Here is a 60948-nt window from a genome sequence, read left to right on the forward strand (position 1 = left end):
TCCAGAAAAAAAGACTGTCCCAAATAACCAGCTCCTTCCCTGTCTCTCCCAACTACAAAATCACACATACAGGCTATCTCATCTTGTTCATTTTCCTTTATCTGTTCATCAGTTGGTTTGGACTGAAAGATAGTTGACAAGGATCAAGCTTTTGTAATAGTTATGACGGCTCTTTTGATTCCAGGACACCCTCCCTTGCCTCTAAACACGTGTGGCATATTTTTAAGTGAATTTAAATGATTTTACTTGGCATTTTGTGGAGGTAATTTTACAACCCCTCCAGAGATAGCTGGAGACACCCAGGGTGTCACAAATCTAAGATTAGAAGTCATTGCTCTGAACAAAGAAGTCTGTTACATTAGTCCAGACATTTTAGGTGGACTCAAAAATGTTTATGCTTTAACTCCCAATAAAAGCCCAGGCTTGCCTTTCCAAATCCTGCATCTCAAGTAAACTTTACCTCCTCTGGTTTTTTTTTGTTGTTGTTGTTTTTTTAATTTTTTTTTTTCAACGTTTTTTATTTATTTTTGGGACAGAGAGAGACAGAGCATGAACGGGGGAGGGGCAGAGAGAGAGGGAGACACAGAATCGGAAACAGGCTCCAGGCTCCAAGCCATCAGCCCAGAGCCTGACACGGGGCTCGAACTCACGGACCATGAGATCGTGACCTGGCTGAAGTCTGACGCTTAACCGACTGCGCCACCCAGGCGCCCCGTCCTCTGGTTTTTATAAGCATGCAAATAATTTTTCTTGTCTATATATTAAAATAAGTATCAGCTGTAAGTTATGGTAGACAGGTACACAATTATGAACTTATAACACAAATCATGGCCAAAAATCCATCATTGCTGCAGAGTCATAGTGCATAAAACCTGGGGATAGTCTTTGGGAAAATATGAGACTAAAGATTCAAGAAGGCAGTTCCACTGGGAATGGAGAGAGTCATCATTGATCGTGTAGATAATTGAGGGTTTAGAGGGCCTTCACAATACCTTTGAGATTAGTAAGTGCTTTGTGCACAAGAAAATATTGGTTCTTTTCACAAGCCCTAAATTTAATTTTCCATGCCTTGCATCCAATCACGTGTCACGTCTACTTGTTACTTAGCCATTCAAAATTCTATACTTTTTACTGATTGTGGTGAAATATTTGGGGACAATGAATTTTGTTATGAGTATTAATATTACATAAATAGAACAATTGACACTGAAGTATTTTAGGTCATTCCATTTCAGTTGTGATTGAATCTGTCATAGTTTTTAGCAAATAAATAAAAAGTACAACTTTGCTTTCTCCCTCAGTTTTGTAATGATCAGAAGTTTCACCCATTCCAAAAAGGATGTGGGAGAAAAACCGTCCTCTGACTTAAATTCAAGCAGACAATGAGAACGCGTGGTCTTTAAGTGCACTGCTGGAAAGTAGTTCCCCACATCTGGTGACCATGCTTTTCAGCAGCAGATGACTCCATGGCTTTGCGACCTCTGGTAGTTGTGTTGTGTTGTTTTGTTGTTTCCCTTCTACTTTTTTCAACTCTCTGCAAAGCCCCCCAAAATATCTGGAAGGTTACTGCCGAAGACCTATCTCAATGCTGATATGATCTGTGCTGGTGAAACACACTAAGGGCCTAAAATTTTGCAGCACAATTTCCTTTTACCTACCCAGGGCCAAAATAAAACCTTTAAAAATTTTTAAGCACGAAAAAATGATGGTAATAAAAATAAAAATGCTCTGAAGCAAAAAGAACGTAGGAAATAAGTTCCAAAAAAGATCTGATTGTTTTTTTTTCCTGATGTCTACTGTAATACTTTCTTAAAAAATCTTTCAGAAGATTTTTTTGCATGAGTCTCAGCTTTACTGAGACCTGAAAGAGGTACATAGACCAGCTCCTTAATAACTTAGCACTGCACATTGGAGTTACTGTATCATCCTTGGGGTCAAGCATTTTTAATGACGTATGTGCTCAGTGTCACTAGATTTAACAGCTGACCAATGCTATGGTAGAGGCTAGCCAACTGTGCTGCTGAAATTGTTGTATGTAAGCACTCATTCATTTCACTGTCTTCAGCTATGAACTGAAGCACTGACCCCAGCGTTATGCTCAGTGAGGGCCTAGAGATAATTTCCTCAGTTCTGGGAACCTGGCTTCTTGAGCAAGCCATCTTATAGTCATCTTTGTGATCTCTACCTGCCCCTTAGTACCTTTCCATCCTCACAGAAAGAAAAAATGTAGGGGAAAAAAATCTAAACGCAATGAAAGTGAAGTCCTCTCTATTCAAGGGATCATTTATTAGCTGAGCCTTTTTCTTTGTCCACATAGCAAGCATCGAGTTTAGGGCAGCTAGACTTGCAGTACTCAACAATGTGGCCTCATCCACCGTCATCTACTTTCTGTCCTCCTTCCCTGGGAAACTTAGGGTGGTTTTCCAGTTGATCATGATGGGCACAGATATGCCTCCTCCAGGCCACTCTTGTTAGGCCCTCCACCAGCCCGTCTCCCTCTCTTCACAGGAGTCTTGTGCGGTCGCTACCTTGCCAGGTAGGTGTGTGTGTCGCTAAAGGGGAGGCCAGGGCTAGCTTTTTATCCCCACCCAGGGGCTTGAGGGGTTTCTGGCACAGCTGCATGCCTTGGCTGAGATCCACACCAGCTCAGAGCTGTCTTCCCCACCTTTGGCTGTGAGCGGCGGCTTCAGGCCTGCAGGCCCTGGAGAAGAGAGATGAGAGGGACAGGCTTAGAACTGGCAGAATTGGCTAAATAGGGAGGGAAAAAAAAGAAAAAAAAAGCAGTTTTTGTTTTGGGGGAAGAGGCGGCCGCACTATTTAGGCTCCAAAAAGGACACATGTGCATAGCTCTCCTGGGCCTCAGACAAATATGCCAGATCATCTGGAGAGAATTCTGTTCAGTACCATCTCTTTCCCATTCTCTTTGCCAGCTCCTTCATCTCCTGTTCACTTCACTCTGTGTATCTGTGTATCTCTGTTTAAGTGGACTTAGGCTTTGTGCCATGGTTACAGAAGGCAATTTTGGAGTAAATTTGATGAAAAGATTCTTTATTTCACAAATGTACTCCTAGTAGCCTAAACAATGGGAATACTTTTTAAAATGATTTCCTACAAGTACTTTGGATACCTTAGCTCTATTTTTCAGTTTATTTTAATGTAATCTTGTCTTTGTGCATCACTCTGGCTTTGTCATCCTGTCCTTCAGTCTCAATAAAACAAAATTGTAAGTAGGAGGGGAGATTGGGGATGACGGCAAGTGCCTTTATAGACTGCTACAGAATTTTCCATGCTTCCTCCTTTAGTGAGAGAAGGCGGTTTACCTTAAGGTGTTTGCATTTGGGAAAGAGGTATGTTCTTCATCTTGGCCAAGCCAGGTGACTGTTGGCCAGGTGGCTGAGCACCCTGAGGTGCCTTGTATGTTCCGTGGGCTTCCAGCTCCTGGTAATCCTGTTGGCAGTAGTACTTAGCGCCTATCCAAAGCATGGGAGGAAGAGGCCATGCCCAGCAGCTAGTTACTTATTTATTAAAGTCCATAATTATCCCTAATTCTCAAATTCCAGCTACTTTCTGGGAAATTCCTAAAAACTTCCACTGGTTGATGATACTAGAGATATAGGAAGACTTAGATTGTTGGGTTCATTCTTGCTTTCTGTCTCCTTCAAACTATAACCCAAAGTGCATCATTGAGGTAAAACATACTTGCTTGTGGGGCCCTAGAGCATGGTTTGGGTCCTCTCCTCCTCTCTGACGCCCATTCACATGTAGCTGTTGTTTCACAGCAGTACATGGGCACGTAAACCAGTGTTCTGGATCATTTTCTGTTGGTTACAAAATCAAAGCAAGATGTGCCTGCATTTCAAAGGCTTTCAACTGTCATGTTAAACATATCTCTGGATCAAGGTCAGGAAGACTGTCCTCTTTTGAACCCAGGCCTAGTACATCTTTGTAGCCAAGTTTTTGCCCCCGACCCCACCCCATTATGTTTTTAGTATCTTTACAGAGATAGTCTGAGCTAAACAATAATGATCATTCTTATTTTTATTGACTAAGGAAGATGCCTCATACTCCCATAGGCAGGATTGTATTTTGAATATATGGACACTGTTCTTGCATGCTGGCTGCATTATTAGAGGGGACAGTGGCATTTGCTTTGTGAATATAGAAGCCTTTGCTTCCAGAGATGAGAAACTTCCTTGCAGGTGACTAACTTTTAAAGGCTGAAGTTTCTCTTTATTTTGTTGTGATTATCTTTTATGCAGGTAATTCTTGCCATCTCTTTAAGATTGCTCCTTGTCCTAGCATTTGCAGAAATGCTGGGGGGGGGGGAAGTAAGAGTGATTGAAGCATATTGGGGAACAGATGGGAAAGAAGTTTGCAGTTGTAGCTCCCTGCTCAGTGTAATCATTTCTCTCCTAAAGTGTATGATTAACTTGGCGCTGCATTTGAACCACCGAGCTTTACAGGGCCTACCATGGGGTGGTGAGGGAGATGCAGAAGTGGTATCAGTCTCTGTCTGGGTGTAAGCACATAGCACATCAGCCGTTGGTGGAGAATTGTGGGGCTTGTGTGTAGAACTAGCCACTCAGGGTTTCTTTCTAGAACATCAGTGGCCCACATTCATAAGCTGGTTGCAGATGTTCCTACTTAGCAAGTTGTCACAGGTGTCAAGAAGGGCCAGAGAGGTGGGCTGCTCGCCGTACCCAGGGCATACCCCTTCCCCTGGTCACTGTCACAGGTCACCGGTTCTACTCCTGGTATTTGGCACAGTCTCCCTTTCCACCCACTATCATCAACGTGGCCCCTCTCTTGAACCTGCATTTCCTTATTCCCTTACACCCTAGAAGGATCTAGAACCCTGGCTGCCACTTTTGAAGGTTGTTGGTCTTTAATAACCAAAATAACTTTCCAGAGTTTTTTTAATAACTTTCCAGAATTTGACATCAGAGTCACCAATTCTTAAATTCATTTTTCTGGGTCCCATCTCATGAAACCCATGAAAGCATATCTTAGATAACCTTCTCCTCCCTGACTTTATTTACTACTTGTAGAAACAAGATTGAAACAGTAAACAGGGTGCCTGGCTGTCAGTTAGGTGTCTGATTCTTGATTTGGGCTCAGGTCATGATCTCACAGTTCATGAATTCAAGCCCTGCGTCGGGCTCTGCGCTGACAGTGTGGAGCCTGTTTGGGATCCCCTCCCTCCCTCCCTCTCTTCCTCTCTCTCTTTCTCTCTGTCTTTCTCTCTGCCCCTGTCTTGCTCTCCATCCCAAAATAAACTTTTTTTTTTTTAAAGAAGATGAAAATAGTAAATAGTTTTTAGAAGAGAAGTCAGCTATAATTCCAGGTGGTTGTGTTCTTCCTTTGTCCTTTTCTGTTTCCTGCCTAGCTCCTGTTTGTACTGGATTATAAGGTCTTAGGCCCAGGAGCTACTCAACTTTGCTTCATACGGGTTCAGCAAATTTCTTGGAGGGAAACGGATTTCCAAATATATGTAAGGGGGAAAAGAAGAAGGAGAAGAAATTATTAGCTGTATGGTTTATCTTTTAGTGTAAAAGATCATTCTGTAAGATGAATGGGCCTGCCTTGGTGGTTCTTTATGCCATTCTTGCCATACAAGCTACATCATCCTATTGTTAGGTACATTAAAATCCTCGGGTCCTAGTCTTTTACCATCTCTGTTCTGTAGAATGAAGAGACTTAGAAGATGTTAGTAGAAACCATCTAAAATTGTATAAAGTTTGTACCTGCATATCTATTAAGCCCTGTATTTTGAGTCCTCCTTCTCTGTGCCCCTCCCTCTGTCCCAGCTGTGGTTTAGGAGGAGGAGACCTTCAAAATATCCTTCATTTGTAAATGAAATGAACACAAGTCCTGTGCTAGCTGGGCAGGACTCCCTGCACTGCTTATGGGCCTCTGCTCCTTTCAAACAGATCCACGATCCTCCACAGCTTAAACCAGAGGCCAAGTCTGATACACAACTGACAGAACTTCTTTTACTGTCACATTTCTAGCTGCCCTGTTAAATTTTCTTTGGGTCAACATTTTGAGAGGAAGAGGGGAGAAGGAAACACTGGATGGTTAGTACTTTTTTATGTTGGCTTCAATTAATGCTACCCAAACAGTTTCTGCCTATGTGGAATGTGGCACATAAAGAGAGTTACCCTACAGTGCCGAACAATGAAAAATCTACCTTACCCATCTTGTCTTTATTTGTTTTGACTGCAGTAGAACTTGCTCTTCCACTGTTTTGAATTTTGTGTTCTCGTGGGTGGGGTAACTTCAGGACTTTGTAAAATGCTCAACTTAAGCGATAACTAACAAGCATAGCAGCACACATCTGAGGTACAGAACTGAACTGGACAGGCTTCCAGTGAAAACACAGTGCTGTTAATTGTAGAAAGAGCTTTTGGTGAAACTGGGTCTCTGGCAAGACGAGTTCTTTGTGTCCTAGTGAGCCGGTTATTTTAAGAGTTGAAGCTAAAAGAATGTTTGGCTAATTCTGATGGGGTTCTGTGAGTGTCAGAACATTGCATGTGTGCTACGGTAGATTGATAATGATGGCATTTAAACACTAAATGCTCCTCAGCTCTGCATTTTCTCCTGAAATGAGGGGTCAGGGTTTAATCTTTATACCTAAAGGTATGTTCAAGTGTGCCCGCGTGTCCAAGTTTGCACTCGGTGGTGGTGCTGACTTCCTCTCTCCTGCCTCACGCACATGAAGACCAAGACTATTGCTTGTAGCATTTCAGTTAACTGACTTCTTGAAATACATGGTCATCACCTCCAGCCACCTCTTTCGTGAATGGGCTTTTTTTTTTTTTTTAATAGCCCCGGGAACTTGAAATTGAACCTAGAAGTGGTAGAGAGAGAGTGTATTGTAAAGACCTTCAGACCCTTTTAGTTTTCAAATCATTTCTCAAAACTGAAAAATGATCGGAAGCTGTGATTTCCTAATCCCCATAGGTTTGGGCAATAACTCTGCTGAACCAAGGCCTAGGGCATTGGCCAGAGGTTCTGCTCTAGGGCCTCAGGATCTATGGCACTGCCCCCTCCCCCTCTTTGGAGGGCAATCCGCAAAGGCAAGACCTGCTAGGGCAGATTCCTGCCCCTAGAGTTACGCCTCCAGCCCTGGCTCTCACCTTTCAGAATACTTCTGGCCTCTGGTCTGAAGCACAGTGGCAGTGGAGGCCTGTAACACTGTCCACACATGCTTAACTTCACATCTAGAAACATGACTTCTTACACTTGGTGGCCTCATCATAATGCAGAATCTGAATACAGCAACCAACAAGTGCCATGTTGAGTCCTCTGAGTGGCTAAGACTTGAGGACTAGATGCCCTCCCTCCTCATGCCCAGCCTAGCCTTGCTCTGCTCTGTACAAGGAAGCTGGCCTATTTCACTGTCTCGGAGCCTATTTATACTTAGAGCCTTCCTTGTTTTAAGTACACAGAAGTTACTCTTTGGAAGTCTACATTTTTGTGCCTGTCTCTTTTATGTGTCATCCCTGGGCCTGCTTCCCTTTCACATTTGCGTATTCTTTCCAGCCACTGAGATTAATGCTTCTCCCCTGGACCACCCTAGCAGCCTCAGCTGTGGGTGTCCTTCGCCTCTGGTTTGGTTTCTTCTTTCTCCATCCGCTGCCAAGAACCCCTCCAGCAGCCAAGGCAGCCCTTGTTCCTGCATGTATTACCTGGGGCAACACTGAAGAATAAATAAGTCTGATCCATTCCATTTCTCTGGAATCCTGGAAGTGCGCCTAGAACAGAGCTCTGTGGAAAGAGATTCCGAGGGTAGAGAAACCTATTTTGATACCTCTTTTGAAGGTAAGAGGCCTCATTCCAGCCCTAAAAGAGGAGTCTGCCACCCTCCTCTTACACATGTATACTGTCTTTCTGCTAGTACCTAAAAAAAATACACTTTTGTAGGTCTTAGGTTCAGCTTTCTTGTATGTAGATACCTGATGTATAGGTTAAGTCGTCATTTTAGAATTACATATCAGTTACTGACCATCTCAACATTTTCCCCTAAATACTGTATATAATATTCTCCTGTGTCTTTTTTAATTCAAGTATACTTCACATACAATGTCATATTGCTTTCAGGTATACAACATAGTGATTTGACAACTCTGTACATTATACAGTGCTCACCACGATAAGTATAGTCACTATCTATAACTGTACGATGTTATTACATCCTTATTGACTGTAATCTCTGTTGTACTTTTCATCTCCATGAGTTACTTATTTTATAACTGGAAGTTTATACCTCTTAATCTCCTTTATATTTCACCCATCCTTCCACTGCTACCACCACCCCGCCCCCAGCAACCACCAGTTTGTTCTTTGTATTTTGAGTCTGTTTGTTTCTTATATTACAGGTATAAGTGAAGTTATACAGTGTTTCTTTCTCTGACTTACCTTACTTAGGATAACACCCTCTTTATCCATTCTACTTTCAGTAGACACTTGGGTCACTTCCAAATCTTGTTTATTGTAAATAATGCTGCAGTAAACATAGGGGTGCATGTATCTCTTTAAATTAGTTTCCATTTTTCTGGAGTAAATACCCAGCAGTGGAATTACCACATGGTATAATCTTTTATTTTTAATTTTTTGAGGAACCCTTATACCGTTTTTCCACAGTGGCTGTGGCACCTGGCTCCACCAGTTTACATTCCCACCCTTTTCTCTCCTACTCACTAATACTTGTTAGCTCTGTCTTTGTGATACTAGCCATTCTACCTGGTGTAAGGTAATCTCTGATTGTGGTTTTCATTTGCATTTGCCTGATGATTAGTGATGTTGAGCATCTTGTTATGTGTCAGTTGGCCATCTGTATGTCGTCTTTGGAAAAATGCATATTCAGGTTGTCTGCCCATTTTTTAATAGGATTTTGTTTTTGGTATTGACTTCTATAAGTTTTTTATATGTTTTTGAAAATTATTCTCTTACTAGATACACCGTTTGCAAATATCTTTTCCCTTACAGTAGATTGCCTTTTCATTTTGTTGGTTTCCTTCACTGTGGAAAACCTTTTTAGTTTGATGGAGTCCCAATAGCTTATTTTGGTTTTGTTTCCCTTGCCCAAGAAGACCTACGGAGAAAAATGTTGCTAAGGCCAACATTCAAGAGATTGTGGTCTATGTTTTCTTCTAGGATCTTTAATGGTTTCCAGGCTCACATGTAGGTCTTCAATCTATTTTGATTTTATTTTTATGGTGTAAAAAGTGATCTGCTCTTCCCAACACCATTTATTGAGAGACTGTTTTTTCCGTTGTATGTTCTTGTGCCACTTTGTTATACATTAATTGTCCATATAAGCATGGGTTTCTTTCTGAACTTTTTTTCTGTTCCATTTATTTGCATGTCTGTTTTTGTGCCAGTGCCATACTGTTTTGATTACTACAGCTCTGTATTATAGTTTGAAATCAGGGATTGTGATGCCTCCAACTTTGTTCTTTTTCAAGACTGCTTTAGCTACCCAGGGTCTTTTGTGATTTCATACAGATTTTAATCCTAATTCTGTGTAAAATGCTGTTGGTATTTTGGTAGAGATTCCATTTAATCTGTAGATTGCTTTGGGTAGTATAGACATGTTAACAGTATTCTTCTACTCCATGAGCATAGTATATCTTACTGTGTATTTACTTTTTGTCTTCAATTTCTTTCATCATTGTTTTATAGTTTTCAGAGTAGAGGTGTGTCACTCGGTTAAATTTATTCCTAGGTATTTTATTAATTTTGATGCAATTACAAATGGGATAGTTTTCTTAATTTCTCATTTTGAGAGCTTCTTAGTAGTATATACAAAGGCAACGATCTCTGTATATTAATTTTGTATCCTGCAACTTTATTGGATTTAATTATTCTAATAGGTTTTTTGTTAAATCCTTAGGGTTTTCTATACATAGTATCATTGTCATCTGCAAATAGTGACAGTTTTACTTCCTCCTTACGAATTAAGAATGACTTATCTTTCTTGTCTGATTGCTGTGGCAAGAGTGGACATCCTTATTTTATTCCTGATCTGAGAGGAAATTGACCCTGAGAAATAAAGAGTAGATATTTTGGACCTAGAGATAGAGCTTGTGAATGTTTTCCTTTGAAGCATGTACCCTTATTGGAGTGGTTTATTTTTGCTCACACCAGAGGACTTAATGTAGACGCTGTGTGCCAATTTATCTAAATAAGGGTAAAAGGGGATGTGAGCAGTGGTTCTCTTATCCTCCCTTATAGGTGCCTTTTTTTTCCAACCTATAATTGCACCCAGAGGATCTAATGAAGCAGACATATCAGCTGATGATGCGAAATAGAATTAATCTTAGCTTCCTTTAACACAAACAGAATTTTAACCAGGTACTTATCAAAATTGTGTTTCTCTGTGTTCTTTCCTAATTTCTGGGACTATTTCAGTTTCGTTTGTTGGCCCATCTTAATGCAAGAGATAGGAGTCCCTTGGTCTGAGAGTCCAGTTCTGGAATTTGAGGATTCTGGTAAGGTTCTGCACTTTAGTGCTGAATAGCCTGACTAAACGCTGATGGTTATTTCTTCCAAAATACAATAAGCACTAGTTAAGTGTACAGCCTTAAGGGAATTCTGCTGTTTGAAAACCTATGCACAGCACTTTGCAAAGCTGTTGAGCCTGGTGGAGCTCTTTCTCTATCTTGGCAAAGCTGGGCCTGGGTTTTCCTTTGTTGGTTACCTCATTTTCTTTTAATGCATTTTCTTTTCGTGGTGGAAAAGAGAGGCAGGTGCCCCTAAAGTTCGATTTTTCACAGCAAACCTTAAATCCGTATATCACATGTAGAAAGGTTGATTTGTAGCTGCTATCTCTGTCTTCCTAATAGACCTTGTGGGTGGTAAAGATCTTAGGGAGTGCAACATTAAAAATGAATGAGGAGTAGTTTGTCTGAGGTAGGGGTTGAGAGGGACTTGGTGGGAAAGGTTTAACAAAAGGCATTGATGTTTTAAATGCACAGAAATGCCATCCATCAATAATAAATGGTGTGGCGTAGAATAGATGTGCCAAATTGAGTTATTACAGCATATGGATCAGTTCATGGATGGGGAAAAGTAAGCACTATAGCTGGTGTTTTTAAATTATCTGTTTGAGAGCTTTAGAATACAGTTTTGAATATCCTGTTTTCACCCTCTAATAGCTGCTAGTTGGCAGTTGAAAACGTTTGGAATGTCCAAAAATTCTGAGGTGTTTTTTTTTGTTTTTTTTTGTTTTTTTTTTGTTGTTTTTTTTTTTTTAAGAATAAGAATTGGGGCGCCTGGGTGGCTCAGTCAGTTTAGTGTCCGACTTGGGCTCAGGTCATGATCTTGCAGTCCATGAGTTCGAGCCCATGTCGGGCTCTGTGCTCATAGCTCAGAGCCTGGAGCCTGCTCCAAATTCTGTGTCTCCCTGTCTCTCTCTCTGACACTTCCCTGCCCACACTCTGTCTCTCTCAAAAATAAACATTAAAAATATTTTTAAAAAATAAGAATAAACAAATTTTGTTTTTCTAAAAACAAGATAGAATCTGAAAATTAATTTCTGGCTCCTCACAGCTGAGTGCCTTTTTTAAGAGCTTGAGTTGTAATTGTATAAGGAATGAAGTTACATTACAAAATATAAGTCACGTACAACTGTTGCCTGGTGTTTTCTTCACTCACGTTGAGTATATCTTTAGGTACCTCTTCAGTACATACTCAAACTACAGGGAACCACACAGGACCCCTCTAGAGAGCAAGAGAATGTGAGGTGGGGAGAGGGGCAGAAGGAGAAAGAGAATGAATCTTCAGCAGGGCCCACACTGATTATGGGTCTCAATCCCACAACCCTAGGATCATGACCTGAGCCGAAATCAAAAGTCGGGTGTTCAACTGACCGAGCCACCCAGGAGTCCCAAGATTTTGATTCAAGGGCTAATTCTGTACATTTGCGCTGTGAGAATTATTTTGCCCAAAAGAGAAATATCAGCTTTGCTGTCTCAGAGAGAAAATGACTCCTAGAAAATTGGACAAAAATCTGTTAGAAAGACTGGAATATTTGGTAAATGTAGATCTTAGTGCAGAAGTCAAGCTTGAGTGTTATTTGATCTAGGGTTATGGGAGTTACTGTTAGTGGAGAAGGCATAGCAGAGGACAATACTGCATGAGGTGTTTGAAATGACTCCTGAGTTGGAATTGGTGTGCTTAAAGAAAACACTAGGCTTGGTAAGACATGTGGAACTATTCCACTCCTCTTAATGTTGACCCTTGCTTGCCCGTGTAGGAACTTGACCGGAATTGGGTCTCTGATTGTCTCAACAAAACTAATTCCTCTTTGTTTTTCCTAAGATGAACAAAATGGTACTTGATTCTTGCAAATAATGTTCACTTAAATTTGAGGTTGGTTAGACTAGAAAGACAAATTACTTAGCTGTTGTAGAATCATTGGTTTAGTCCTTGAGTGTGTGAATGCTCCGGGTTAAAATGAGGACAGTGATTATATGAAAAGTTTTACTCACCCTTATTGGAGCCATCTGTATTAGCTTTCAACTCTGTGAGGTGCAGAATTTACTTGAATTAATCTTTTCACCTCCAAAGGATCCTGGCTTGTGTTAAAAAAGGCACTTGTCAAACTGTCTTTAGAGCCACCAAATAAATCTATTTTATAGTCCCATTAGATATCTAGCTCAGAATCCCATTCACTCTGGAAGGTCCTATGGTTGGATGCACAACAAATTTCCTGCAGTCATCTCTGGTACACCTCCTTTGGGTTGTTAAGAAGGTGTTGAAATGTGAGAAGGCCGGTAGTGAAATTAAATTGTGGGTCAGGGTAATTAGGAAGGGAGAACACCAAGCATTTTCATAGTACATTGTCTGGCTTTTAGTTGCAGCTGCAAACAACGGATATGAGTTTAACCAGTTGCTACAGTGCAGCTGGTTCAGATCTGGCTTTATAACTAACTGGCTGAAGTAAAATGAAATGGCTGGAAAATTCCAGTCAAGTAACACCAGTGGGAACATGTGGAATTAAATAGTGTGAGTAAATGCTGGCCAGGTTGAGGAAAAAACTTCAGACAAACTAGAGGGTGGTGGTGAGGATGTGTAGAAGAGAGGTGGGGAGGGGGCAAGCAGGGCATTTTCTGGCCCTTGTAACAAGGGTCTGTTGTTTGCATTAGCTCCCTTGCAGGAGAGGGGAGTTTTCCTCTCTCCAGAGAAGTTTGTAGTGTGGCTGGTCTACCTTCCTCCTGGACTGAGGTCACCTGTTTTTGTTTGTGTTTTCTTCTTCAAGAAGAAAGAAAAATATGCCATTACTTCAGGTCCTGACAACAACAGAAATGGCAGGCTATTGTCTTTCCTTTTCTTCAGGACGCTTTTCCTACCTTGTGTGACCCAGAAGGCCCTGTCTCTCTTGATAGTCCTCTTCTTACACCATGTGTACCAGACATGCTGAGTGTGTTGGAGGTGAAGGTTCAGTGTCTTGTAATTGTTCTAAATAAGGAAGGAAAATGGATTTACTAAAGGAAAGCTTTTGTATTATCCATTTTGTCTGCTTAATTTGGAGAATTTAGACTTGGCTCCAGAAAAAATTTCTGAGAAGTTCAAGGGCCATTGTGCTGTTTGGGGAAAACATTTGCTGTAACTAGGTTGAGGGTATTTATTCTCTGCCAGTGCCCGGGACCTGTGTTTGCCAAGTGATTTCCCAGTCCCAGGGATTAGCCAGTCATGTGAAACATTTGATTAAGAGACTTAAAGAAATCTTAGCTGAGGCACGATTGGTGGCTATTGGCAGGATGGCCCCATCCTCAACTCTGCTTTGTCTCTTGAGTGTTTGTAAGAATGTTTGTAATGATGAGCCATGGGGGCTGGATTTATGATCCAGTGAGGAATCTTTTTAGAAATCAAAGTTCTGGTGGATATATTATTAATTAAGCCCCATAAGTTTCTACATAACTTAGGAGTCTTTTTTTTCTCAGAGCTATACCACCAGTCAGCTGTTTGGGGAAGAAGATACCAAGTTATCAGAAAAAATTACCTGTATCCGAACAGCAACATGGTTCTGTCTGAGGAAAGTAAAGTTTTTCTTGATGCACATTTCCTGGATTTGCATTAAATTTTTATACTTAAGCCTAGAGGACTTTTTCTCCCCCTTAACAGTGGCACCTTTCATTTGTGAGGCAGGAGCACTTGGGCCTGAGTCTGGAGATCCTGTCTCCAGCCATTCACCTCCAGCCTAGAAGAGAACACTTCTGTTTCCCTTCCACCCTGTTTAAATTTGTATGCGTTCCTCCCCACAGATAACTATCATCTTCAAAGCTCACCGTGAGTGCACAGATCAGAAAGTGTACCAAGCTGTGACAGATGACCTGCCGGCCGCCTTTGTGGATGGCAGCACCAGCGGTGGGGATGGCGACACCAAGAGCCTGCTTATCGTGGAGAGGGAGAGCGGCCGCTACGTGGAAATGCACGCCCGCTACATAGGGACCACGGTATTTGTGCGGCAGCTGGGTCGCTACCTGACCCTCGCCATCCGCATGCCTGAAGACCTGGCCATGTCCTATGAGGAAAGCCAGGACCTGCAGCTGTGTGTGAATGGCTGCCCCCTGAGCGAGCGCATTGATGATGGGCAGGGCCAGGTGTCTGCCATCCTGGGGCACAGCGTGCCTCGCACCTCATTGGCGCAGGCCTGGCCTGGCTACACACTGGAGGCTGCCAATGCTCAGTGCCATGAGAAGATGCCAGTGAAGGACATCTACTTCCAGTCCTGTGTCTTCGACCTGCTCACCACTGGGGATGCCAACTTCACCGCCGCTGCTCACAGTGCCTTGGAGGACGTGGAGGCGCTGCACCCGAGGAAGGAACGCTGGCACATCTTCCCGAGCAGTAGCCACGGGACACCCCGTGGAGGCGGCCATTTGTCTGTCAGTCTGGGACTCACATGCTTGATCTTTATTGTGTTTTTGTAGGGATTGTCTTTTGTTTTTTTTTATTTTTTGTCTATAACAGAATTTTAAAATATATATTGTCATAATATATTGAGTAACAGAGTATATATGTATATACCATGTATATGACAGGATGTTTGTCCTGGGGCACCCACCAGACTGTACATAATGTGCGTGACTGTTCCAAGTATGTTGGATGTAGTGTTCTTCGACTGTATTGATTTTGTTTTGCAGTTTTGTGAAATATTTTATAATGTCCCTGCCAGGGGACCTGTTAGAAAGCACTTTATTTTTTATATATTAAATATTTATGTGTGTACCTGGTTAGTACGTATAGTACATATACACAGACGCCATCGCAGCGTTCCCGCTGAAGAGGACCAGTGACGGTGCTCGTGGCTGTCCCTGGCTGTCCGTCCCTGCCTTCTCCCTTTGCTACTGATCGGCCACATTGGGTGCGCAGCTTTCACTGGCCTCCTGCTGGCGGAGCTGCGTCCCTTGAGCGAGGAGGTCCTTACTCTCACTCCGTGTGGAAGGACAGCTAACTAACTCCACGACAGGCACTTTGGCTCTTGTGAAACACGCATCTCTAAGCAACCCTCGCCCTCCTTCACACCTGTCACTTTTTCAAAGGGCAGGGAGTATATTACTACAGTTTTCATTAATTAAGATTGTTCTGAGCACTTAGGGAATGTGAGGTTGAGCCATATGAAACTGCTGTTTCTATTAGGTCAGAAGGGGCTGGTGATGGCAATTTCATAGATAAATACCAGGCATTTTACTAGACGCCAGGAGCTCTCAGACATTTCCTCCTCCCGTGTTCCTGTTTAAACCGTATCACGCCTTGCTCTTCTCTGTATCATTTGTGCAAGCCCAAGTTCTAAGCCTTCTTTCCTTGGCTGTTTATGCCCAGAGACACACTGCTCCCTGTCTCCACCCCCCGTAAACCCTCCTCAACCTCACCTGATGAACCCAGAGACTAGGCCTTGTTAGATTCTCTCTTCATGTCGAGGCCCAGATCCCATCACAAGGTGTGCCACTCTTCCTTGCCGTCCACACCGTGGCCTTCACAGTCACTGGCGCTGACGTGTCTGCATGCATGAGGGAAAGGATAGGGTGTTAAATGACAGGAAAACTTTGAGGGCCTGAGCCAGTAAGTGGCAAAATGGGCTCTGGTGAACCCAGACCTTCTCACGGAGCAACGTTGCTTCCCAGGTGGTCTCTCTTTCTTTAATTAGGTAACATCTATAGTGATAATATACTAGTGAGTGCTCATGTAACTTGGTAAAATTCCTATAAAGTAAAATACCTCCTTCCATTTCACCTGTTGGCACGCCCTTGCAAAAGGAAAGCACCACCCACAAAATGCAAGAACAATGAGGAAGTGAGTTCTACCTAGGGCAGGTGGATTTCTATTGTATCTATGTAAATGTTTGGTTTCAAGGAGAAACGAAAGAATTTGTACCTTACCTTACTCAGATTTACATAAGTGCAAGAAGAAAGTTAATTTTATATACCACAGCAATTAGGATCCAACTTGTGCTGAATTTTAGATAGCCAGGTATCTAAACCTGGGGCCTGCCTTTTGCCATGCCCCATTGATTAGGGTCACGGCCAGAGGCCCAAACTGGCAGGAGAAGAGGATTTTGGTTCGTGAAATTCTATTTCTTAGTGAACTGATGATCCAATTACAGCATGGAGCTGTGGGTTCATCTAGAGGTGGGAAACTGCTCTTTTTCTGATCTAGGAGAGGATAGTCTTGGGAAGTCTGGGAAAATCACAAAGGCACCCTACTTCTTACTTGATAAAAAGACACAATACCAGAGAAGTGAAACTGAACTTGTTACCCTTCTATAAAGACGCGGGGGCCTACCTACCATGAGCTCTGAACTGTGGCTATTTCTGTTCACCTACAGAACATGTGCCAGTTCAGAAGCTATAGTTAGCTAGTAATTTTGTTAGGTAATTGAGTAGAACAAAGGAGGAAAAATATTTAGAGTATAACCACTATTCTTGTGTGAACAGTATAAAAGTGAAGTAAAAGCAATAGAAGTTTCTACAGTGTCTGGCTTTAGAGTGTATATGGTTCATATTACCTTTGTCCTCTTTAGGGAAAGCAAAATCACCACCTCTACTAATAGTTGGGGAAAGAAACAGGTTGCTCTGCCATATCCTAGCTGGGAAGGATGCCTCTAAGCATTCTGTTCCACTAGCATTTGTGCCAATGTGTTTGGCTATTCTCCCTTTATAATCAGTGTCCTCCTACAACATTTACAGTCCCCACAGATGACTAAGAAATACAGATGCTTCTCTAGAGAAGGGCCAGCTTATTTTCCATTTCTTTTCTAGGACTTTTAGAGAAAATAGTACTTGTACATTTTGGTTCTTGCAATCTTCCTTAACCAAGAGTTTCAGGTGATCCCACCACATGGATAAGATGTAGCTATTCAAAGGTCTCCTGGGGGAGGTTAAAACTTGAGGGAAAACACTGGTTTTCACAGATGCTCCACATGGCTGTCTTTAAAAGACTCAAAACATTTTTTTGTCCTTTTCTTCCCATTGTTAATGCTTGGAAATTCCCACAGTGTGTCGAGTCTTTGCAAAGAAACCTTTAGATGTGGTTCATAGGTATATGGATAAGTATCTGTGTAAAACAGTGAGTGTGCAGTGTGTAAATACTTTAAATTATTATGCTAGAAAAATAAAGTTACATACCATGCTGTGGAATGTTTGTTCTGTGATTATAGTGACACCTTCTGGAAGAGCTGCAGAACACAGGAAGGGAAGAAAGGGAGTGAGGGGGTGTTTGTGCAAAATCCTCTGATTACTGACAATCCAAAACTGTCCACAAACTTGCGTGTTTTCTAAACTACATCTTTACTGTAGCTTTTCATTTTTCAATTTTAAGCAATTTCAAGTAAGAATCTGTAAAACTAGTCCACTGGTATGATCCTAAAGGTCTGTCTTTAGTAATAGTTTTGGTCCCTTGGCAGACACGGGACCTGCCCTGTGGTGCTTTTAAGATAGCATGGATGGGAACTTCTAGTGGGAAGGACTTGGGGGCAGGATTTTTTGGCTTTGGGAACTTGTAAATCCCTATTTCTTGGATGTTCTAAAAAGAGATCACAAGATCTCAACTTGTTCTTTGTTCAAGAAACATGCCGAAGGGTAGAAAAACTTGAAAAAGAAATTAAACCCAAACTGAAAGCAAAGGAAATCAATTACTAAGTCAAATACTAAATGGGACAAATTCCAACTCAGGGAAACCTACATAATCATTTCTTAAATAGAAGACTCAATCCTTATACGTAGTGTTTAAGTGTGTCAGAACAACAACAAAAATCCTCTGAAACACAAAATAAGATGACCGTGATACAGCCACTGAGAACCTAATACATAAGCCTACACTAAATGAACACTAAGAAATAAACCACATCATAATGACGTCTATACTTACAAGTCAAAATTTCTCTTTCTGTATACTCTAAATCCAGACCCCCAGCTTTTCAGGAATTGAAATTTAAGGAACTGTCCAAAAACCTAACAAGGAGGTCTTTATTGTTTTACACAGGAAACCGTGACTTTAACAAACATTAAGCATCCTGTTAGTTACTGGAATTTTGTTGTCTTTTGGGGGTTTGTTTGTTTTTGTAGCCACATTTAGTATTCTATTGCCTGAGATCAGCTGGAATACCAGAGTCTTGGATTGCTGTGGTCCTTTCTGAGCAAATATACTTTAGGGGAACAGCAAGAAAAAAATCTAGCAGTTTCTTTGTATGTGTCCTAAGGACTATCTCCCTGCCTCAGAGAATCTAAGACATGAAAAAAAAAGAGGAAGCAGTTCACAGTTCCTTATTATTTGACTGCCTAAGCTCACCATATTTCTCTCCTTCCATTCCCTTTCTGTCTTCCAAATGGATAAGCCATATCACAATATTATTATTTCAAGAATATTTGTCTCTGAACTTATTACTCTACCTTCACCAAATAAACAAATGTTTGACACTATCAACTAAATAACATCAGCTAAACAGTATCAACTAAATAAATATTTAGTCCTTTGTACCCAAAATATGATGTATGTGCTGGGAGTGCAGAAGTTTGTGTTTCCTCTCTCTTGTGAGCAGTGTGTATATTTATAAACAGAGTGGGGCAGCCACAGCCTAGGAAATATACTAACAGATCCAACACAGATGGAATGTGCACCCTGCCTGGTTACAATGATGTTCAAACCAAGTGAACCCACCAGGCTGGTCAGCTAAAATATATTACAGTTGGTATACCAAACTCCAGCAAGAAGAAAGCAACAGGGCCAAGTTTTCTAACTGACAGCTCATCATGGATGACAGTTATATGACACTTATTATTATTATTACAGTAATAAAAAGTCCAACTACAGAAAAAGAAAAAAAAGTAAGCACTGCTACCAAATGGAATACACAGGACCAAACCATACACAAATTAACCAAGTAGGAATTGCACTTGCCATCAATGACATAATTTTTAAAACATGATTATTTCAATCACTAATGTAGCCCTTGCACCTAAATATATAAAGCAAATATTAACAGATGTCAATGGAAACTTGACAGTAGTATAGTAATATTAGGGGACTTTAATACCCCACTTACATCAATGGATAAATCACCCAGACAGGAAATTAGTAAGGAAATATTGGCCTTAAATGACACATTTGACCAGATGAATTTAACTGATACATATAGAACATTGCATCCCAAACTGCAGAATAGACAGTACTTTTCAAGTGCATATGGAACACGCTCCAGAACAGATTACATGTTAGGCCACAAAACAAGTCTCAATGCATTCAAGAAGATTGAAATCATGTCAAGAATCTTTTCTGACCGTAACAGTATGAAACCAGAAATCAATTACAAGGTAGAAACTGGCAAAAAACACAAATACATGGATACTAAACAACGTGTAACTGAACAACCAAAGTGTCAGTGAAGAAATCAAAGAGGAAATCGATACCTTGAGATAAATGAAAATGGAAACAACTTACCAAAATCTATGGAATGTAGTAAAAGCAATTCTAAGTTCATAGTAATACAGGCCCACCCAACAATCAAGAAAAATCTCAAATTATCTAACTTTATACCTAAAGGAACTAGGAAAAGAGTAAAGCTCAAAGTTAGTAAAAGGAAGGAAATCATAGGGGCGCCTGGGTGGCTCAGTCAGTTAAGCGTTCGACTTCTGCTCAGGCCATGACCTCACAGTTTGTGGGTTTGAGCCCCACGTTGAGCTCTGTGCTAACAGCTCAGAGCGTGGATCCTACAGCCTGCTTTGGATTCTGTGTCTCCCTCTCTCTCTGTCCCTCCACTACTCGCTCGCTGTCTCTCTCTCAAAATAAATAAACATTAATTTAAAAAAAAAACACTTTAAAAAAAGGAAGGAAGTCATAAAGATCAGAGTGGAAATAAATAAAATATAGATTTAAAAAACAGAAATATCAATGAAACTAAAAGTTCGTTCATTGAAAAGATAAACAAAATTGATAAACCTCTAGCCAGACTCATCAAGAGAAAAAGAGAGGGCCCAAATAAATAAAATAAAAATGAAAGAAGTTACAACTGATACAGAGGATCATGAAAGATTACTACAATTATTAATTACATACCAGCAAACTGGAAAATCTAGAAACAAATGGTTCATTTCTACAAAACTTCCAAGAATGAATCACAAAAAAAAAGGAATAAACCCATGCAAGAAATGAAATTAAATCACTACTTTTAAAACTTCTGGGGCACCTGGATGGCTCAGTCAGTTGAGAAATCTGACTCTTAATTTCAGCTTAGGTCATGATCTCATGGTCATGAGGTCAAACCGCATGTCAGGCTCTGCAATGGGTATGGAGCCTGCTTAGGATTCATTCTCTCTCTCTCTCTCTCTCTCTCTCTCTCTCTCTCTTTATCTCTCTCTCTTCCTCCCACCTCATGCCCCTCTCCCCCACTCATGCTTTCTCTCCTTCTAAAAAAAAAAATAGAAATAAAACTCCTAAAAAATAACATTTTAGGACAAGACAGCTTCACAGGTGAATTCTACCAAATATTTAAATAAGTGTTAGTACCTATCATTCTCAAATTATTCCCAAAAAAAAGTGAATAGGGAAAAATGCTTCCAAACCCATTTTGCAAGACTAGCATTATCCTGATACCAAAACCAGGCAAAGACACCACAAAATAGAAAACTGTAGGACAATATTCCTGATGAACATAGATGTAAAAATCCCCAACAAAATATTACTAAACCAAATTCAACGATACATTAAAAGAGTCATATACCATGATCAAGTGGGATTTATCTCAGGGATGCAAGGATGGTTCAACATCTGCAAATCAACATGATACTCCACAATAACAAAAAGAATAAAAGTTCTATGACCATCTCAATAGATGCAGAAAAAAATGTTTCAAAATTCAACATTCATTTGTGATAAATACTCTCAACAAAGTTGTTATAAAAGTAATGTACCTCAACAAAATGAAGGCCATTTATGAGAAACCCATAGCTAACATCATACTAAATAATGAAAAGCTGAAAGCTTTTCCTCTAAGATCAGGAACTTTCATTCTAGCCATAGCAATTAATCAAGAAAAAGAAATAAAAGGAAAATTGGCAAGGAAAAAGAAAAAGTAACTCTATTTACAGATGACATGATAATATATACAGGAAACACTAAAGACCCCACCAAAAAAAAAAAAAAACTATTAGAAAAAAAAAATTCAGTAAAGTCACAGGACAAAAATGGACAAACAGAAATTGGCTGCATTTCTATACACTAATAATGAGCTATCAGAAAAAAAAAATTAAGAAAATCCCATTTACAATTCCACCAAAAAGAATAAAAAATCTAGGAATACAGTTAACCAAGGAAGTGAAAGACCTGTAATCTGAAAACTATAAAACAACAATGAAAGATATTGAAGATGACACACAAAATAATGGAAAGATATTCCATGCTCCTGGATAGGAAGACTATTGTTAAAATGTGCATGCTATCTAAAGCAATCTATGGAGTCAATGCACTCACTATCAAAATACCAACAGCACGTTTCACAGAACTTTCAGAACACATGATTCTGAAATGTGTATGAAACCACAAAAGATCCTGAATAGCCAAAGCAATCTTGAGGAAGAAAAACAAATCTAGAGGTCTCACCATCCCTGATTTCAAGATATACTGCAAAACTAGTAATCAAAACTGTATGGCACTGTCACAAAAAAGAGACACATAGGGGGTGCCTGGGTGGCTCAGCTGTTAAGTGTCTGGCTTCGGCTTAGATCATGATCTCAAGGCTCCTGAGTATGAGCCCCGTGTGGGGCTCTGGGCTGATGGCTCAGAGCTTGGAGCCTGCTTCAGATTCTGTCTCTGTCTCTCTGGCCCCTCCCCTGCTCACGCACTGCCTTTCTCTCTCTCTCTCTCTCTCTCTCTCTCTCTCTCTCATTCTCTCTCTCTCTCTCTCTCTTTCTCTCTCATATAAATAAACATTAAAAAAAAATTTTTTTTTAATTTTTTTTTTTCAACGTTTATTTATTTTTGGGACAGAGAGAGACAGAGCATGAACGGGGGAGGGGCAGAGAGAGAGGGAGACACAGAATCGGAAACAGGCTCCAGGCTCTGAGCCATTAGCCCAGAGCCCGACGCGGGGCTCGAACTCACGGACCGCGAGATCGTGACCTGGCTGAAGTCGGACGCTTAACGGACTGCGCCACCCAGGCGCCCAAAAAAAATTTTTTTAATGGACACACAGAACCAAAGAACAGAATACAAAGCCTTAATAAGAAATCCACACTTATGTGGTCAATTAATCTACAACAAAGGAGGCAGCAATATACAATAGGACAAAGGCTCTTCAACAAATGGTACCAGAAAAACTGTAGAGCTGCATGCAAAGGAATGAAACTGGACCGCTTTCTTACACCATACACAAAAGTAAATTCAAAATGGACTAAAGAGCTAAATGTGAAACTGGAAACTATAAAACTCCTAGAAGAAAACACTTCTTTGACATTGGCCATAACAATATTTTTCTAGATATGCCTCCTCAGGCAAAGGAAACAAAAGCAAAAATAAACTACTGGGACTATACCATAATAAAAAGGTTTTGCATAACAATGTGAACAATTAAAAAAATGTAAAGGCAACCTACCAAATGGGAGAAGATAGGTGCAGATGATATATTCAATAAGAGATTAATATCCAAAATATGTAAAGAACTAATACAGCTCAACACACACACAAAAAAACAAATAATCCAATTAAAAATCCCACAACTGATAACATCTGCTACCTACTGGAACCAACGCGATTTGTTTGACTAAATAAATGTGTGACCACAGGGAAATCCACTGTGGCAATTTACTGATATTGCCATGGTGTTTCAGTAATAAACCTAGGGACCAACTTATCTTATAATATTGGTGGCTGCCACAGGATTAAGCCACAGTAGGCTCTAGGGCAAAAGAAAACAGGCAGAGGACCTGAATAGATGTTTTTCTAAAGAAGGCACCCAGATGGCCAACAGATGCATGAGAAGATGCTTAACATCACTAACCATGAAAGAAAAGCAAATCAAAATCACAGAGATATCACGTTACACCTATCTTAATGACTAAACTCAAAAGACAAGAAATTGTAAGTTTTGGTAAGGTAGTAAAGAAAAAGGAACTCTCATGCACCACTGGTAAGAATGTAAGTTGATTCAGCCTCTATGGAAAACAGTATGGAGGTTTCTCAAAAAATTTTAAATGGGAAAAAAAAATTAAAAATGGAAATACCACATGATCCGATAATTCCACTACTATTTACCTAAAGATAGAAACAACACTAATTCAAAAAGATAGATGCACTGCTAGGTTTATTGCAGCATTATTTATTTACAATAGCCACAATATGGAAGTGACCCAAGTGTTCATCCACAGATGAATAAAGAATATGTGGTATATATACACAATAGAGTATTACTCAGCTATAAAAAAGAATGAGATCTTCACATTTCACAACAACATGGATGAACCTAGCAGCTATTATTCTAAATGAAATAAGTCAGAGAAAGACAAATACCATATGGCTTCACTCACACATGGAATATATGAAACAAAACAAAGAAGAAAGAGGCAAACAAAACAAAATAAAAAACAGCAGACTCTTAAATAAAAGAAAAAAACTGGTTGTCACAGGAGGGGAGATAGGTGGCAGGATGGGTGAAATAGGTTTCAGAGGTGCAAACTTCCAGTTATCAAATAAGGAAATCTCAGAGATGAAAAGTACAGCATCAAGAATATAGTCAATAATACTGTAATAACTTTGGTGACAGATGTCAACACCCTTATTGTGGTGAGAACTAATGTATAGAATTATTGATTCATTATGCTGTACACATGAAACTGATATAAAACTGTTAATTGTACTTAAACAAAATAAAACATGAGCTACCAAAAAATAAAGATGAACCTCGTAACAAATTAAACCACAAACTTGAAAGTCTTATATGCTAAAAACTGTAAGACATTGATGAGAGCAGTTGAAGGACAACACAGATAAATGGAAAGATATTCTGTGTTCATGGACTGAAAGAATATTGTTAAACATTCATCCTAACCAAAGCAATCTACAGATTCAATGCATTTTAAAGCAATTTATCAGTGGCAATTTTCACAAAACTAGAACAAATAATCTTAAAACGTGTACAGAACCACACAACACCCCAAATATCCAAAGCAATCTTGGAGAAGAAGAACAAACCTGGAGATATCACAATCCCTGATTTCAAACTATAATACAAAGCTATAGTGATCAAAACAGTGTGGTATTGGCATAAAAGTAGACCCACGGATCAATGGAACAAATTAGAGAGCCCCAAAACAAACCCATGCATGTATGGTCAATTAATCTATGAGAAGTGAAGCAAAAATATACAATGGTAGAGAAAGAGTCTCTCCAATAAATGATGTTGAGAAAACTGAACACCTACATGCAAAAAAAAAAAAAAAAAAAAGAATTAGGACACTATCTTAAAGCATAGAGAAAAATAATACCAAAATAGATTAAAGACTACGAATTTAACAACTGAAGCCATAACACTCCTAGAAGAAAACCTAGGCAGTAAGTTCTGTGAGGAGAGCCTTTTTTTCTCCCAAATTTTTATTTAAATTGTACTTAGTTAACATATAATATTATTTTAGTTTCAGGAGTAGAATTTAGTGATTCATCACTTATATATACACCCAGTGCTCATCATAGTAAGTGCCCTCCTTAATACTCTTCAGCCATTTAGCCTATCTCCCACCCACCTCCCTCCATCAACCCTCAGTTTGTTCTCTACAGTTGAGTCTCATGGTTTGCTTCCCTCTCTCTTTGTCCCCCTTCCCTTATATTCATCTGTTTTGTTTTTTAAATTCTACATATGAGTGAAATCATATGGTATTTGTCCTCTGACTTATTTGGTTTAGCACCTCTAGCTCCATCCACATCATTGCAAATGGCAAGATTTCATTCTTTTTGATGACTAACATTCCATTGTGTATGTGTATATATATGTACATATGTGTGTGTATATTACACATACACACCACATCTTCTCTATCCATTCATCAGTTCATGTACATTTGGGCTCTTTCCATGGTTTGGCTATTGTTGATAATGCTGCTATAAACATCAGGTGCATGTACCCCTTCAAATCTGTATTTTTGTATCCTTTGGGTAAATACCTAATAGTGCAATTGCTGGATCTTAGAGTATCTCTATTTTTAACTTTTTGAGGAATGTCCATAATGTTTTCCAGAGTGGCTGCACCAGTTTGCATTCCACTAACAGTGTAAGAGGTTCCCCCTTTCTCTTTGACATCGGTCTTAGCAGTATTTTTTTGGACAAGTATCCTCAGTCAAAGGCAACCAACGCTAAAATGAAGAAATGGAAGTACATCAAATTAAAAAATTTTTGCATAGCAAAAGACACCATGAATAAAACAAAAAGGCAACCCACTAAATAAGAGAAGACTTTTGCAAATAATACACCTGATAAAGAGTTAATATCCAAAATACAGAAATAACTCACTCATCTTAATATTTAATTTTTTTCATTGTTTTAAGTTTATTTTTTTGAGAGAGATAAAGAGTGAGTGGAAGAGGAGCAGAGAGAGAGGGAGAGAGAGACAGAATCCCAAGAAAGCCCCACACTGTCAGCGCAGAGCCAGATACGGGGGCTTAAACTCACAAACCTTGGTATCATGACCTGAGCTGAAACCAAGAGTCTGATGCCCAACCGAGTCACCCTGGACCCGCTAAAAAAAAATAAAAATGAACAGAAAACTTTTTCAAAGAAGACATATGGATGACCAAGAGGTACATGAAAAGTGCTCAACATCACTGACCATCATAAAAATGTAAATAAAAACCACCACGAGATACAGCATTGCACCTATCAAACTGGCTGTTGCAAAAAAAAAAAAAGTGTTGGCCAAGATGTACAGAAAAGGGAACCTTTATACACTAGTGGTGGGAATATAAATTGGTGCAGCCACTATGGAAAACAATATAGAAGTTCCTCAAAAAAATTAAAGTGGTTTCTGAGTGGTTCAGTCAGTTAAGTGTCTGACACTTAGTTTTAGTTTTGGCTCAGGTCATAATCCCATAGTAGTAGGATGAGCCCCACGTCAGGTGCCATATTGAGCATGGATCCTGTTTAAGATCCTCTCTCTCTCTCTCTCTCTCTCTGCCCTTCTCCTCCAAATCTATCTTTCTCTAAAATAAATAAAATGAAAAAAAAATCGAAAATAGAACCACCACAAGATCCAGAAATTCCACTTCTATTTATCTGAACAAAAACAAAAACACCAATTCAAAGAGATATATGCACCCCTATGTTCAGGGCACCATTATTTACAATAGCAATGATGTGGAAGCAACCCAAGTGCTCATCAATAAATGAGCAGATCAAGTAGAATGTGGTATATACATACATACAAGGGAGCATTACTTAGTCATACAAAGAATGAAATCTTGTGATTTGTGACAGCATGTATGAACCTAGTGGTTATTATGCTAAATGAAATAAGTCACGTAGAGAAAGACAAATATCATATGATTTCTTACATGGAAACTAAAATACAAAATAAAATCAGACTTACAGATACAGGAAACTAACTGTTGGTTACCAGAGAGGGGAAGGGGCTGGGAGGGCAGGCAAAATAGGTGAGGGAGATTGAGAGTCACAAAGTAAAAGAGTCATAGGGATGAAATATACAGCATAGGGAATATAGTCAATAATATTGTAATAACTTTATATGGTGAGAGATGGTAACTAGACTTATGGGGATCATTTCATAACGTAAAAATATTGAATCGCTATCATGCACACCTCAAACTAAGAGAATATTATATGTCAATTATACATCAATAAAAAATAAAATAATTTGGCAATGCCAAGGGAAATAGTGCTACTTGATGGCACAAAAGGCTTTCAAAACCTTTACACAGGAAGCAGCAAGGTAGTAACCACTGCCGAGGACAATAAATTTATTTTCTAGCAAGATCTTCTGAGCTGTCAATAACAATGCCATTAATACATTGTTGGTGATTTGGACTATGGAGGACTATGGAGTAAGGACTATGGAGAGATCTATTCATTTGCTCATTCTAAGTACAAGGGATAGATTCTGAGCCATGAATGTTCATCTTCCATCTTGGGAATAAAAAGGAAAGAGTAGTCAAATAACTTGGGATGGCACAAAATACAAGATTCTGACTTTTCTGTCAAAATGGAAATTTGGTTGACATTTGGAGGTTGGGAAATAGGTGAAAGTTTATTTGGGGAGCTGGGAGGAAAGGAAGATATGTTCATTTTGGGGAAGTGGCAAACCCTTGAGCTATTTCTAGAACTAAATTTGCATTTATCCCCCTATGAACGTTCCAGAATCTAGGTCTGGGTCAAAGTTCCAAAGACACCTAAGTTAGACATATCCATAAGTGGGATGAACTTGGTACCAGGGCTTCTAGAAAAATGAGTGAGACCAAATGCAAAAGTTGCGCATACCACATGACTCCTGCTTGCCTCCTCATGGTAATGCCCCAGAAGTCTCAGCATAAATTCTGTAAGGCCCTAACTCAGAGTAATGCTGACCCGCAAACAACTATTTGCCCTGGACAGAACCTTAGGGATGAAGAGTGGCCTGGGGACAGGAAGAACTCTGAAGAAAAGCTGCTACCAGAGAAATTATTGCAGATTTCTGGTCATGTATTATGCCCTTCAGCAAATAAGAGTCCCAGTAGAGTACCAGCTTTGGGAAAGGACACTCTAAAATGTTTTCATTGACTGGGTTGCACATAGAGTGTTTGGAGACAGGTCCCTGCAGTGCTTACAACATAACCTTAGCTCTTGTCTGCAGATCCCTTCCAATTGTTCAGACTAGGCCAGGGATAGCATTCTGAACTCTTCAGAACTGCTTGCAGTAGAAAATGGCAAAAGGAAGGCAGCCTAGCCTGGCGGTTGAACAAGTCTTTCCACTCTCTGATCTTACAATTTTTTCAAAGGTAATAAGTGAGAGGAGACAAATGTGAGAAATTGCACACAGACGCTCAATAAAAAAGCAACATGGACAAAAGTTAATGAAAAGATGTTGAAAAGGACTATAAAAATAACAGAACTGGGAAGAAGAAAGTGACAAAGAAGTAAACAGTGAAGGAGGGACAAGTGAAAAAAATTGTACATAGCTAATAAAAACACAGAATGGAGTTATAAAAATGCAGGGCAATGCTGGAGATATTTATGAAGAAAAGTAGTGGCGTAGAGTAATCCCATATCCTCTGTATCAGTCAAGGTTCTCCCTGAAATAGAACCAATGGAATATATAATATATAACAACATGTACATATATAAATATAGATAGGTACAGATACACTGTGTATATAACCAAATGTGTATGTATATACATGTGTCTGTGTATACACACATATATACGTAGATGTATATGTAAAAACGCAACAGTTGACCTTTAAACAACACAGGTTTGAACACAGTAGTACATGGGTCTACTTAGGATTTTCTTAATATTTTCTCTAGCTTACTTTAAGAAAATGGAATATAATACATATACAAAATATGTGTTCACAACTGCCTATGTTATTAGCAAAGCTTTCAGTCAATAGTAAGCTATTAGTAGTTAAGTTTTGGGGCAAAGTTGTATGTGGATTTTTTACTGTGTTGGCAGTTGGGACCTCCAGGCCCCATGTTGTTCAAATGTCAGGGATGTGGGGTGAGGGAAGGGAATTTGTAATAGAAATTTGCTCATGCAGTTATGGAGTTTGAAAGGCCCACAATCTGCCATCTGCAAGCTAGAAAACTAGGAGAGCCAGTGGTGGAATTTAGTCTGAGTCCAAAGGTCTGAGAAATGGGGAACAGCTGGTATAAGTCCAAGACTCTGAAGGCCTAAGAAGCAGCAGCCCCAATATGCAAGGGCAGGAGAAGATGGATGTCTCAGCTCTTGAAGAGAGAGAGAATTCACCCTTCCTCCACCTTTTCATTCTATTCAGGTCCCCAGTAGATTAGATAAAGCCTACACACATTGGTGAGGACAGATCTCTACTCATTCTACTGAATCCAATGCTAATTTCTTCCAGATACACTCACACAGACATATCCAGAAGTAATGTTGTACAGTCTGGACATCTTTAGTCCACTCAAGTTGACATATGAAATTAAAAATCACATCCTCCTTTCATATATTTGCTTTTAAAATTTATTATACATCTCTTAGGCATTGGAAGGGGTAATAACTGATCAAGACTCTATGATGTCCTCAACACAATCCAATTTGAACTACCTCAAGCACAAAAGCACGAGGGATTTATTGTAAGGTTTCAGAAGTATCTTATGCAACCCCAAGGGCAGGAATGGAGCCAGACCCACAAGGCTGGAAACTGCCTGGAAAGCTGTTAGGGTCTCATTTCTGCTTTTGATTCTACAAGTACGTTTTATTCTCTTACTCTACAAGCCGGTTTCTCTACTTCACAGGAACTCTTACTGGAACGTGGCCAACTGTGGTTCCAACTACCTGCAGAGAGTTTACATTCTTGGGAGCAATCTCTTTGTTAGGTGAACATAACACAAAATGGGCAGTGAGCCTCTCCCTCACCTCACCACAGACCTTCATGAAATTTTGGCACTTTGGTGCTCTACAACTTTGGTGTTGCCCACTTTATTCAGTTTCTGAGAGGAAGGAAGGGAGGAAGGAATAATTCAACTTAGTAATGCCACAAGAGTAGAACTAGGACTGAAATTAGAAGAAACAAAGAAGGAAAGAGTCAAGAATAAGTTGACAGATGTAACTGAGATCATTGTAAAGACTCCAAGCTCATGGTAGCCACTTTTTTTGACCCTAACCTATTAAGAATACCAACATGGAGGCTGTGTGAAAGGGAAAAATACTAGAACTGGACTGATCCTACACCAACAGAGGGAAGCAAAGGGATTTTTTTGATCATCTATCATGTCAATGCAGGCACTTTGCAAACTCAATGAGATTTGAAGAAAATGAGCAGAGAGGTTGACTAATTAGGGTGTGATCACCAAGCAGTAAGGGGTGGAGCTTGTTTACATTAGCATCCAGGCTCACTGAGATTATCAAGTCAATGCTTGCCATGTGAAACCATGCTCAGTCCAATAATGTTTTATTGTTGTATATGATTTAAAGTATAGTTACCTACCTGAAAGAAAATGCTAAGACAGTCTATTAAAAATCATTTTTTATGAATTAGTAAATACTACAAATTATCATTTTGTTAGTTAACAATGCATCTAACATATTTGAAAATATTATCATAAGAAGATAAATCACACACCCATAATCTTAGTTAAATACTTTATTTAGTTACTATAAAAATGAACTTCACCATCCTGTTTGAATCAATAGGGTCAAAAAATTTTAAATATTTAGACTGTTTTATATATAAATACTGATATAAACTCATGTGCATGTATATAACATCAATAAAATCTTATATAAATATCAACATTACTAATCACCTCACAAAAATGTGCTGGAGCTTGTCAACTCATCAGAATCACATTCTTTGGCAATCATGGGATAGGACTATAAATTCACTATATAAAATAACTCACTGCAATTGAGGACATATATTAATGCGTAGAAGAATTGGATTGAGGGTAATATTAAAGGGAAGAGTTATTCAGTTAACAAATGTTTGTTGAATACCTACTAAATACAAAACACTGTTGAATGCTAGAGATTCAAAGCTAAATAGTCTTTTTTTTTAAAGCTAAATAGTCTTATTTCCTTACCTAGAGAAACTTACAATCTAGGATACAGATGTCTATAATGTGTACCCACGGTTTCAATTAAGTAAAGTAACTTGTCTCATGGTTCTATGGATTAGCTGGGCTCAGTGGGGTGGTTCTTCCTTGGGATCTCTCATTCAGTGGTAGAGATCAACTGAGGATACTGTGATCTAAATGCTCACTTGGGCTGGACATCCAAGATGGCACACTCAAATGGCTGATAGCGACTTCACTGGGGGATCAGCTGGGGCTGCTAACTAGAGTACCTGCACATGACTTTTCTATGTTGACTTTGCCTTGGGCTTACATACATAGCATGGCAGCTCTAAGAGGGAGACAGTATAAAAGCAGAGAAGATAAATAAAATGGAGTTAATGGCTATACCAGGAACTAGCACAGTGTCACTTCCACTGTATACCATATGTCAGAGCAATCACAGGGCTTATCCAAATACTGTATAAGAAAATAGAGAAATAAACCATCTCTTGGTAAGAAAGTATAAAAATCATAGTGTAGAAGATAATGTAGGATTAGAGTTATCTTCAGACATCTTTGGAAAACACCATCTGACACAGATACAAAAGCATTGTTTTGGCAAATGATTTATTTCAAATCATTTTAACTTACTATTAAAACTTTGTATGCAGTAAATTACTATCTATCTAGAAAATGAAATTATCCTATCTATACTTTCCTGAGGGAAAGAAAGAAATGCCTCATTTAGGGAAAGAACCCCCTACAAATAGTAAGATAATACTAGTTTGTGTCTAACATGTGTATCACACACACACACCCCACATAGAACAAAAACAAGTCTTTAATACGCAGGGCAAGATAATAAATCCAAACACAACCTTCACTGATAATGAATCTAAGTGCTTATCTTAGAGTGTTGTATCTTTTCAGCTCTTCATCAATTCAAACTGAAATTAATCTATTGAAATCATGTATATGATACTGTTACATGTTTTAGACTATATAATCATGTCTTCTTGGCATTTACAACCTATGTCCAAGAGGAGAAAAATGCTCTCTCTCCTTCATGAAGAGTCTTAACAATGGTTAACTTAACCAAACTGAGTGTTTGGTTTTTGGCTCTTTCCCCCCACCCCCAATGGCTACCAAAAAAAGTTACACAAAATACAGAATTGAGTGAACTGCCTCTTAACCTGCATTAATTTTGAAACAGGTTCAAGCATCTCTTCTTGCTCATCAATAGACATGAGATCACTGTAAAAGTCTCAAAATTTTTCCTATAATGCTCTGTATAAAATAGAAATGTGAATCATAAATTTGGTGAAACTTCCATCAACTCTTCATTTTTGAATAGGGTCATTAGATAGGCATGGAAAACCCAAAAATATCCCCCTGCTTAAAAATGTCTTCCTAGGTCTCTACATATTTTAGTCTTCTTATAAAGGCAACTTACTTAAGTGGAGACTTAGAAAATCCCAGATGGTAAATATATAGGTTCTTCCATGGCCAGAAGAAAGAAAAGTATATTAAAATATTGCAGTTTTTCTGAGAAGAACCACCTCCTCCCTCACCTTTTGGTACAGAGGAGAGAAGTCTTTCTTTCACCTCATGTTCTCCATGAGCAAAAATTCAGTCCTCTTTCCTAGCTCTCATCCCCAGTGTAAGCCTTGCTGTCATTTATCAGTAAAGACAGTCCTGATAGCTTCCAAGCTCTCTGAATGATGAGGTTAGAAAAAAGTAGAAGGTGGCTGATTCACTGGAGGGCATGTTGAATCGATACCCAGCATGTGTTGGGTATGCAAGTCAATGAATTCTGGGAGTGGGCTCAGGTGGCTCACTGAAGAAGGTTTCTTCCTTGGGCTACCTTTGACCTCAATTTAAGCAATTTATTTATAGTTGGGATAATGTAGGGATTATATGACCTCAAAGTAAATTGAACAAGCCCATTAACAATGCAATAATCACCCATTATGAAGCCCATTTTTTACGAGAACGATGCATTTATCTCTTGGATAGAACTTGATAGGGACCAAGATGGTAGAAGTGTGGGGAAAATTTTCAGAAACAAACATAAATGGTTTGTTTTCTGAGGAATAAATAGGTCAGGGTTCCAAACACTCCATTTCATTAATCAACTTGGCAGGAGCATCAACAGGCTCAATTGTAAATTATTAAAATGGGAAAATAATACGCCCAAAGAGGTGGGAAGAGTGGTCTAAATTTTGTAACATTTTAAAATACTCTTAATAAATTCTTCATTGACTGTGCAAGTAATATGTTGGGTAACACTTTTTTTGGCCAAAAAAAAAAAATCTCAAGGATTTATTTCTTCATTACAGACTATATATCCCTTATTATCTGGAGAATCTTACTTCACTTCTCAAGTGTACTGAACTACACTGATCCACTTATAAAACTAAACTGATCTCAGTTATCCTTGTTCATGATGCTAAAAATGAATTCCTTAAGGTCATATTGTGTTACATTGTCCATGCATTTTGTTGTGCCATTCTCAAAAATATCTAGGTTACTAAAAATAATTTTGGTAAAACAATTAAATCACTTAATGAAAATTGGATATAATATGCAAAACATTCAGAGAATAAAGGAACATTCTTTTTACTCTACCCACAGAATATGAAAACGATGAAGAGAGGCAATGACTAACCCCAAACTCTTGCTCCAAGGACAGGCAAGCGATGTTTCAAATGGGTACAGATGGATATCTAGGACATTCAATTTCCAAGCCCTGAGCCTTAACACCTCTGTCTCCTACGTTGGATGACTCAATGCTACAGTCTGGTTTATCTAGTCCCCACTCACCTGGAGCTCTTGCTTAACTAATCTATTATGTACAATAAGAGGACTTTCCCAGAAACACTTCTACAACCTCCTCCTCATGCAATATTTTACATGAAAGCTCTCCCTTCGACCCCTTACTCAGCATAATACTGTATCCTGTGTAGATCAATATTGCATTTGTCTGAGGATCAGTTATCTGCAAAACTCTGCTATCCAGAACACAACCATGATTAAATAGTAAGACAAGAGGTCAGGTGAGCCAAAAAAGGAATCTTACAGAGCATGTACACAAAATTGTGCATTTTACCCACCCTCTGGTCATCACTCGGGGCTTATTTACTTCTATGTTAGGTACAATTCTTACATCCCAATCAGCCAACTTCTTATTCACCATCAGAAGGAAAACAACATATATACAGAGGGAAAAGAGAAGGCTAAGAGAAGCGGCACACACACAGTAATAAAAAAGAAACCGGACAACTGCTTTGGATGCAGAAGTGAGAACTTCAACACATACATCAGAATAAAAGACACATCATTGTGAAGCAGAGTGCAGGAGCAGACAAGCTTATGCAACTCACCATCCCCTGAGGCCATTGGTGATGTTCACTGTGGTGGAATTGAGTCATCCAAAAGAGGTTAAGTTATATTTTGAATTTACCCAAATAAGAAGGCAAAATGTGTATCACCCATTATATAATGTTTTTCAATAAAATGGCTGAAATCACTCATTAAGTGGATTTTGAGTGTTTATCATGTGCCAGGCTCCGCTCCCAACCCTGCCTTTTGTTTTTAATTTTAGGTAACTGAGTCCTGGAAGATAAGCTGTCTTCCTAAGGACATTCTCCAAGTCAGTCCTAGACTAAGCCAGGCCACAAAGATAGTCTGTAACCAACCCAGCGGTCCACCTTCTGTAGTTTGCTGCAGACCCAGATTGCTCTCAATGGTATATTTATGATGTGACTGAAAAGGATAATGACACATAGGCCAATAAAACCTGTTGCTTCAATAACTGCGAGAAACTTTGGGGAAACAATAGATATTAGGACCCAGGGATGTATTTATCTCTGCTCTTCATATAAGGAACAATACTAGCTCTTGTTTGTAAGTTATGGGCTCTATGAATCATATAACTGATTGCCTTTCTATTTTGTCTTGGAAGCAGAAAGCTCAAAGCTAAGACTGTGATTCTCCTTCCTATTAACGTAAAGGATTTCATGGGCATGTTTTTGTGTACTACATTTTATCTTCAAACCTTTTGTTTTCCATATGTCTCATCCTCCTCACTTATTTTGACTTTATATCTTTTTTTGTTATGTTGTTTTATTTTTAAAAACTTGTATGGGATTTGCCATGTGCTGGACACTGTTCTAAGCACTTTACAAATATTAACTCAATGATTTCTCATAATTATGCCATGTAGTAGTACCTACTATTATATCCACTTAGAGGTGATTAAAAACTGAGGTACTGAAAGATTAGTGTAACATCAGTGATTTGATGTTTCAGAGTATACTTCTTCCTGGACTTCTGAGAGATATGTTTCCCACTTCCTTATTTAGAAATCTATAGCATCTATAAGTGCTCTAGTGAATGGCCTCCGTCATTCATCTTATTGCTTTATTAAGCAATTAAGTCCTGTTAGCTGCCTGAAACTAAGTATTCCACGTCTTCAAAAATCCTGAGAACTTGGGAACAGGATTTCCGTGAGTATTTTAAGGATTCTTTTTGAGGACTTTAGCGCAACATGCTATGAATACTTTCTTGAATTATTAAGAATCATGGGACATCTGGATTAATTAGCAGGGCAAATCTGAATGAGTCTTTTACTCCCAAAGTACAGTGCTCTTCTCCTCCTGGGTTGATATTATGCCCTTGACTTTGGCTGTGGACAATTCAGCAGCTGAAGGAGGAATTAACAGTTCAGACAAGACTAATCCCACTACCAAGAACAAAATGGCAAAGAAAATACCTTTTGATCCCTTATTCACTTTAAAATCAGCCCAAAAATGAGAATAAAAGAAAGTCAATTTTAGATGATCCTAAAATAAATCCACATTCCCTAAACCATGTTTAAATCAGAAGTGAATAGGGGAATGGGAATGCATTTACCAGACAAAGAAACATCCAATGCAGGTAAAGGTAGATACCAGTGGAAAACAAGTCAATTTGCACTGAATCATTTCTGAAAACCTCAGGAAAAGGAGATACCAGGTACCAAGAAAGGTATGGGTGATTCCAGCAAGTGAACGCAATAAGAATCCAGGTCTCCCCTGAAAAACTGGTCCAGAGAAACAACCTGTAGATAACTACTCCTGGAGGAGACCAATAAAGAGTGACAAATGAACACACTACTGACCTACAGTGAAGCTTGTCAGTAACTGGGTCAGTAAGACCCACTACTCACAGGGAGTTTTCAGTGAGCCTCTGAATGTCCATACCTACACATGAATGGGAAACCTAGGGTCACCAAGAGGTCAAGGGACACCCCTTCCTGAATGAGAAAAAACCCTCACCACTAACCCACCCAGCCCTGCCATGAGCTTAAAAGGTGTCAGGGAAGGGGGAGAAGCAGGGAAAAAACAAACTGCAGAGAAGAGATTTTCAGATGTACAAGATTTCACAACCACAACCAAAGAATTGGATTCTATTTTTTTTAAATCTTGAGAACAAATGAGGAATTCTGGAAGACTAAAAATATTACAGCAGAATTAAAGATACCCCTAGGAGACATGGAAAATAAGTCTAGGAAATCTCTAAGAAGGTAGGACAGAAAAACTAAGTAATGAACAAAAGGAGAGAAAAGGTTTGTTTGGTTTGGTTTTATTTTGAGTATCAAACCTGGATGTGAACATTGACTCTTGGGAGTTGCAGAAAGATTGAACTAAAAAATCATTTGGAAAAGACAAAGAGGATTGAAGAATGACAAGCAAATGAAACCATGAAACAACTCCTGGTGGGGGAGTGGGGCACTACTTGGTCCACTGAAGAAAAATACTTGAATATACTAACGGAAATACTACATGAATTTAACTAAAAAATTATGTTGTGGTTGTACCATATTGAAAAAAAAGAGGTGGACAAACTATGTAAGAGGGCAAAAATTATTATTTGCTATAAACACAGAAAATGCTTAGAATTGATGAATTAAGAGAAAGCAATAAATATATAGAGATACAAAGGTAAATACAGAGGACAAAATCTAACAATTTAAAGTGGTTGCTTTGTTGTTGTTGTTGTTGTTGTTGTTGTTGTTGTTGTTGTTGTTTAGCCTTTATTTCATGATCATAAACTTCACTCTGCAATCCAGCTAAACTTAGAGGGGAGTAAGGAGGACACGGGACCCATAGAACTGGGGCGGGAGCATAGCAACTCTAGATTTCGAGCAGATGGGGGCGGAGGGGCGCACTCCCGAGCTACAGAAGGAATGGTCTGGTAGTTAAGATAAAACACGAGTCAAATTTATTGGATTTGTCCACAGTCAGCATTGGTGATCTTCCTGCTGGTCTTGCCATTCCAGGACCCAAAGGGCTCCACGGCTTCCACGATGTTTGTGCCCTCCTTCACCTTGCCAAACACCACGTGCTTGCCGTCTAAACACTCGGTCTTGGTGGTGCAGATGAAAAACTGGGAACCGTTCGTGTTGGGTCCAGCATTTGCCATGGACAGGATGCCAGGACCTGTGTGGTTCAGGATGAAATTCTCATCGTCAAACTTCTCCCCGTAGATGGACTTGCCTCCGGTGCCATTATGGCGTGTGACGTCACCACCTTGGCACATAAATCCCGAGATGATCCTGTGAAAGCAGGAACTCTGTAACCAAATCCTTTCTCCCCAGTGCTCAGAGCACGAAAGTTCTCTGCTGTTTGGGGGACTTTGTCTTCAAACAGGTCGAAGGAGACGTGGCCCAAAGGCTCGCCGTCCACAGCTATGTCAAAGAACACGGTGGGGTTGACCATGGCTGAGCGGCGCGGGCGATTCCAGGGCATCAGCGTCTGCCTAAAGTGCTTGCTTTTAAAGAGTGGGATTTGGGGGTGAGGGACATGGATACTGTGTGGGGTTTTTTAAAGCCTTTTCATACTTAAGTTTTTTAAATTTTATTCTGAGAGAGAGAGAGAATGCATGTAAGCATGGGAGGGGCAGATAGAGGGGAAGAGACAGAATCCCAAGCAGGTTCCACGCTGTCAGTGAAGAGCCCAACATGCGACTCGATCCCATGAAAAACCGTGCTATCAAGACCTAAGCCGAAGTCAAGAGTTGGACACTCAACTGACTGAGCCACCCAGACGGCCCCATACTTAAAAATTTTTTAATCTGGGGCATGATTACCCTAAAGAATTAAAAATACAATTACAACATCTACATAAACTTTCCAGATCACAAAAATGACTATCCTTTGATAAATAACTATGTTCACTGGAAGCATATGGACAGTATGATGATCTATTATAGAGGATTTCCTGGGTAACAAGATGAAATTTAAGGTAATACTAGCTAGAATATAGGTCTGGCTGCATTTGAAGCTGTTAGTACAAGTCTCTTGTCAACTCACAGGTCTTTAGGTTGTTTGAGTTTCACTTTTCTGAACACAGTATAGAGCTTTTAAACTGTGAAGTAAATGCTTTAGGACAGTGTGTTTCAAAATGTTTTCCTCAGTCCCTGGATGGTTCCTCATAGTCTACGAAGGATCCTCAGTCTGGCAATTGTAACCTTTTTTTTTAATGTTACATTTTTTCCCATTTATTTCATAAATTTGACATTTAAGGTGAATTTTAATTTTTGCTAAGATCTCATTAGATCTTAACAATGTCTGAGCTTTTAGAGTTGTACATGTGCTTTTTGGACTGTACTCATCACAAAATCTTGTATAACATTCAACTATATGAAAATACTGTCTGTTCACAGTGTTTTCAAGTCAACTGAATACTGTCATTTCAATTTGTTAAATATGCATTTTTCATCGTCCAAATTTAAAGAAAATATATCCATAGTATAAAGTAGTTCACTAAAGATTAAAAGGAGTGACGAAAATGGTAATGTACATACTGTGACTCATAATAAAAGCAGAAAAATAAATAGGGTGCAAAACATCAGTATAAATATAGAAAGTGAATCTGCGTAAGTGAAAGCAAGAAAATCTAAACATGTAATGATATTCCATAAGCAACCAATAAAGAAAATTATATACAGTGAAAAATATAAGATAAATGAACTTTATTGGAAAATTGATCCACTGCCTCCAGCCCTAGTGCATTATCTGTTAAAATACTTGTCTACAGTAGCATATAGCCCTAGAGGGTCTTATGCATAGTGACTATTCTTGTAAACTTAATCACATTTTTGTAAAACTATGCAAAATAATGTTATTCAATATACAGTTGCTTAAATTTTTTTTCTGAGAGCAGATGAATGACCAAACTACATACTAGTATTTATACACCTGCTACCCTTTATAGCTGTGAAGATTTAAAAACCAAAAAAGGTCAACGTCTTGTTATATCAAAAACAACGTCTTGTTTTCTTGTTATACGTTTCAAGAAAAACATCTTCAAACAACATGTCTTACCATGTATCAATAATTTATATAACATCATAACAATAAAACAATGTGATACTGCCTCAGAATGAGAAAAATAAGCCAGTGAACAGAAAAGAGGTAAGAAGTTGACCTAAGTCAACTTCCTATGTATATAGGAACTTGATATATTATGGGGATCTGTTGAAAAGTTTTCCAAGGATGAAAGCACTAGCAGGCACCGTTTTTTTGGCCCTTTCCTTCTACCTAGCTGGCCTGGCTCTCATGGAGCTCTGATACTCTCTCCATCTACTTACTCACTCCAGCATTTCCTGCAGACTCACTGGCCCATGCCACCCACGTGGCCCAGAACCCCTTCCAAACAGCTCACCACCCTCCCACACCTGACAGGCCCCCATGGCCATCACCAGAGCCCTTTTCAAGGGGCTCACCACCCCCACCACTGCCAACAGGTGGCCTTAGCCAGCACCAGAATTCTTCCTGGGCACCTCTGTCTGAGGGGATCAGCCCAGTACACTAAAACATCTACAAAAGTTGCAGCCAGACCTCACAGCAAGTCTCACTGGAGGCCTATCTTGCCCATCGGTATGCTATCACTGTCACAGCCAAGCCTGTAGCCAGCTATACCAAGAACTGACAGCACACCCAGTGGGCCCATAACAGTCGTATCCAGGCCTCTCAGTGAGAGATGCCAGGGGCCAGCCCTGATTACTGGTATGCCAACAGCAGTCACAACGAGACCTCACAGAAAGATGCACCAGGGGACAGTCCTGCAAAACAGTGAGTCTGCACCAATCACAACCTAGCCACAAAAGGAAGGTACATGCAGCCCACACAGGGGGTACTTCTAGGGCAGCTGGCTCAGGTTACCAAGGTTACCCATAGGACTCCTTCTGCACAAAGCCACTCCTTTATTATGGGGAGACATAAATGATCTACCTAACACAAAGAAACAGGAAGTTAGGCGAAATGAGGAGACAGAGGGATATGTTCTCAAGAAAAGAGCAAGAAAAACACCTTAGAAAAAGAATTAAAACAAAGCTATCTGTCACATTAAGAATTCAAAGTAATAATCATAAAGATATTCACTGAACTCAGCAAAAGAATTAATGAACACAGTGATAACAGTGATAGGAACTACAAAAAAGAACCGGAGGTGAAGAATACAAAAACTGAAATGAAAAATACACTAGAGGCAATCAATAGCAGATCAAATGACACAGAAGAATCAATCAGTGATCTGAAAGATGGGATGATGAAAATCACCCAGCCAAAACAACAAAAAGAAAAAGAAGAAGGGGAAAAAAAGATAGCTTAAGGAAACTCTGGGAGAACATCTAGCATAATAACATTCACATAGTAGCGGTCCCAGAAAACGGGAGAGAAAAAGGCTGAGGAAAACTAGATGAGGCAATATTGGATGAAAACTTCCCTAATTTGGTGAAAGAAAAAGACATCCAGGGGCACCTGGCTGGCTCAGTCCATGAAAGAAGCAACTCTTAATCTTGGGGTTGTAAGTTCGAACCCTATGTTGGGTATAGAGATTACTTAAAAATAAAATCTTAAGGAAAAGAAAAAAGAAAGAGACATCCAAATCCAGAAAGCACTAACAGTCCCAAATAACATGAACCCAAAGAGACCCACACTAAGACACATTATAATCAAAGAATGAACAGTTAAAGAGAGAATCTTAAAAGCACCAAGAGAAAAACAAGTAGTTATTAATAAGGAAACTTCCAGAAGAATATTAGCTGATTTTTCAGCAGAAAATTCATAGACCAGAAGGAGTGGCATAATATATTAAAAATGCTGAAAAGAGGGCACATGTGTTGCTCAATTAAGCATCCAACTCTTGATTTTGGATCAAGTCATGATTTCATGGTCATGAGACTGAACCTCACATCAGTCTTGAGATTCTCTCTGTCCCTCTCCCTCTGCCCATCCCCTGCTTGTCTGTGCCCTCTCTCTCTCAAAAAATAAAAAGTTTAAAAAGTACTGAAAGGGAGACACCTGGGTGGCTCAGTCGGTTAAGTGTCCAACTTCGGCTCAGGTCATGATCTCATGGTTTGTGAGTTTGAGCCCCGCATAAGGCTCTGTGCTGACAGCTCGGAGCCTGGAGCCTGCTTCGGATTCTGTGTCCCCCTTCCTCTCTGCCCCTCCCCCGCTGGCACTCTGTTTCTCTCTCCTTCAAAAATAAACATAAAAAAAAAAAAGTACTGAAAGGAAAAAAATACCACCAAGAATATTCTACAGGACAAAGTCATCACACAAAATTGAAGAAGGGATAAGGAGATTCTCCAACAAACAAAAGCTAAAGTTTGTCAACACCAAACCGGCCTTACAAGAAATGTTCAAGGGACTTCTTAAAATGAAAAAGAAAAGGTCCTAACTAGAAAGAAGAAAATTATGAAGGAAAAAATATCTCACTGGCAAAGATAAACATATAGTAAAAGTAATAGATCAACCACCTATATAACTAGTATGGAGATTAAAAGAATAAAATAGTAAAATCATCTAGACCTAAAGTAATTAGTCAAGGGATACGCAAAATAATAAGATGCAAATTATAACATCAAAAACATAAAATATGGTGAGGGAGAGTAAAAATGTACTGTATGTATGTATATATTTTTATATTTGAGAGAGATAGAGACCAGGGAAGGGGCAGAGAAAGAGAGAGACACAGAATCCAAAGCAGGCTCCAGTCTCTGAGGTGTCAGCACAGAGCCTGACATGGGGCGTGAACTCACAATCAGTGAGATCATGACCTGAGCCAAAGTCAGATGTTCAACCGACTGAGCTACCCAGGTGCCCCCCAGAAATGTAGTGCTTTTACAATGCATGAACTTAAGTGACCATCAAATTAGACTGCTATATACATAAGATGTTATATATGAACCTCATGCTAACCACAAACCAAATACCTTTGATACACAAAAAATAAAGAGGAAGGAGTCCAAGAATAACACTAAAGAAACTTACCAAATCACAAGGAAAGAGAACAAAAGAAGGATAAAAGAACAGAGAAGAACTACAAAACCACAAGAAAGCAATCAACAAAATGGCAATAAGTATGTATCTATTAATAATTACTTTATTTTTTTATTTTTAAAAATTTTTTTTGACATTTATTTATTTTTGAGACAGAGAGAGAGAGAACATGAACAGGGGAGGGTCAGAGACAGAGGGAGACACAGAATCTGAAACAGGCTCCAGGCTCTGAGCTGTCAGCACAGAGCCCGATGCGGGGCTCGAACTCACGGACCGCGAGAGCATGACCTGAGCTGAAGTCGGACGTTTAACCGACTGAGCCACCCAGGTGCCCCTCAATAATTACTTTAAATGTAAATGGACTAAATGTTCCAATCAAAATACATAGGGTGGCTGAATGGCTAAAAAAACAGACCCGCATACCTGTTGCCTACAAGAGATTCATTTCAGAGTTAACAACACACACAAAGTGAAGTGAAAGTGAAAGGATGGAAAAGTTATCTCATTCAAATATAAACAAAAACATAAGGCAGGATACCAATACTTACATAGGACAAAACAGACTCTTTTTTAAAATTATTTCTTATGTTTTATTTTTTATATTTGAGAGAGAGAGAGAGAGCAAGCAGGGGAGGGGCAGAGAGATGGAGACAGAATCCAAAGCAGGCTCCAGGCTCTGAGCTATTAGCACAGAGCCTGATGCGGGGCTTGAACTCTTGAGTAGTGAGATCATGACCTGAACCGAAGTCAGACCCCCAACTGACTGAACCACCCAAGTGGCCCCAAAATAGACTTTAAAATAAAGACTGCAACAAAAGACAGAGAAGGGCATATGTAATAATCTAAGTAGGGGATATACAACTTATGAATATCTATGCACCCAACATAGGGGCAACTAAATACATATAGCAAGTATTGACAGACATAAACAGAAAAACTGACTGTAAAACAAGAGTAGAAGATTTTAATATCCCACTTACATTAATGGATAGATTATCCAGACAGAATGTCAATAAGAAAACATTGGTCTTAAATGACAACATTAGATGAGATGGACTTAATAGATGTATACAGAACATTCATCCAAAACCAGCAGAATTCACATTCTCTCCAGTACACACAGGGCATTCTCCAGGACAGATCACATGTCAGGCCACAAAACAACCCTCAATAAATTTAAAAAGAAGAAATTTTCAACCACAAGGGTATGAAACCAGAAATCAGTTACAAAAAGAAAACTGGAAAAACACAAACACGTGAGGCTAAAAAGCATTCTACTAAACAACGAATGTGTCAATGAAGAAATCGAAGAGGAAATAAGAAGAAATACCTATTTACAAATGAAAATGGAAACACAGCTTTCCAAAATCTGTGGGACTCAGCAAATTAGTTGTAAGGGGCAAGTTTATAGCACGACAGGCCCAAGTAAACAAACAAGAAAAATCTCAAACAATCTTAAACTTGCACCTAAAGGAACTAGAAAAAGAACATAGTAGGAGGAATGAAATAATAAAGATCAGAAAAAATAAATGAAATAGAGACTAAAAACAATAGAAAAGATCAATGAAACTAAAATGGTCCTTTGAAAAGATAAATACAACTGATAAACCTTCAGGCAGACTAATCATGAAAAAAAGAGAAATGATTCTAATAATTAAATCAGAAGTGAAAGAGAAATTTCAACCATACTATAGACATACAAAAGATCATACAACACTTCTATAAACAATCCTCTGCCCACAAATGGGACAGCCTAGAAGAAATGGATAAATTCCTAGAAACATACAACATTTCAACACTGAATTAAGAAGAAATACAAAATCTAAACAGACTAATTACTAGTAATAAATTGAATCAGTAATCAAAAAACTCCCAACAAACAAAAGTCAAGGACCAAACGGATTCAAAGATGAATTCTACCAAACATTTTCTCAAACTATTTTGTTCCAAAGGAACAAAAGAAGAAGAGAAGGAGGAGAAGGAGAAGGAGGAGGAGGAGGAGGAGGAGGAGGAGGAGGAGGAGAAAAAGAAGGAGAAGAAGAAGAAGAAGAAGAAGAAGAAGAAGAAGAAGAAGAAGAGGAGAAGGAAGAGGAGGAGGGGGAGGAGGAGGAGGAGGAGAAGGAAGGGGGGGGGAGAAGGAAAGCTTCCAAACACATTCTATGAAACCAGCATTACCTTGATACCCAAACCTGAAAAAGATACCACAAAATAGAAAATTACAAGCCAATATCCCTGATGAACATTGATGTAAATATTCTTAACGAAATATTAGCAAACTGAACTTAACAATACGTTAAAAGGATCACTCACCATGATTAAGTGGTATTTATTCTAAGAATGCAAGAATAGTTCAATATCCACAAATCAATCAACATGATACACCACATTAACAAAAAGAAGTATAAAAATTCTATGATCATCTCAATACATACAAAAAATTTGGTAACATTCGACATCCATTTACAATTAAAAAAAAAACCCTCAAAAAAGTAGACATAGAGTGAACATATCCTCAACATAACAAAGACCATTTACGAAAAACCCACAGCTAACATTATACTCAATGGTGAAAACCTGAAAGCTTTTCCTCTGATTAAGAACAAGACAAGGATGCCTACTCTTTCTTGCCACTTTTATTCAACATAGTATTGGAAGTTTTAGCCATATCAATTAGGCAAAAAATAAAATAAAATAAAGAAAAGTAAAACAAAACAAAATGAATTCAATTTTAAAAAATAAAAAATTTATAAATTAAAAAATAAAATAAGATAAAAGGCATCCAAATTTGAAAAGAATAAAACTATTTGCAGATAATATGATACTATGTACATAGAAAACCCTGAAGAGCAACAAAAAATTACTAAAACTAATAAATAAATTCAGTAAAGTTTCAGGATACAAAATTAATAGGCATAAGTCTGTTTCATTTCTATACATTAATAATAAACCATCAGAAAGAGAAACTAAGTAAACAGTATCATTCATAATTTCATCAAAACAATAAAATACCTAAGGAATAAATTTAACCAAAGGGGTGAAAGACCAATACTCTAAAATCTATAAGACACTGATGAAAGAAATTGGAAGAACAATACAAATGAAAAGATATACCATGCTCATGGATTAGAAGAATTAATATTGTTAAGATGTCCATACTACCCAAAACATTCTACAGATTCAATACCATTCCTGTCAAAATACTAATGACATTTTTCACAGAATTAGAACAAATAATCCAAAAATAGCCAAAGTAATCTTGAGAAAGAACAAAGCTGGAGGAATCCACTTCCTGATATCAAACTGTACTACAAAGCTTTAATAATCAAAACAGTGTGGTACTGGCACATACATATCAATCAATGAAACAGGACAAAGAGTCCAGAAACAAACCCATGCTTATACACTCAATTAATCTTCAACATAGGATGCAATAACATATAATGGGGAAAAGTCAGTCTCTTCAATAAATGGTGCTGGGAAAACTGGACAGGTACATAGAGAAGAATGAAACTGGACCTCTTTCTTACACTGTGTATGAAAACAAACTCAGAATGGATTAAAGACTTACATATAAGATCAGAAACCATTAAACCCTTAGAAGAAAGCATAAGCACTAAGCTCTTGGACATAATCGGTCTGATGAATGGTTTTGTGTGTGTGTGTGTGTGTGTGTGTGTGTGTGTGGATCTGCCTCCTCAGGCAAGGACAACAAAAGCAAGAATAAATAAATGACACCACATCAAACAAAATACTTTTCAACACTGATAAAAATCATTAACAAAATGAAAAGGTAACCAAGTTATTTGTAAATGATATAACCAATAAAGAAAGAGTTAATATCCACACAACTCAGTATCAAAAAAACGCCAACAATCCAATTTAAAATAAAAGGGGGGGGGTGCAGAAGACCTGAATAGACATTTCTCCAAAAAATACATACAGATGGACAACAGACAAAAAAAAAAAAAAAAAAAAGTGTTCCATATCACTAATCACTGGGAAAATGCAAATCAAAACCACAATGAGATATCACTTCACATCTGTTAGAATGGCTATGATCAATAAGACAAGAAATAACAAGCATTAATAAGGATATGGAGAAAGGGAACCTCATGCACTATTGGTAAAAATGCAAAATGGTAGAGCCACTATGGAAAACAGTATGGAATGTGTTCAAAAAATTAAAAATAGAACCACCACATGATCTAGCAATTTCACATGTGGGCATTTATCCAAAGACAATGAAGACACCAATTAAAAATATATATATGCATCCCAGGGCACTTGGTTAGCTCAGTCAGCTGGGCGTCTGACTTGGGCTCAGATTATGATCTCCCAGTTCATGAGTTAGAGCCCGCTTTGGGCTCTGTGCTGACAACTCAGAGCCTAGAGCCTGCTTTGGATCCTGGGTCTCCCTTTCTTTCTGTGCCTCTCCCCCGCTAGTGCGCTCTCTCTCTCTCTCTCTCTCTCTCTCTCTTAAAGTTAGATAAACATTTTTTTAAATATATGCATCTCAATGCTTAATGCAGCATTATTTACAATAGCCAAGATATGGAAGCGACCCAAGATGCTGTGGTATAGATACACAATGTAATATTACTTAGCCATAAAAGAAAGAATCAAATCTTGTTATTTGTGAGGACGTGAAGGAGTTGGTAGCATGCTAAGTGAAATAAATTAGACAAAGACAAGTATGTATGATTTCATTTATATGTGCAATCTAAAAAAATAAAACAAATGAGCAGAAAAAAACTAAAACAAAATAGAAACAAATTCTTAGATTTAGACAACAATCTAGTGATTGCCAGAGAAGAGGGTGAGGAGACAGGCAAAATAGGTGAAGCAGATTAAAAGGTACAAACTGTGCTGACAGCTTAGAGCCTGGAGTCTGCTTCAGAATCTGTGTCTCCCTCTCTCTCTGCCCCTACCCCGCTCACGCTCTGTCTCTCTGTCTGTTGGGATGAGCACTGGGTGTTGTATGGAAACCAATTTGACAATAAATTTCATATTAAAATAATAATAATAATAATAATAATAAAATAAAAAATAAATAAATGTTAAAATTTTTAAAAATAAAAATGAAAGGTACAAACCTCCAATTATAAAATAAATAAGACACAAGGGTACATGTACAGCATAGGGAATATAGTTAATAATATGTAACAACTTTGTATAGCACAGAGGGTAGCTAGTTTTCCTGGTGATCACTATGTAATGTATATAAATGTTGTATCACTATGTTGTGCATCTGAAACTCATAATATTATATGTCAACTATACTGCAATAAAAGTTAGTAAACAAAATTTTTTAAAAAGCAAACTACGTAAAGAAAAAGGTTGATAAATTTGAAATCTTTAACTTTGATATGAAATTTTAGAACACATTTACATACAGAAAATATTTTTAAAATGAATCATTGACTTGGGAGGGGCCAAAAGGGAAACAGATTCAGAGAAGATACCCAGGAGATTCCATTATATCTATAGACTTTCTCCCAAATATGTGTGCTTACACATGTATAGCAAAATGCTATTGTGTGATAAAGTTAACTTACTGGTGTGGGCTACAATGTTTTCTAAAATTTCTCTACTTTATGCTTAAAATAGTTGATAGAAAAAACATTAAAGAATGTTTCAGAAATGTGGCAAGTAGAACGTGATTTCCATCATTTGTGAAGTATGAGCTGCAGAAGGAAATGTGAGAGTGAGTGGGAGAGTGATATTCTCAAAGAGATAATGGCAAAATACTTTTTAAAATGGATGAAAGACGTGAATCAAGATTTAAACACACCCTTTGTGAATTCTCGTGAACACACACCTTTCTTAAGGAAATATTAAGCTTGAACTAAGATGTGTTTGGCTATAATTTGTACCAGAAGAATCAAAGCATCTGGGCTGGGATGGAACAAATTTATTATCAAACTGGAATACCAAACATTAAGTATTCTTATCTGCCTGCCAATGAACAAATAGAAATTAAACCATTGGTAAAATTCCCTTTTTAGATGACATGGTTAGATGTTATACAATAGAAAGGACATACAGTGTGGAGGAGCAATCATTTTTTTCTGTGTGCTAGCAGATAATTTACTTCATTGTTTATCATTGGTGATCAAGGTGATGATTTAGATTATGTATGTAATACATATAAGGTAGAAATATTTCATGATAGATTCTTGTTTTGTTTATCACTGAAAGCCCAGACTATATGAGAATAGACTTTTCATTTGGTAACTGGTTTTTTGTTTGTTTGTTTATAAATGTTTGTTTATTTCTGGGAGAGAGAGAGAGAGAGAGAGAGAGGCAGGGAGAGAGGGGGACAGAGGATCCCAAGCAGGCTCCGGCTGACAGCAGAAAGCCAGATGTGGGCTTGAACTCACAAACCACTAGAACATGACCTGAGCTGAAGTTGGATGCTTAACCGACTGAGCCACCCAGGTGCCCCCAGTAACTGGTTTTTGTTTGTTTTTCTGTTTTTGTTTTTGAACCATAATATAGATGGGGGTGGGGTGGTATTAAACTATGGCCCACAGGCCAAATCTGACCAACCACCTGTGAGCCCCCTAGCTAACAACAGCTTTTATACTTTCAAATGGTAAAAAAATAACAATACTCATAATAATTAACACTAAATTTCCCGATATGTGAAAATTATGTGAAATTAAAATTTCAACATTCATAACGGTTTTTAACACAGGCACTTTCCTTTATACAGTGTTTCTTGCTACTTTGATGCTACAAACAGTAGTTCCAACAGAGAATGTAGGGCCTGTAAAACCTGAAATATTAACTCTGCAGCATTTTAGAGAAAAAGTTTACTAACCCTCCTGCCATAGACTCTAAACGTGTATCTCAAAACACTCCAGCTGATATGCAGAAGGAAGAGACATAATTGGAAATCATCTATAGATTAATACCAATTTATACACTGCTTAATTCACAGAGAAGAGTTAGTTACGTAGAGAATATGACAATCATGATTCAGCACTAATTGAAATTGTGAAAAATATTACTATAAACTGTGGTTATGACTGTAACTCCTTCCCATAAGCTATGTGAAGAAATATGAGTTAGTAAGTTTCTCTGCTTTTACATTCTACAGTAAACTGGCTTTGAAGGGAGAGTTGCTTACATGAGTTTTTGAAAGGAGGGATGACGTGAACACACTTGAAATGCCAGCAGGCAAAACATTTTTACTTTAATGTTGTATCACTCCAGCGAATAGCCAGTTTCTAACAGCTCAAAACCCATATCCCCACAAATTTTGTATTGCGAGTAGCATAAAACTGTTTACAGGAAGACAAAACTGTAATTCGAATTATTGCATTGTGGAGTTTGACTCTGCAAACACTTGGTTTTGGTTTTGTTTTTTTTGTTTTTTTTTCATTCTTTGGAAAATGTAATAAATAATTTATTTTGGGGCCAAATGTCTCCAGATCTAAATGAAACTTACAAGTTCAACTGTATATGTCAAAGCAACCAACCTTAAAAGTTAATTGTTGCTATTGCTGTTTTTAGTTTGACGGCCCACTTATAGTGTGCAACGAAGCGATTGAAAGTAAGCAATCTCTTTTAACTTTGAGATTCCTGTTCAATTCAAACATGAAAACCCAATTGTTATCAGTCGCTCCCATTCTCATTATACACAAATGTGATTTTTTAATTAAAATAAAATTGAGCTGAAGATAACAAATCCCCCAGATATGGAATTTCACTATGCTAATTTCATGAAGACCATATACTGTCATTCCTCTCTACGATTTCAAACAAAGATCATACATGGTTTAAGTAGTGTTCCCCTTTTAAAGTTGTGATGAAGTCTTGTTTTTTGTTATCTCCCTAAATATTGGTTGCTATGCTTTACATATAAAGTGGCCCAAAGCTACTGGAAGTTTGCATTAAATGTTCAAAAATAAAGTTTTTTTAAGAAGTATATGGTAATAATAGCATGAAGCAAATAGGAACTCAAGTAGGAATTCAAAGTCTTTGCTAATAGATATGTTTCAAGGCCCAGAAAATTATACAATCAAAAGGCACAGAAGTATGAAACATTACGTACATTTGTGAGTGGTGAGTAGACCAGTTCCCTGGAGTGAAAAAGTTAATATATGGAAGACTGTGTTTCTGGCATAATGGATAAAAGAAGTAGGAGAAATGTGCCATAAATAAGGACAAAGATTGGAATGTATCATGTTCTACTAAACACATTGATTACAAAAAAAGCAAAAAGGATTTTCAACCTAGAATTCTGATGTCTTCCCTATTATCCATTAAGTTGGAGGTTTGAAAAAACACATTTTTAGAAATACGCTATCAGAAACTTAATTCCTATTTACCCTTTTTCAGAATGCTGTTGGAGGATATGCTCCACAAAAATAAGGGGATAAACCAAGAAAGGATGTATGTGATCCATGAACCATCCAACACAGGAGGGAATCAAACAGGATCCCAAAACGAGGTAAAGGAAGATCCTAAGACTATCTCTGTGCAAGAAACTAGAGGCCCACCCATCCCAAATGAGAAAAATCAGTAGACTTGGAAAAGGCTTCTTAAAGATGGAATTGGAAGAGTACTCAATGTGTTGGAACACATTAATTGAAGATTTGTACAATTGAGGGAGAATTTGGAAGTGAGTTGAGTACATAAAGCTATGTAAATGATAAATAAGACATAATTCCAAGGAAAACAAAATAGTGTGTAGATGAGACAGAGTAATCACAATGTACTGTTTGTTTAACTCAGCAGCAGACAGTGTTTACTAGGTCATCATAATATGAAAACTGAATATTATTTCTATTAAGGTTCTATCTATACAGGAAAGATCACCATGGCAACTCTGTGTGGGACTAAGATGGAGTAAAATTGAACTAAATCCTCTTCTTTCTAAATGAAAAGTTAATAGTGAATGCCTAAAATGGTAAGACTGAGAAGTAGCCTTACACACATTGTATTTAGGTATATGTTAGTTACAGCCATTGGATCAGGCAGGAGAGTCTAAAAAGGCAGGCAAATAATGTGAGGGGTAAGTGGGGCAGACAGAGGACTATTCTTTTTCATAATAGGTTTCTGGAGGTATCTATGTCTTTATAATATGTGTATTTTTAATTTCCATAAAAATTAAAAAGTATATTTCAAACAGTTAAAATGCAGAATACAAAATCATATCTATTGTAATATGAACAAGAATTAAAAGAAGGTATGAACTAATAGGGACACCTGGGTGGCTCAGTTGGTTAAGCCTCTGACTCTTCATTTTGGCTCAGGTAATGATCTCATAGTTTGAACCCCACGTTGGGCAGAACCTTCTTGAGATGCTTTCCCTCTCTCTGTCCAGAGTGCATGCTCTCTCTCTCTCTCTCTCTCTCTCAAAATAAATAAATAAACTTAAAAAAAAAGAAGGTACGAATTAATAAATATATTGATTTGGAGAAAGAAATTTCTTCCTTGAAGAAATAAACAGGATGTTTATTTAGATACAAATGAAATATGGGGCTTGCATCCTTCTCAGTGTTCATCACATGTTCTCAACTCAATTGATCTCAAAGGTCTAGATGTGATAAAAGCCTTGTATTTTTAGTTAGACAACAAACTTCCAACTAGCTTACATTAATACTTTTCACTGTGCCCATGATTTCCAGATTTGCTTGTTTCCTTTGTAGTATGTCCTAAAATTGTTCTGCCTGAAGACATCCTTGGGGTTGAAGACAATGCTGGTTTTTCTTGCCCATTCCATCTACATAACTGCCTTTCTCCCAATATACAAAATGAAATGCATGTCCTTCACTCATCCCTCGTTTTACCATGAGACAGTGCCATGATTTGAAAAACCTCTGGAGCATCAAGCCCTGGGACAAGTCAAAATACTACTTACACAAGTGAATGACTCTCATGAATGGGGAACAAGCATTTTCCAAATCAAGTAGTTTTCAATTCTTCTTACCACCAAGTAGGAGTATCTAATCCAGTCATTAAACTACTAGACCATTAAAACATTTCTGATGCTCAGTCACTGTGATTATCAGAATATGACATGGGAAGAGTTTAAGGAATCATGTTATTGCCTCAACAAAACACTTTCCATTTTTATCTACATATTTATGTGATCAAGTTTGTCAGAATAGAAGAAATAAAATTGATGCTGAATCCTGTATCATTCTAAAATAAACATCTCCTCATCCATCTCATCAACATCTACATTTCAAATACAGTTTTACTTTTTAAGTTCAATAATTATCAACCTTCATAATATATTTATGCTATCATGATTAATTATATATTAGTAATAACTAATAATTATGGTCACTTGATTTTTTAAATATAAACTCTTTCAGTTTTCTATTTGTTGCAGGAAAAAGTTGAAAGGGCAATCTAGAAAACCCTACAAGTATATATGTTGTGATGGAAGTGGAATTTATATATAAGAAGTAGAAAATTACAAATTTTCCAATTTTTAAAGGAAGATTTTCCTTATAACTTTTTTAAGGAATTGCAAAGATTGTTTGTTTTCAATTTATGATTTTTTAGGGATTACAAAGTTTGTTTATTTTTGTTTTTAAATTAGTTAAATACAAGGGTGAGTCCAGGCAGGGCAGGAGTAGAGGACCACCACCCATAGAAAGCACAGTCCCTTGGGACCTCCCTCCTCTGTACCCCACCATCTTAACTTTTATATGGATGGTGATATCTATTAAATTGTCATGTGTTTATATTCCTTTGGATGTATAGAAAATATTATATACATTTTATTTCAAAATGTCAGTATTTAAAAATGTATGAGAAATGACATGTTGTAACATAAAAATTATGCCTTCATCTTGAAAATTTTTAGATACCAACGTAAATAAAGATGCTGAATTTTAAATATCTTAAATTTAGTTATCAATTCTCTGAGGGGATTCACAATTTTTAAAATTATTTTTAAAAGTCTGAGAGCAAAAATTTTGCAGAACCCCTGCCCACTTTGATGGGTGGATTTCCACTGCCCTCTTGTGGTTTCACTGGTGGAACACATGAAGTACAAACCTGGACATGTGGCATTTTGGAAACACAGGAATTGCACTTCCTTCTTGTTGCATTGAATAAATAGCAACTGGTCATAGAGATGACTACATATCACATACTTGTACTAGTTTTATGAAATGAAGATATAGTAAAAGGATTTGAAAGTTAGTATATAACAACCAAATGGGTCAAAAAAACCCAGCTTGTCTGCATTCAATAATTGTGATTTGGTATTGACCAAGTAACAAGATTTTTGCTTTCCAGAGATATCTAGACTGTACATAATAGTCTAGACCCATGATGTGGACACTCCATCAGCTGAATGCAAAATCAGCCCATACTCTCGGGTTGTTCCCTGTGCAAATGTGGAGTTTACCTCCTTTCCAGTTTCTGCAACAACTTCCTCCTTCGTTGCCCTTTCCCTCCTATCTCTACCCCCGGGGGCCCCCCATGCCCTGGTGCTGTCAACAACTACAATATCCATTATGGAGAGAGTGTGGCCTAGTAGATGGGCCAGGGGATAATGAAATCGGAAAGAATAGTATCTGAATTTTTACCCAACCCATCACTAACTGTGATCTTGGTAGAATTAATAGAATTCTCTTGGACAGTTTCTACAGCAGTAAATAACCGACCTCACGGATGCCATGTACAACTGTAAAAACACACAGATAAGGTGCTCAAAAATATCAACCAAATGTAATTATTGCTATTTTACACCCATGACAGATAAGCAGGTCTTTCCATTTGGAGGACACAGAATATAGTCACAAGGAATCACTCCAGGTATCTTGGTCATTTTGAGTTATTCAGTCACAGCAGTGCCATCACATATATCTTCCTTAGTGTTTTTCTTCCTACCCTCTGAGAGAAATATTTCACCTTTCTTCTATCTGTATTAAACTTGCTCACTCTCCTCCCTTCCTCAGGTGATTGAACTTGGTTTGTAACAGGAAACTAGATGCAGCCTCCACAATTACCAGCCTGCCCTTAGTCACACGCTGACAGCTATGCCATGCTCACTTCTTTCACTATGGGGAGGACCTGCTCTCCTCACATGTTCCGACACTCCACCACTCTCACCTTCATGAAGGATTGACCACTACAATTACCCATTCTCCTCTGCATCATCTTGTTTCCTTTCTAACGAAAAATATCCTCATATATCTGCTTCTCTTTCAAACAAACAACTTGTACCCACTAAAAAAAAAAAAAAAAGAATCTTTGTATTCCACATAACCCTGAAGATAATGATTGATTTCTCTGCTCCCCTTCATCATTAAACATCTTGAAAGTGTTGTCTATATTCACAGTTTCTATCACATGCTTTCTTCAATCTACTCCATATGGAATAATGTCCTTCCCCTTGACTGAGGCTTGTCAAGGTGAGAAATTTAATTCTGACACCAAATCCAATAAACCCTTCTCTGTTCTTAATAGATTCCTTGGCAATTTCTGACAGTTGACTGCTCAAATGAGCAAAAAAATATGGCGGATGCAAATGGTATCTTAGGGATGATTTGATGGTAAAGAATATAAACTCACCCAAAGTAACTTAAGTAGACAAAGATTCATCTGAAAAACAAAAATCTCTACTGTCTCACAAAATCTAAGGGCAGGAAATACAGCCAAGCCCTAGAAGAGAATTCACTGGGCCTCTCTGAGTACACTTAGTCTCTTGCTCCTCCTTGTCTCTGCATGTCTGCTTCGTTCTTCTGCTCCTTTGAATACTTCCAGTATATAACTTTTTAGGTCAAGGGATCAATAAAGACCCACAAGAGTCTCTTAGGCTCCCTCAATAAATTTCCATGAGAGAGACCGGATTAGTCTAAGCTTAAATTGTGCATCTTTTCTCAATTAGCTATGGCCAAGGAGTGGCAGGGTCACTGTGATGGTTAATTTTTACATCAATTTGCCTATGCTATGTTGCCCAGTTGTTTGGTCAAACACCAGTAGATATGCTTCTTTGTAAAGGCTTTTTTAGATGTGATGAACATTTAAATCAGTAGACTTTGAGTAATGCAGATTAACTCCCTCCTCCCTCCCCTAAATTTGAGGGAGCCTCATCCAATCAGTTATAAGCCTTGAGAGCAAAGACAGTTTTCTCAAAGAAGAACTTTTGTTTCAAGTCTGCAGAATAGAAATTCTCAGCTTCCAGCCTTCGGACTTGTTATAAGGATTTGGGACTCAGTGGCCCCCAAAATCATGTGGCCCAGGGCCTTAAAGTTAAATCTTTCCCTCTCTCCCTTCCCCTTCTGACCCCTTCCCTTCTCTGTCTATAAATACAGATAGGTAGATAGGTAGATATAGAGAAAGAAATTGTTTCTCTGGAAAACCCTGACTAATACAGTCACAAAGAGCAAACCTGACCACAGCAGTCTCTCCTGTTACTGGAGAGCAGGTGTAGGAGACAGGATACGAACAGAGTGGCCCCAGCTGTGTTATATATGAGTATCAGAGAATCTCTAACTTATTTATATTTACAGTTCATTGTACATGCTTAAGTTTGGAAATGATGCTCTTTCTGTGTTTATTGACAGCAAGGCTACACCACTGGAGCTCAGTCCCACTGTTATTAAATAACCCCTGCCTCAGAGTATTCAAATGGTTCAAATACCAGGCATTTCTAATAAAACTCAATGTATTCCTGTCTCTCAACCAGTGCCCTTTTATTTAAGCCCTCTAAGAGATACTCATCCTTTTCTCCTTACTTCTTTCACCTCTATTCTTTTTGGGCTGAGATTTCTTAAGAGAAATATCATGCTAGAATTTCTTTCTCCTGAAAGGGGGAGATAATTCTAGAATATGATAGCAGCAACCAAAATCGGCAACCAGATGAATCTAATAACCCTTCATCATCTTTGTTCCATCTCTGAAAACACTAGACCTAATTTTAAAGATATTAACAATTGTTCCCTACTGTATCTTCTGTAGAGCATCACACCCCAATAATAAAAGATTATAATAAAATATTATAAGGTTCAGGGCCTCGTTACTTCTGCCCTGGGGATAAGACCTGCCAATATCTCTTTGCCTTTATTTAGGACAGAAAACGTTACAACTTCACAGTAATGCCCAAGGATTTACCAAAAGTCCTTTCTACTTCTCCCCAAATTTAAAAGCAGTTTTAGATGATACAGAGTTACCTGAAGGCTCTGTTTTCTGACCATTTGCAGACGACTTGCTTTCTGTGCTCTCCTTCTCAGGGCTCTTCACAGGAAGATAGCATCCACCTGTTACAATTTTTAGCCTTAAGGGGACGCAAAGTCTTCATGGAGAAATTGCAATTTGCTTACACTAAACTTTGCTATTTGGGGCACCCAATTTCAGAACAAGGGCTACATTTAGATCCAAATAGTTTCCATGGCATCTTCAACTTGCCCAAACCGAAAATTAAGTGCCATTTACAAGGTTTTCTCAGACAAGCAGGCTACTGTATGAAAAAAACAACACATATGACCCTATCATTTGGGAAGATCAGGATGATTTATCCTTTCAAACCCTAAAGGAAAGCTTAAAGAAATACCCTGCTCTTGATCATCCCAATGACCAACTTCCTATTTTCCTCTCCCTCCTAAACTCTCATCACATTTACCCACTCCCCACATAACTAATCTTCACCCTGCTACCTTCCCTCCCTCTTCTGTGGATGGTGCTCTCAGGACTATTTGATAGATCACCCCCCTGACCCTGCCTGATGTCTTACCAGAAACTCCTGGATATGCTATATCAACTCCTTTTGAAGTCATCTGCCCTTGGTTACCTCGGCCCAACAGTCTGAACTGTCTTACTTCGGCCTGTATTTTAGCCAAAAACAAAACTGCATATTCCTATAGGACAATAGGTATGCTTTGCAGTAGCTCATGACTTTAGAACGCCACAAAGAGCACTGCTCTCAAAGGAGCCAATAACCAAACTCCTGTCGTGGCCCAAGAGATGTTCCTCCAAATGATAATCTAGAAATGTTGACCAGAGATGCCCAACAATTGGATCTAGAAAAGGAAAACCAATATTGGAAATCTACTAATTGTTTTTTGGTTAAAAAAAGAAAACTCTGGCTTAGGCCAAATAATAATCCAGTCTTGCGAGAGACTCTGAATTTCCATTACTGACTGCTACCCATGCATTGAATCATTGGCATACTGGGAAAAAAATGATAATCTTCATGGATCAATATTTGGTGGCGAAATATTAATATAGCTGCAAAAAGTGCCTACTTTGCTTGCCTACCCCACCTGCCAAAATGCAATTCAAGAAAACCTGTCCACACTGCTCCCAGGTACTTTACATTCCCTAAAGGAGGTTTGATATTCGGGGCCCCTCATTTCAGAACAAGAAAAGATCTTGATCTACTAGAAAAGATTATCCCCACCTGAGGAACCGCCCTGGAACTTCATAGTGATGGGGGAACTCACTTCACTGGGCAAACGATTGGAAAGGTCTGTGCTGTTTGGTTGGCCAGTTTTACACTTCCACTGTGCTTACTACCCTCAGTCCTCAAGCACAAAAACTGCATAATTAAGACCCAATTAGCAAAATTTGCAGAGACCCTTCAGATACCTTGGCCAAAGGCACTGCCATTAATCCTTCTAAATCTCTGGTCTACCCCTTTTGACGTTATTGTAAAGTCCTGTTTAACCACGCTTTAGTAGAACAATCTTTACACAGCACACCCCGGGGGGCGAAGACCTTAAACATCGCACCTTGCAGCCTGGAGATTTTGTCTATCGGAAGCGATATCTCCAGAAAGACTGCACCTCTGTTGGAAAGGCCCCTCTCAGGTACTGCTGACCAACCCTTATGCAGCCAAACTCCAAGGAGTAGACTCTTGGATCCATGTGTTGCATCTAAAGAAGGCACCAAACGCTGACTGGACCTGACACCAACTGGTGGCCTGAAAATAAAGATTTCCAGGAACGGAAGCAGCTCAAGGAGATAGTTTTCCCGGGATGACAGAACCAGGCTTGTATGCCTTTTTCTTCCTGTTGCTGCTTACCTTGTTTCCTTCTTTATTTTCTTGACCCAATTTGTTGCAAAAAAGAGGAAAACTCTCTGACTATTGGATCTATTATCAGAAACTCCAGTCTATTCATGATGCCAGGGATCCCTTGGTCTTATCAGTAAGCAAGTATCCCAAAATTATATCTGCAAGACCTATTCAGTTATGCTGTTAGAGCCAGATGTTCTCATGCCTGTTTTAACCTTTCTCTAACCATAGCCATACTTCTTTAGCTGGTTGCCTTCAACCAGGTTGAAGTAACCTGGTTGCTCCTGGTTTAGAACTACATACAAACTGGAGTCATTGTCCTGTTATATAATCATTTTTAAACATTGTGCGTGTGGTCAAATCTCTACAGAAGTGATGCACCCAGGTGGGTGGTGTTAGCTCAGCACTTAGAGATGATATCCAATGCTTACAGCCTTGATAAGATATAGACCTCAGCTGGAAAATACCTGAGATTTTTGCCCTCATTCCCTTCCTTTTAGTCAAATATGGCCTCAATGGTTTGCAATCTGTGCACTTTCCCTCTGACGTGAAACAGGACAACCTGTAAATGTCCTTTCGGGCACCAAGGGACAAAACCACTGAATATCAAAAACCTAATCTTGGGGCACTTGGGTGGCTCAGTCAGTTAAGCATCTGACTTCAGCTCAGGTCATGGTTCGTGAGTTTGAGCCCCACACTGAGCTCTCTGCTGTCAGTGCAGAACCCACTTTGAATCCCCTGTCTCCCTCTCTCTCTCTCTCTCTCTCTCTCTCTCTTGCTCTCTCTTCAAAAAATAAATAAACATTAAAAAAACAAACAAACACCCTGATCTTGAGCAGTAGTGTTTTGAGGAAAGATCTTAATCAAAATGGGGGAAATGTGAAAATAAATAAAAGAAAACCTCATTTAAAATGGAATCAGGGGGGCGCCTGGGTGGCGCAGTCGGTTAAGTGTCCGACTTCAGCCAGGTCACGATCTCGCGGTCCGGGAGTTCGAGCCCCGCGTCAGGCTCTGGGCTGATGGCTCAGAGCCTGGAGCCTGTTTCCGATTCTGTGTCTCCCTCTCTCTCTGCCCCTCCCCCGTTCATGCTCTGTCTCTCTCTGTCCCAAAAATAAATAAACGTTGAAAAAAAAATTAAAAAAAAAAATAAAAATAAAATGGAATCAGGAAGCCCCAAAGGGTGATCTTTCATGTACTGTCAGTCACTGCAAGAAGTCTACCTGATATTTCCCAAGAGGAAACTTACTTTACATACTCCAGCAGTGGGAAGGAAGAGTTTCTCCCTGTCCAGCAACAGCCCAGCTAATGAGAACTCAGTGAAACACTCCTCTCAGCTTCCTCCTTTCTTCTGTAACAGTAAGCCCATCTCTGTTCTCCAGACTTGCTTCTGGTTCACCATAGTTTATTTGTCCTGAAATCCAATTCCTCTGCTATTCCCCAACAAACTCAATAGCTGGCTTTTTGATGACCAACAAACATAAACGACTTCTAGTAGCCAAAACAATATGAAAAATGTACAAAGTTGAAACACTCTTACTGTCTGACTTCAAGAATTTAATATAAAGCTATCATAATCAAGACTATTTTATTTTAGCATAGGCATGGATCTTTAGTCAATAGAATAGAATGTTCAGAAATAGACACACATTTGTGGTCAACTGATTTTTTTTTTTTTTTATAAACTAGTCTCTTTTCAGTAAATGATACTGGAGAAACTGGATATCCACATGGAGGAAAATGAACCCCAACTATTCCTCTAATCATACAGAAAAATTAAGTCGAAATGGAACAATGACCTAAATAACTCTTCTAAGAAAAACACAAGAAATTTTTTGATTTTAGGGTAGACAAAATCTCCTTATATAGGTGTGATACAAAATGTATGAAATATTAAGGAAAAAATTAGAAAATGGACATCATAAAAATTTAAAACTTTTGCTCTTTAAAAATTACTGTTAAGGGGCGCCTGGGTGGCGCAGTCGGTTATGCGTCCGACTTCAGCCAGGTCACGATCTCTCGATCCGTGAGTTCGAGCCCCGCGTCAGGCTCTGGGCTGATGGCTCAGAGCCTTGAGCCTGTTTCCGATTCTGTGTCTCCCTCTCTCTCTGCCCCTCCCCCGTCCATGCTCTGTCTCTCTCTGTCCCAAAAATAAATAAATGTTGAAAAAAAAAATTAAAAAAAAAATAAAAATTACTGTTAAGAAAAAAACCTTTTAGGTTTGGAGAAAATATTTACAATACATATATTTCATAAAAGATTAGTATTAAAATATGTTATTTACATTTACATAAAATATTTATATTTAAAATGCTTAGGATGTTGATAATGCAGGAGGCTGTGCATGTGTGAGGGAAGGGGATTGATGCAAAATCTCTACCTTCTGCTCCATTTTGTTATGAATGTAAAACTGCTTTAA

General features: G+C 38.5%; 1 protein-coding gene and 1 pseudogene across 1 annotated transcript in view; one reads left to right on the forward strand and one right to left on the reverse strand.

The window, feature by feature from the left end:
- The window catches only part of RGMB (repulsive guidance molecule BMP co-receptor b), a 22236-nt gene extending 6991 nt beyond the window's left edge, over nucleotides 1-15245 (forward strand). Inside the window, exon 3 of the mRNA XM_047089565.1 lies at nucleotides 14274-15245. Within this exon, the coding sequence (XP_046945521.1) occupies nucleotides 14274-14942 (669 nt within the window). The 3' untranslated portion in view covers nucleotides 14943-15245. The remainder of the gene's footprint in view (nucleotides 1-14273) is intronic.
- A 22234-nt stretch (nucleotides 15246-37479) lies between these two features.
- On the reverse strand, nucleotides 37480-37976 carry LOC124506676 (peptidyl-prolyl cis-trans isomerase A-like; annotated as a pseudogene).
- Nucleotides 37977-60948: the final 22972 nt, after the last annotated feature.

The sequence above is a fragment of the Lynx rufus genome, unplaced genomic scaffold, assembly GCF_022079265.1.
Source record: "Lynx rufus isolate CCGP_SWC_20201006 ecotype Redwood Valley unplaced genomic scaffold, mLynRuf1.p SCAF_1, whole genome shotgun sequence".
NCBI classification, from domain to species: Eukaryota; Metazoa; Chordata; class Mammalia; order Carnivora; family Felidae; genus Lynx; species Lynx rufus.